General features: G+C 43.1%; 1 long non-coding RNA gene across 1 annotated transcript; it reads left to right on the top strand.

Moving 5' to 3' along the window:
- Positions 1–16,369: 16,369 nt before the first annotated feature.
- LOC142828535 (uncharacterized) lies at positions 16,370–50,290 on the top strand. The gene is made up of 2 exons (XR_012903107.2): positions 16,370–16,454; positions 50,099–50,290. It is a non-coding gene; the product is annotated as an uncharacterized LOC142828535 (long non-coding RNA).
- Positions 50,291–72,089: the final 21,799 nt, after the last annotated feature.

Here is a 72,089-nt window from a genome sequence, read left to right as displayed (position 1 = left end):
CATTCTTTTGATTTAATTTCGAAAGAATACAATTGCAGCGTGGACTCAGGTGAAGTATTTTTGAAAAAAGGGCAGTTGTTTCGAAAAAAACAATGTAGTCTAAACATACCCAAAGATAATCAGTCAGAACAAAAAACTGGTCCTCTAAAATAAGAGCAACAAGCAGATCTCACAAACATGCAAATATGTAATAACAAATACCACGCCTGTTCATTCACCACAGTTAATTCATGTGATTAACTCCAGAAACAATTGTAATAAAAATAATTGTGAAAAAGCAAGTTTCAATTCCACTGTGAAACAATAGAATACCCGTTGAAAGGTATTAAATATTTTGGATGGTTTTCTACAGTTTCAAATTTTAATTACGACAGAATACAAACTTATAATTATGTTACATTATGTTATTATTTTTATTACAAATATTTGCACTGTAAAATGATCAACAAAAAATAGTCTTTTTCAATTTGCTTCTTATGAGTGCTGTCATGCAATCTCTTTGCCATGAAAGTGCAACTCTCACATGTACATTTTTAATACGTATCTGCATTCAAAAACAAAACAACGTAAAACTTTGCAATCTATACGTCTACTCAGTCGCACTTCTTGTTCAGCCAGTCTCTAAGACAAACAAGTTTGTTTACATGTACAGGAGATAATACTGCCTGCTTCTTATTTACAATGTCACCTGAAAGGGAGAATAGGCATTTGCATGGCGCTTTTCTAGCCAGCATTGCAAGGTATTTACATGCCAGTTATGCTATGGATGGGGAAGCTATGCCTGGTGGCTTAATCCAGCCCTTGAGACTCAGGGCTACCCCTCCCCTCCACAGCAATGCCACATGGCTGGAACACCAGTGCCTGCTCCGCACTATTGAGTGGCAGGTAGAGCCCCAAGCCTCACAGGCCTGATTGAGGCAAGCCACAAAATGTATCCGAACCCTGGGCTCTCCCTGGAAGGAGGGCAGAAGCTGCTCTATGCTAGGAATGACAGTGCACAGAAGGTGTCCCCTGTGCTGGCTTGCAGGCTCCACCCTTGTTGCTCCCATTAGCCAGGAATCATGATAAATTTGGAATTCTTTTTTAATTGCTTGACAGCCCTAATCTATACCTGAGTATAGCACCTCTGATGACAGATCTCAAAGGACTTCAAAATGAACAATGACTATGTGCACAATTAATCCAATAATTTAGTATGTTCATCAGAACTGAGACGCGTTTTGCTTAATGCTGTTTGGTGCTGAATGGATAGTCCCAGTTCCAATTAATTTTCATTTTCATTCACAAACATCAGTGAATTAAGCCTATGAAATAGGTGTCCTCTCCATTTTCTAAGTGGGGAAACTGAGATACAGATCAGTTTGGTGAGCTGTTCAGTATCAGGTAGGAAGTCTGTGGCACAGCTGAAATAGAAGCCAGGTGAGTTGTCCCCCCCCCCCCTTTCCCCCTTCCCCCACCCTTTAATACTAAGAACAAACAAATGTCAGCATCATGACACATGATGATAATTCCACTGGCTCAGCCAGCCCTGGAGTACAACTCCCCATGGGGAGCTAAATGTTAGCCAGATTTTACTATTAACCATGATGTCTGATGAAAGGAGAGTGGTTACTTAGCATGTCTCACATTTCATGCCTTTTTTTAATACAGCACACTGGGATACAGAGCAAATTTTCCACAATGCAAATTCCTTGGCATGTCATGTGAATCCAGCACCTGAGAAACACCAGATGCCTGTGAAGGATGTTAGAAGAGAAATTCCGCCCCTCACTCCCTCCCCCTATGCTGCATAATTTATAGTTTTTGAAGGGAGGAGTAAGAGAGTGTTTGAGCAAGCAAGGAACACTGCCTTTCACTTGTGTGCTATTACCCTGTTTCTGTTGACATGTCAATGCAGCAGAGTAATTGCTTCTGGTTTATTAAATAAGTCCATGCACTGATTTAGCTACGACCATGCAATTCTTTCTATGGGTAAGGAATGTTTTCCCTTTGCCAATATTTGATTGCTACATTCATCTACACTTTGGCTTAACTTTGCAGCAGGGTGCTATACATGTATGTGTCTATTTTCCTTTTTATGAGCAAGGATCATAATACAGCTATTGCATCTCATGCTACAAAAAAGATTTGTAATCTATTTAGCACGTGCACACTTTTAAAGAAACAGGCAAATCGCTTGTAGCTGTTCATACATCTTGGAGTCGGCCCTACCAAACTATATATAACTTTCAAAATTGCTGGCCACATATTCCTCTCTTCCAGCTGTGTGCAGACAGTGGTGATGTTAAATCATTGTAATCAAAAAGCACTCTCATTTCTGGCCAAGGTAATCATTAAAAAAAAACCCAACCCTGGAAGGGCAGCTTGCCATGAAACATGCAGTGTGTAGGACAAACGGTGAAGTATGCTGAGCTAAAAGAAAACTTTGGAAAACATTCTATTTAGAAACCAGTCTGCTTATAACAATAACAATGGTATTTGCATAATCCCTCTCATGCAAATATTTGACAAAGGGCTGTTAATTAGAGCCTCAAGACAGTCCTGTAAAGGTATTGTACAAATGGGGAGGATGAGGCACAGAAAGGTAAATTGATTTCAGGCAGGTGTAAAAATCTGGGGCCAAGTTTTGATCACCGTCAGTGGAGTTGATCTTGATTTTAGCAGCGCTAATCTCCGGGATTCCCAATTCCCAGTTCTGTGCTCTAAACAATCAGTGACAATCCTGTTTGTTTCGCTGCATCCTATATTGACTGGGGTAAAATCTGCTATCTTTCACATTTGTGCATATCCAGGATACCCAATTTAAATCAATGGGTGTTATGCTGGATTTAGACCACATGACTAAGACTGACTTGAGCTCCTGATTAGGTGTTCCATTGTTCACACTTTCAGAAGAAAACAAACAATTCAGATGCTGATACTGTGTCAGCCAATGGTAAGCTTGGAATCTCACCCAATAATGTAGCTTTTTGAGAGTTCACTCACTTTGGTTATAAACCTGTACCTTTGTCATCACAGTGATAATGAAATCACAGTGCCTATATGTGAACAATACACACTGTATATTTGCCAGTGAGCTAATACATTGGGACCTGGGGTATTTTGGGCACTATTGTGGCCCAACACATGTGGCATTTCCAATGGCAATTAATATTTCCACCAATGTTCTGGCCGAAAGGGGTTTCCATAGCTAGTTTTTGTTTGTAATTAGCTCTGGCCACTTGGGAAGTTGTGCATTGAAGTCAGTGCCATGATATGGCCCCACGTAACTACAACAGATTGGGACTGAAAGATGGGCAGGGAGAATGTGCCATAAGTGACCTACCCCTTTTAATCTACCTACACCAGACTGCAGAATGCAGCTGACAAATTAGGAGACTCATCTAGCCCTGTGTATGGAGAGATTGTTCCGGCCTGAGATACAATCTCTCCAGCAGTTCTCTCGGGGTGATGCAGTTCTGCCTAGATCCTATGTAGAGGAATATCATCATACCCACAATCTAGCTCCAACATGCAGGTTGGTGAGGAACTTGATCGTTGTGGGTGTGTATGAAAGGAAGCAGGGTTCTGAAGAAACAACAGGTGGCCTCAGTTCTAAACACAGCTCCTTTTGGTTGCCTCATTTTGGCCATTTGCTGAGATGTGGAGGGTCTCCCTGATTTTCTCTGTGGGTTGTTTCTTTATTTTTGCTGTTAGCAATGCCCAGTTGATTTTTTAATGGGCATTTTTCTACAGTTGGAGGCTGTAGTGGCTTGATTTTTATATTTTCTTATCCCCCTCACTCAGATTTCCCAATTCCATGTTAATGGTGTGTCCTGTCCATAGTGTGGTCAAGTGGTTAGAAACTGGAAATCAAGGTGACATCTAGACCCCAGTTCTGGGAACCATTGTAGCCCCTTAATGCCTCACTGATAGCAAAGCTAGAACTCTAAAGTCTTTCTGCTCCAAAGAGTCTCCAACATAAAGGGTGTGTCTAAACTACATGGCTCCGTTGATGGAGCCATGTAGATTAGGCTGATCGGCAGAGGGAAATGAAGCTGCGATTTAAATAATTGCGGCTTCATTTAAATTTAAATGGCTGCTGCGCTGAGCCGACAAACAGCTGATCGGCAGAGCGGGGCAGCCATTTAAATTTAAATGAAGCCGTGATTATTTAAATCGCGGCTTCATTTCCCTTTGCCAAACAAACAAATCTACATGGCTCCGTCGACGGAGCCATGTAGTCTAGACATACCCTTTTGTCCCCAGGCCCGCCAACATGTGAGGGGCCAATGGGAGCAGTTGCCCTGTGGCCCCACAATTCAGTGGGACCTGGAGCTGCTGGCTGATGCTGTGGTTACCATGGCAGCTGTGGCAGTCAGAACTCTGGGTCTTTTAAATCACTGCCAAAGTGCTTTGTACTCCATGCGGCTGTGAAGGCTGTAGGAGCTGCGTTGTTGTCTGGGGAGTGCTGAGACCTGGATGCCCTGACCCTGCTCCTTCCACCCAAGGCCCCATCCTAGCCGGAGGTGGTGATCCAGCCCCCCTTTCCATTGACCAGGGGCCACACAAGCTTCTGGTTTCCCTGAATGCTTCTCAGTGGGTATAAATGCTGGTAAATCAGCTCACCTTGGTCCCTGATTAAAATGTGGTGTAGGTGTCACCTGGGGCAGAAGAATGTGCAGTCAGGGTACCATTTTGAGCCAGGGGTGGGGTTCATAGCTGAGAGGAGCGTTTTAGCTCTGTAGAAATTGTGCGAGGGGTGGGCCCAGCATTTGGAGCAACCTCTTCACTACCATGAGCAGTACTCCTCAGGAGACCCTACTGAGTCTTAGATGATTTTCTAAATATTATATTTTGACAAATTATTATTAATCCGTGTCTGCTATTGACTGCCTGCCTCGCCTGGGCAAATATATAACAGGTACAACACAGTTCACATAATGCACAAGCAAATAATGCTCACATACGATGATCATGGGCATAGTATCAGAACATGAACATCTTTACTTCCTTTTACCCATCTGTAAAATGATTTTAATAACACTTGAATGACAGACCTCTTGTGAGGCTCGTTCAAGGTTTTCAAAATGCATGGGGATTCACAAATACTAGAGAAATACAAATTGCACGGAGTATTCATTCTGTTTTTTCTTGGTTTTCTGCAGGTGCTTTGTAAATTTAGCTTTCTTCTTCATTATTCTGACTTCCGGTTGCATTAACGTTCATTTTTCACTGAGCTCTCTGATTCCTGCTGCATGTATGTCTACGCAGTCCAAACAGATGATAAGATGGGAAACATTATGCATATCATAAATACAATTCTGATATGTCACTGTGGCATTCCCTTGCACAAGATACTTAATTCAGATAGGACTTGATGTACTATTCAGTCACTGGTTTGCATACTGAAACAGATGGACAAAACAGATGAGGTTATTTTTGGTCCCCATGGAAACCAAAGTTCACATGACAAGTTACCTTTGCACTTGATCTTGCAACATTATTCCTTCAGTTTAAAGGGCCAGATGCTTTAGAAGGCAGCTAATTCCATCTCCTCACTACTTTGAGATGCTCTAGTGCAGACTCATAGGGGCTCAACTCCTGGAAAGTCTCTGGAGTCTCTGGAAAGGAGTTTACATGCTGCATTGACTTTCTTTGCTTTTCCTGCATATTCAGAATCTCTCTGGGCTTTCATGGATGGAAGGACACAATGTAGGTCAGGGTGGTCAATAAGCGGACCACTAACCGGATGCAGTTCACCAGTGTTAGCCTCTGGTGGGCCACCTGCACTTTATTTATCTGAATGTCTGCAGGAACGGACACTTTCAACTCCCGTGGCCATGGTTTGCTGTTTCCATAGGCCAGGAATGGCAATCCATGGCCAACAGAAGTTGCAAACAAGCCATATATGCATATGCACAGGCAAATAAAGTGCCGGTGGACTCACCTAAGGCTAGGGTTGCCAGATGTCTGGTTTTTGCCCAGACAGTTTGGTATTTGGGTCTCCCGTCCGGTAAAAAAAACAACAGAAAATACCAGACATGTGAAATGTCCAGTATTTCCTCTTTCTCTTGGACAGAAGCTCAGTGGGGACAATTTTCCCTGTCGCGTTTGGCAGGGGCAGGAGAGTGAGGAGCATGGGCCATTTAAAGGCACAGCGACTTTTTTTTTCTCAACAACTGGTTCCCCCCCCCATTTTTTTTCCTCAACCAAGTTTGCTATGTTCAGGATTTTTGTTGAAAGCATCTGATAAGCCTAACTCAAGCCTTCAGGCTGCTTATTGCACACCCTGATATAGGTCATTGTGTAAAGTAATTCTGAGATGGAAAGTTGAGTTATACATCTGTAGTCCCCTTATTAAAGGTGCCTCTAACTTTTTTCTGGGAGGATCCTGTGTGCTGCAATCTAGCTCTAGAGACTACAATTCCCATGAGCCCTTGAGGAAACCAGGAAGTGAAGTTTTGTCTGAGGCTCTCCATGTGGAGAGAGGGTCTCAGTAGTCTGGGGGGCTCTCCCTTTTGGGACAAAAGAGCCAGGCTTCTGTGGAGGAGCCTTATCCATTCCAGGAGCTGTTATGTTGCAGCTACAGACTGGGACTGAGAGCCTTTGGGACTTGGATCTAGCAGGCTGCTTCTGGGGCAGCTGATTGCCCTAGATAGGAGAGACTCTGGCTGTGCCTGCGGCTCAGAAGGACTACACTAAAACCAGCACACAGAAGCAGGCTGTAAATAAATGGGCTCTTTGGGAAAGTGCTGCCTGGGACAGACTCTCAATTCCAAAGAGAGGCAAAATGACCAGCCCAGTGACCCAGAGCTGCTGGCATTTGGTGGAACCTGCTCCAGCAGCAGAGGGTGTTTGCAGCTGGCTGCATAGCTTGGACTCACATACACTCACACACACACACAAAACCTACAGAGATCCTCCACAACAGCTGCAGATCTTCAAGTGCACCCATGCAAGCCAGTGTCTGGGAGTCCAGAGGAGTGCACACTCTGGGGTGGGATAAATGGTGGCAGTGCAAATGCCAGGTAGATAAGTTCCTATTACTTCTGTGTACTTTGTTAATTGATGTTATTCACTGTTAATCTATTAAACCCTGTTTCTTTAAGCTGTTAAGTAAAGGTGTGTTCATTTTAACGTAATCAATTAGATGTATATTATTTATAATTGTTGTCCTGGAGTTAGATCCAGATTATTGCTGGAATAATTTTATTCCTGGAAGCTCCCAAGGCACACCATTAAGTGTGTAAAGGGCCAGCCAGGTGGAGGCACTGCCATTGTATATTCTTTATGAGCAACGGACTGCAGCAAGGGGGTGGATAGGGTTTCCCCAACTAAACAACATCACCACTAGGGCACTCAGGATCTCCTTTTATGTTAAAACCATCAGGTGCACAGGCACACCTGTGAGTGTGACCTGCTCCCGAGTAACCTGGGGAGGAAAAAGGGGGTTACACATCCACGAAGTCTCATTTTGTGTCATCTTCAAAGCACCATGTGCATGTCTGCCAGGATAGTTCTTTTTTTTTTCTTCAGATGTTGTATCTTACATAACTGGACTGGCCTTGTTTCCAGCGGTGATATGCAAATTTGGCTATAAGCTGGTTGGTTGCAACAGTTTAACTACACTGATTTACCCTGTATGCTAACCTACCTGAGATCACAATCTCAGCTCTTGTAATATCTCTGGATGTGTTAATTTCTATAAAAATGTTGGCTTTATTGGTGCTGCACAGAAATGTGTAAGTTTCTAAATATTACATTTTTGACAAATTATTATTAATGGTACAGTGATGTCAAGAGGACTCCACCAAGATTATGGACACAGTGTGTTAGGTGCTGTACATAGTAAGATACAGTCTCCATCCTGAGCAGCGTATATTCTAAACAGGAAGGCAAATGAAGGGTAAGAGGAGAGCTACAGTGAGGGGAAGAACACTGGGAACTAAGCCACAGAAATATTAAATGACTTGCTACAGAATCCTGTCATAGAGCAAAAAATAACCAAAGATTTCCTCCTAACTAGCATGCAACTCTGGTATTTTGTCCTCCATTCCTCATTATGAAATATTTGATTGCATATAGAGTGAAAGTTTCTGCTCACACATTATAAGGAAAAGAAATCAGGATATTGTTGCAGGGTCGAATGATGGACAAAGCCGGGTGGAGTGGTAAGAGGCGATTTATTTGATTACGGCATCTAGACCACTTGTTCCCCTCCGTCTCGCAACCAAACAAGAGAGCCCTGAGTTATGGTTACAGCATCTTTTATCCCTACCCTTCCATCGAAACTCTCCCTATCCCGTTCTTCCAAATCATCCTTTTGTTTCCTAATAAGGTGAAGATTGCCCCTTCCCGGACCCGACCTCTTTGCTTCCTAATATGGAGAGGCTTTTCCCAGACCATGCCTATTGATTCCTTATATGGTGCATTTTGAAGCCTTATATTACTGGCAGCAGATTGGGTATCTGAATGGCCTAATTTACGGTAAGGCCCCAAATTAGGGAACTTGGTGGCTTAATTTATGAGAAAGCGCTACTTCTGAGGCAATTCTTGTATTGCCCTTGTGGAAGATAACGAGCCTTCACTCTGTGTTGTGTTTAAGCAACAAGTTGCCAGAGGCAGTTTATTCGAGCAATATTTCAAGGGAAGACAGCGTAAGCGAATCTTCAAATACAAAACAATTAAAAGCCAATATACATACCTTTCTGTTACATATAACATTAAGCAATTACTTCCCTGCCCACTCAGTTCCCATTGGACACTGTCTTATCTCAAGGTTCTCACTGAGGGTGTGTCTAGACTACATGCCTCCTTCGACGGAGGCATGTAGATTAGCCAGATCGGAAGAGGGAAATGAAGCCGCGATTAAAATAATCGCGGCTTCATTTAAATTTAAATGGCTGCCCCGATCTGCCGATCAGCTGTTTGTCGGCAGATCGGGGGAGTCTGGACGCGATGCCCTGACAAAGAAGCCTTTCTTCATCGACACAGGTAAGCCTGGTTTCACGAGGCTTACCTGTGTCGATGAAGAAAGGCTTCTTTGTCGGGGCATCGCGTCCAGACTCCCCCGATCTGCCGACAAACAGCTGATCGGCAGATCGGGGCAGCCATTTAAATTTAAATGAAGCCGCGATTATTTTAATCGCGGCTTCATTTCCCTCTTCCGATCTGGCTAATCTACATGCCTCCGTCGAAGGAGGCATGTAGTCTAGACACACCCTGAGGTAAGCATTCCACTCTTATCTATGTGAGAGAGACAGAGAGGCGAACACAGCGTCTCTTCTAGCTCTCACGTTAGCAGGAGTCAGAGTGAACCAGACTCTTGCTCTGCTACTGACAAACCCTAATCCCCTTTCCCTTAGTCCTGCTTCCACACCCTCTTTCCTGTTACACATGGGGCCCCCATGCAGCTGAGGGTCATCTTGCTTCCAAGCTGGGGTTTCTGCGGAGAATTATGAAGGCAGGCCCTTATGCCTGGATCCTGCCTTCAGCTCCCTGTAGGCCAGATCCAGCGCAGAGACCCCCTTTATTCCCACACCCACAGATATCATTGGAAGGTAACAATAAAACCATATAATTTGGGGAGACTCTGAATAATTATATATTTTTAAGATATTTAATTATTTTATCACATCATATCACAGCATTTCTCCAGCATATATATGTGTTTGTACATTTAGTGAAAAGGAATACAGTTTTCCAGAGAGATACCATATTGCCAATCTAAAATGTTCAAAGATCATGAATCAGTTCCCCCTCAAAAACCCATGAAATTGCCTTAAAAATCATGAGATTTTTAAAATCGTAAATTTGAGTAATTTTTGTTTGTGCGCTGGTTTTAAGTCTAACAATTTCACGATTTTCCTCTTAACCACAGAACCGAGAAAATTATTGATAAAAGATTGAAAATTGAGATTCTCATGTAATCACCTGGTTCCAAAAGCAGGGTCTTTAAGAAAAACACCAAATATCACGAGTAAGGCGCTACCAAATTTGCAGCAATGAAAAATGTGTCACAGAGCATGAAATCTGGTCTTTTGTGTGTTTTTACTCTATATTATGCAGATTTCACAGGGGAGATCAACATTTCTCAAATTATGGGTTATGACCCAAGAGGAAATTGCAGAGGCTATTTTAAGGGGGTCGCAGTATTACCACCCTTACTTCTGCAGAGCCTTCAGAGATGGGTGACCAGAGAGCAGCAGCTGTTGGGTTGGTGCTGAGCTCTGAAAGCAGAGCCCTATCAGTTGCAGCACAGAAGTAAGGGTGACAGTACATTTTCATGCTACCCTTAGTTCTGCACTACGGACTTCAGAGCTGGGGGGCTGGAGGATGGTACCTACTGACTGAGGACCCAGCTCTGCAGGCAGCAGCCCAGAAGTGAGGGTGGTAATGACATACCATACCATCTTTACTTCTCTGCTGCTACTGGTGGCAGCTCTATCTTCAGAGCTGGGCTCCCTGCCAGCAGGCACCATTCTCCAGATGCCCAGCTCTGAAGGCAGTGCTGCTCGCAGCAGCAACGCAAATGTAAGGGTAACAGCATTGGACCTCCCCCCACCCCCAGTTACAATAATCTTCTGACCTTCCCACAAAACTCCATTTTGGGACAGGACTCCTACAATGACAACAGCATGGAATTTCAAATTTCAGTAGCCAAAATCACAACATTTGCTATTTTAAAAATCCCATTACCATGAAATTGTCCAAAATGGACTAAGAGTTTGGTGGGGCCCTAGTCACAAGAGCTAGAAACACCGAGGGTAATAATTGGACATAGATGAATATGGCTGTGACGGGGCACCCTCGCCCCGCATGGCGACTCCCGCTGATCAGGCGCTGCTCGGCACCAGGAGGGAGGCAGCCTGGCGATGCACAGCATGTTCCTGTGCCGCGCCGTGGCTTGCCAAACCGGCCAACCAGCAGGCGGTAGGCTGGGAGCGCGGGGGCAGGAGCAGGGGCGACGCGGGGGTGTTCCCCCACCCCGTGAGTCTAGCGTGGTGCGTATGCCGGCGTGGAGGCATGATAGCCTCTCCCCCCCCTTGTTGATGACATCAGGGAGGGCGGAAGCGGTGCGGTGTTTAAAAATGCTGCCGTCATATCCTGAGGGGGGGAGGGAGAGTGGAGCTGGGTGGAGGCTTGGAGACACCCCTGGGAGAGACCCCGGGGAACAGCTGGGAGGCTAGATAGGGCGTTAAGGGGCCAGCTATTCCGGTTTGCTGACCCCGTTTTTTGCATCGGCAGTCTGTCGGTCAAAGGAAAGGTGAGGCTTCTGGCTCTGCGAAGCCTGTGGCGGGGAAAGGAAGCAGCCCAGGGCAGAGCCTAGTTGGGCTGGTGGGCTGACGTGTTATGGCAGAATGTCCCATCAGCCGGACTGGATCTAGACTGATCTGTGTCCTTAGGGCCCTGGGCAGGGGCCCGTGAGTGAGGGGGGGCCCGGGCCCCCCTTTCCCTCGCCCTGTGGCCGTGGGGGAGACACTGGTATTTATGCATCAAGGAGGGTGTCGTAGCTGAGGCAGGGGAATTGTCCTAAAGGCCCCCAGCAAAGGCGCACAAATGACACTAGACTCCCCCCCCCCAAACAGGGGGGGCCATAGGGTACTGTCGGACAAGACTGGTACAATGGCATATGTCCTATTTGCCAGGATTGCTTTCATTCCAGTGAAAACCATGCATTTGCTTGTACAGTGCATATAATTCTGCAAAATTTCCCATCAGAAAGAACATTAGGAACAATCACACAGCTATGTAATAACAGGAGCATTCACATCAGAAGGGTTTGGTAACGGAGCAGTAGAAGCAATGCTGTGTGATTTAGCTGGCTAATTACACAGCACAAGTACTGAATTACTAATACTCAACATTCTGAATAATAATCCTATCAAACAACTGATGGGCAACTGATCAGCTAATTACGTTGGTATACATCACTGACACCACATCTGGTTAAAAATGCTCAGATTTGAAATGGTTTTTCTAAAAGCAGAAAACGATTCATAACTTTTTTGTGATTTCCACATCCCTTCCCCCCCTGCACCGCACATTTTTTCATTGACACGAATTTTGAATAAGCAACTTGTAAAAAGATAAATCTCATAATAAGAGATAACTCATGTGTTGGAAAGGAAGCTAAAGTCACAGGATACATGTTTTTGCTTGAATAATTCTTCCTATTTTCATACTCATATAGTGTAAATGTTTTTAAAATAGTTTGTCAAAAATATGACACAGCTGATGGAGAAAAGTTAGGAAATAAATTATTTTCATTCCATTTATTTAACTTTCAGGCTGGCAATAGTAGCTGACCTGATCCTATAGCAAAATGGATGCTATTATAAAAGAAGAGGCATCCAGCACACCGTCTGTGACAGAGAACATTTGAGAAGACTTTAGAAGTTTCTAGGGGGAGGCAAAGCCCCCTACCCACCTACAGCCCTGCCTGCTCTGCTAAGTCCCCGCCCTCACCATGGGCAGGGGAGGAGGAGGAGCAATGCACTGAGCATGGCCTCTTCCACCACTTTGGGAAGGGGAAAAGCCCGTGCACACCCCAGGGTCCCCGGAGCAGTGAGGAGGCGTCATGGCCCGAACCTCCGTGCCCCCGGGAGCAGTGGGGAGGGAGGAGGCATGTGTAAATCTACCATCAAAACAATCTAAATAATTAGGAATGGAATTGCCTCTCTTTATTAAATTTCAACGCTTCAAAGTTTGTTTTTATTCCAAAATGAAATGAAAATGGAAATCTCAAGATTTTCCATTTAATGAATTTTAAAATTTAAATTGTTTCAGGCTCATCAAAGTGTTTCTTTTCAATTTCAGCTATTAAAACTGTATGATTTATCATATAAAAGAAATGTGGGTGTGAAAATGATAATACTGACTTGCTTTGTTCCAATAAAGTCCTAATGATATTGATCTTAACCACACACTTCATTTTGACTTTCTCCCAAACTGACACATTCCTAGAGAAAGTTTCAAAGTCAGTGAAATGGTATTTTCTCAGTGGGAAACTCTCCTGTCAGAATTTTTTGACCAATTGTACTATGTAGCAGCATCAAATTGTTGTAGTCTTTAGCAGTATATTGCTAAGGTGTAGCTGGTGTAAAACTTACTTTAAATGATTTATCATCTTCCTGTTAACACACAATATGTCACTGATTTTCCTTCTGTTTCCAATACATGCATACAATTTTTATATTTGTATTTCAAAACACATTCATTTCAGTCAAGAGGGATTTAATTTCTTGCCCTGCAGAATACACTGAAATGAATATATTTGTCATTTTATACATAGCATTGCTCATTGTTCTTTGTGAAATAAGCAAGTGGTCAGACATTCACTTTTGTCCAGTTATCCCACCCAATGCTTAAAGCTTCAAAATTAGGGCAAAAGGAGGTGCACTGGAAGAGGTTTCTATCACTCATGATTGGAAAGAAAAGCTTGAAACTACGACCCAAGTGCACCCCTAATGTCTCAGAAATCAGAAGAAAAATAAAAAAGAATGCACGATTTATTGAAATTACATTTTAAGCCGCTTATTTGGGAGAAATGATTCATGATATTGGAATGTTTTGGGTTGGCAATACCAATAATGCATTGTTATTTGAGAAACTGTATATGATCCCGTGAATCTGAGATGCAATCAAGGCTCCATTGAATACAGTGGGAGTTTTGGCATTAGATTTAAAGAACAGCAGGATTTCACTTTTAGTATGATTTACTATAGGCCTTTGGTTTGAGGTAGTTTACACATGCAGCCTTAATTTCTGCTTTTTGATGGAATTATTGCATAGTAGGATACAGTGTCAAAGTAAAAAATGTACAGCGTTATATAGAATTACATGTTACTCTGTAGAGTGAACTAGTTTCTTACTTGCTAGCGCATTTCTTCTAGGTGACAATTGGAAAGACTGGCAGATTCAAATTAGGGGTTAAACAAAGGGTAGCTAAGAAGAGCAAGAAACAAATACCCTTGTTTAAAAATAGAATTAGATTGGAGCTAGCAACCTGAGGGAATTGACATGAAGCAGATTATAAGAAAATTGGGAAGGTTCTGTTATTACAGTTTAAAACAGAGGGAAAAAATGAAAAAGTACCTGCTTTACAAGATTCCAGCTCTGCCTTCAGCCAAGCAGAAAAGCTAGTGGTATCAAAACCATATAGATTAAAATGAATCTCGAAGGCAAACAGAAATGGTCCATTCCATGATCTCCTTTACTGTGTGCATCTTATAACAATGCAAATGCACAAGGCTTTCTAGGATGTATTCATTCCCCATAAGACTATCAATTAAAAGGTTAATACGCATTAGGATTTTAGAATTAAAGCAGAAACTAAACTTCTTTTTTTCCCTGTTACAATTAACTTTAAGGGTTTGATTATTCAAGTTAACGTTCCACATTGTTTCAGCTCCTTAAATTTTCAAACCACTTGTGGTTGAATGCTGACTTCTGAGAACAGAATGCATTTCAAGGCATTGCATGGGGGAAAAAACAGCGCATTGTTGAATATGAGAGGACATTCTCACAAAACCCTCAAAGAAACAGGCACTGTAGTTGTGTTTAATAAGCACAGGGTAAACTGGAACAATTCCGGCATACAATGCGATTTCACAACCTAGGTACTATCTGATCTATCAGTCCAGATCAGACCATTGTTATAGGTTGATATCCTGATCCGTCAACAGTTGTGCTAAGTGATGGTTCCATAAAATATACATTTCCCTTATAATGCACCTAGCCAATTGTGCAAAGCTGATGAGTGTGGAATGGGGTGATTTTAGAGTTTCTCCTCCTGATCACCTGTGTAGATTAGGATGATCAGGTATTTTAGAAAAAGCTAGAGACAGCTTTGGATTGGCGCATGATGAAATATTGGGTTTCTTATTGGTGAAGGCTGTTAATTCTTTAAGTGAGGACTGAGTATTGGTTTAGCTCAGATGGGCATTTCTTAGACCATTGCTCAGTAAATGATCTCTTGAGATTAGGAGTTTTTAGAGTTGGTCAGAAAACTGAATTCTTGGGGAAAACTTTGACTTTTTGATTAACATGAATTTTTTCAGATCTCTGACAAAGATCCCCTTCAAAATTGGAGGAAAGCAGACACGTTCTATTAAAAAAAATGAAAATCCATTATTCAAACACACAAATATTATGGGAAATATTTGACCAGCCTTAGCAATTTCACTGTTGCTCTTTGTCTCACTTTCCCTTTCTGAGAGAGTGGTTATTGAGAAAATGGATAAAAAGTCACTTTGGCAGAAACCATAGTGTATCATCCTTCATCCATCTCAGTCTGGTTTGGAGTCCTGCCATGGCTTAGCTATGAAACAGGTCTTAGTGACTATTGATCTCCTAGCAACCATCTGACTGTTGATTTTTTAAAAATCACATTGTTAGCACCCTTTGTGATGGCTGACTGTGCAGAAATGATTACTTGACTGCACAGACTGGCAGGGTTAGACAGAATGTTTCTGAAGTGGTTCCTTGGCCCTCTGGTATGGTCTTGTAAGGATTACTTCCTATCACCTGTCCAGGTCAGATACAAAGGCAATTTGGGCTGAATATATATATCAGTGTGCTAGTGGCACACAACCCTCCATGGCATTTTCATCAACACAATATTGTAGTCCTGCTTTCCCATTGCAGGACTGAGGTTGAGACTCAAAGGGGAGGCAGCTGTCTGAAGATTGTTTCTTGTAAAGTGATTATTTGGGGAAAGCATGGAGGAGATGGTGGACTACAGCAGAATTAGTGTCTGCTCCCATGACCTAGTGCTTTACCCATAATCAGTTTGGAGGGGTACTTTGAGGTCTCCATTTGATCTTGGTGTTTTAGATGGCTTTGGGGTCCAAAAGTGCCTTTTCCCACCTGTCAACTCCTGTTTAGTCAGCTGATGTGAAACTGTCAGCCAACTTTCAGAATAAATAACCCAAATGCACAACACCTGGGGCTACCCTTGAAGACTGCTTAGAAGCTGCCAAATGCTGTGTCCTTGTGGTTAAGCAAAACTGGCATATTGCACTAGTCATCCATCTATGACATTGGTTTCCTACCTGCTCCTCATTTCAGTTTCCTAAGAAACAAAATACTTGGCATATAAGGAGAAACTCGTATCCAATTATACATTAATAGAACTTAAATAGCAGCAAAGCTATAGATCCAGGTAAATATAAATCTGAAAAAATTGGTGGAATAATGCAGAAGTTCATCTAACCGTCCATGTAATTGCTTTTCTCGCCCACGGCTATTAACACTAAATCAAACAACAGAGATCAAAGCACATACGGTTTGGTCCCTCTAACTGCCTTTGTATCTTGGCTTAATTGCTGCCCATCTTCCTATGACACAAATACTTATTTATTCATTAATCGTGGTACTTTTTTTTTCTAGACAGGTAAAAGGAATAGCAAGCTCCAAACCTGACAGCCACAAATGATATTGATTGAAGCCCATAGGACATCTAAAATCAGGTACTAGAACATCCTTCTAGCACTATATGAGGAAGACCAATATGGAGTGACCTAATCTAAAGTTTTGCACTTGTTAGTACAATATTGTGTATGCCACAGACAGCATTTGTCTCAGATTCTGTTTGAACTAGAAAGGTAAACTTTTGTATTGAGTAGGGATGCAAATGGTTAACCGGTTTACCCGTGAGCCTCACCCTTACCAGGTCAGGTTTAAAAGTTCCAGTTAACTGGCAGGGGTTGGAACAGCTCACCACCCACCCATGCAAAGGGCTGCTTTAGCCCTGTGGAGCTCACTGCAGACAGTGGCTGCTCTGGATGCCTGGAGCAGCTCCTGTCTGTGGCGGGCTCACCCGTCACCTCCACTCCCCCTTCCACAGGTTACATGCTGGCTCCCCGCTCCCAGAGAGCTGGCTGCAGAGCCCACAGCAAAACATCCTCAGGAGTGGAGTTGGCCCTGCTCCTGATAATGTGGCTTCTTTGCGGCTCTGCAATATAACTTTGTCCCAACTCTTTAATAACATTCATACTGCAGAGCCCACAGTGTGTGCAACTGTTAGGAATTTTAGAGGTTATACAGTTAGGGTATGTCTACACTAGCCCCCTAGTTCGAACTAGGGTGGCTAATGGAGGCATTCGAACTTGCAAATGAAGCCCAGGATTTAAATATCCTTATCCTTAATATCCAGTTTTTGTTTGGGTAATGATATATTTTCTTTAAACATTTAACAGGTTCAATGGGTTGTTTTTTTCCTAAAGCAGTGTAAAAAACCAGAATACAAAATGAATTATACTTCAGCATTCAATACTAGGGATGCAAGAAGTTGTTTAAAAATGCAATGAGGTGTAACAGTTAATCTGAACTAAGGGTTTAGTTCGGATTAACTTCTGACTGCCGCATGTAGCCGCGGGCAGTCAGTTCGAACTAAGGGGATTTAAAAATGGTGCCCGCCTGGGAACATGCAAATGAAGCCCGGGATATTTAAATTCCGGGTTTCATTTGCAAGTTCAAATGACTACATTAGCCACCCTAGTTCGAACTAGGGGCTAGTGTAGACATACCCTTATGTTTTTAAACAACTTCTTGCATCCCTAGTATTGAATGCTGAAGTATAATTCATTTTGTATTCTGGTTTTTTACACTGCTTTAGGAAAAAAAACCAACCCATTGAACCTGTTAAATGTTTAAAGAAAATATATCATTATCCAAACAAAAACTGGATATTAAGGATAAGAACTTCTCATCCTCTGTTCCTGGAGCTACTAAACATCATGGCTAGATACAAAAACTTTGTGTCAGCCATTTTCATGCTGCTAAAAGGAACTGCAATGAATTCTTGTTTAACTAAATCAGTCAAGGCGATTATACTATATCTGCAGTGTAGAAAGGCCAGCCAATAACGCTGGAAGGGTACATTTTTGCAATCATTTTTTACAGTATGTACGATTTCACATTGTATTAGCCAGAATTTTCAAATATTTTCCAAATAATTTATAGTAAAAAAACAAACATGCTGAAAAGGGATTACTTGCAAAACTTTATGCCACCGAATGAGCAATTAGTTTTTTTTTCCCTACCAAGTTATTAGTAAATCACTTTAGGGAGGCCATAATAATGTAAGCTTACTGTACTGCAGTACACGCTATTTGCATTGAGTCTTTATGCCAAAAAAATGCAAAGGTAACAATTACATGATGTTCTAAGAGGTATTTTTCTAAGTTTTTTTCCTTGTAGAATTAACTATGATAACTTAAACCAATATAAATTGCTTAGTAGAATTTGAACCCTATGGAAATCAAAAGTCCCCCCATGAATAATGACTTTTAGAATTGGGTCATAGAAGAAGATCTCTATTTAAGATAACTGGCTTGATCAAACATGTTATTTTTCCTAGGAGTTTCCCTTCCTGGGCTGTCCCAGCCAATTAGAATGAAACTAGAGTTTTGTCCCAATTTTGATATATATCCAACACACTCTAACCCAGTTACCACAATGCTCTTCCTCCCTCCCGCCCCTCGCTCCTTCCTGCCCCCATGTTAACCTGTTCCATATAACACTCCTCCAGATTCCAAAACGTTCACACTACTCTGTTCCTGGTAATATTCATAACATTGTCCCAATTTTCTGATTTTAAAAGTTGGTACCTGGCCTGTTGCCACTCTCAATGCCTTTCTTGTATGAAAGTTGTTTCCATTCTTCTCCCCAGACTTCAGTCTGGAACACCTGTTGCTACTACCATATGTATCTTCCCAGTCATCTGAGTCTTATATTTTTACAGTTCCAGTCAGCATGCTTCATAAATCATAACTTACTGCATGGAATATGTGACTTGGGGCATACAGGTTACAATACAGGTTACAATAATCAAGTTACACAGTAAATCAGGTTTGTTGTCCACACATTTTGGCTGCACTCTCTACCTACTCTAAGCAGCTTAACTACCTTCCATGCTTGTGTCATTCAATTGTTCAGTATCTAGTTCTCAGCCAATTTGCTAGCCACCTTATTAGTTATCCACCTTCCCAAGTCCTCCCTCCAATATCTGTTACCATCTTCCAGTACATCTCTCAGAATTTTAAGCTGCATTCATTTGTTCTGGCTCCTGCTCTTGTTGAATCTAAATGGCCCCCACTGTAGACCAACTAAAGGCTATTTCTTTTCTTTCTCCCTGTATTCTTTCCAATCTAAAGCTGAGTGAGGCAGGGCAGAAGTATCTGTTCTATTTCCCAGTATTTCCCATCTCAATTCCCAATTCCGATTCTCTTGCCTTTGTTTTACAACATACGGGTATGTCTACACTACAGCGCTAGTTCGAACTAACTTAGTTCGAATTAGTTAATTCGAACTAAGCTAGTTCGAACTAACGCATCTAGAACTAAAAACTAGTTCGAACTAGCGTTTTGCTAGTTCGAACTAGCAAGTCCACATTGAGTGGACTCTGAACAGGGCTTAAGGATGGCCGGAAGCAGTGCCGGCAGGGCATAAAAGGAGGACTTAGAGCATGGAGATGCTGTCTCAGGCTAGCCGAGGGCTGCGCTTAAAGGGTCCCGACCCCCACCCCGGACACACAGTTCTAAGGGGTGCCCCGCTTGCAAAGAAGTTCTGGCTTGGAGTGCCCTGAGTGCCCACACTGGGCACATCACACCACTCGGCCATCAGCCCGGCTGCACTTGCCGCAGGCTGCCATCTGGGGAGAGGGAGTAATTGGGGGGCTGCAGGAGAGCTTCCACCCCCAGAAGCCCGCAGAGCCAGCCCAGTCCTCCCCATCGGGGGCTCGTACCCCATTCCTCCCTCACCTCCTTCCACTTACCCTTCCTTAGCCCCCCTTCTTATTGATGTACAAAATAAAGATAACGTTTCTTCCAACATTGACTCTGTCTTTATTGAAAAAAACTGGGGGAGACTGGGAAAAGGAGGTGGGAGAGGGGAAGAGAAAGGCTGGGAGAGGGGAGGGCAACTAACATGATCAGGGGTTGGGAACAGGTCCCAGATGAAGAAAGGCTACAGAGACTGGGACTGTTCAGCTTAGAAAAGAGGAGACGGAGGGGGGACAGGATAGAGGTCTCTAAAAGCAGGGGTTGGGTGGAGAGGGTGCATTCAGAAAAGTTCTTCCTGAGTTCCCATAAAGAAGGACTAGAGGACACCAAAGGAAAGGAATGGGTAGCAGGCTTGAAACTAGTAAGAGAAAGTTGTTCTTCTTGACAAAGCAAATAGTTAACCTGTGGAACTCCTTGCTGCAGGAGGCTGTGAAGGCTACAACTAGAACAGAGTTTAAAGGGAAGTGAGATCAAGTGATGGAGGTTGGGTCCATGGAGTCCTATTAGCCAGAGGGTAGGAGTGGTGTCCCTGCCCAAAGTTTGTGGAAGGCTGGAGAGGGATGGCACGAGACAAATGGCTTGGTCATTGTCTTCGGTCCATCCCCTCCAGGGTCCCTAGGGTTGGCCGCTGTTGGCAGACAGGCTACTGGGCTAGATGGACCTTTGGTCTGACCCAGTACGGCCATTGTAAGCTCAGGGCTCAGGGTCGGGGGTCTCAGTGGACCCCCTTGATTTTCATGCACACCTGGTCCTGGGTGGCCAGGCTGGCAGCTCTCCTGCCCTAGCCGGCCACTTTCTTGTGCCTAGTGCGGAGATCGTGGACGAGGTCCACGATGTCCGCACTAGCCCAGGAAGGTGCCCGCCTCTTGCGGTCCAGGGCAAGCTCCCGGGAGCCGCCAGCCTGGTCCCGGGAAGAGGGGGTGGGCTGGGGGGCATCGGGTGGGTGGCTCTGTGCCGTGCCAGGTGCAGGGTCTGCTAGCTGGGTGCTGGCAGGCTTGCACCTGGCACGGGCACCGTAGCCAGCCCGTGCCCCTTTAAGGGGTCCGGGGCCGGGAGGGGGGCATAGAGTTTCCCTGGTGTTGGCCAGAGTGGCCACCAGGGAAACCTGGGGAGGGCTAGCCTCCCACTAGTTCGAACTAAAGGGCTACACAGCCCTTAGTTCGAACTAGCTAGTTCGAACTAGGCGTTAGTCCTCGTAAAATGAGGTTTACCTAGTTCGAACTAAGCGCTCCGCTAGTTCGATTCAAATTCGAACTAGCGGAGCGCTAGTGTAGCACCTATTAAAGTTAGTTCGAACTAACGTCCGTTAGTTCGAACTAACTTTGTAGTGTAGACATACCCTGCTTCCCTTTGGCTGCTCTCTGAACCTGGATATGTGTGTTTGGAGAAGGAATTCAAAGCAGCTATTTGCATACCTTTTTCAGATTCTTTTTTCAGAAGAGGCTTTTCTGAAATTTGGCCTGTCTACACTTGGCCGAATTTTGGAAAAACCTCCTTTTTCAGAAGATCCCTTCTTCCTTATGAAATGAGGTTTACAGGGCTTCCGAAAGAGCAGGACTGCTCTCCCCCCCAAAAAAATCAGAAGAGCAGACATGTTTACTGGATGCAGTGGAGTTTTTCCAGAATTCCTCTGGTATCCCAGAAAAACTCTGCAAAGTAGATGTAGCCTGGAGGGGAAAGTATTTCTAATAAAAGCTCCTCTGCCAGAGGGTGAATCCTGCTAATTAGGATAAAGACTTTGTACACACTGTTCTGCCTCCAACTTGATTTAGCAAAGCACAGGTTTAAATGGAAGCTCTCTGGAATTGGCAGAGGAAGGGGAGCCTTGTGGCTAGACGAGAGCTCAGAACATCTGGGTTTAAGTCTTGGCTTTGCCATAGGCTTCCTGTGCAACCTTACACAAATTTCTTAATCTCTTGAGCATCAATTCCTCATCTACAAAGATGGTCCTAATAATACTTTCCTAGTCTAGATAGATTGCAACCCTCTCTGAGGCAGATATTGCTCCTGGCTGTGTGTACTTCCTCACATAGCAGGGTTATGGTTTTGGGACTGTTGGGTGCTACTGTAATGCGCATAATAATAGCAAAGAGGCATAAACGGCTTTGCCTGAAGCTGGCCACAGCTATTGATCTCTTTGGCTGTGTCTAGACTGCAGGCTTCTTTCGAAAGAGCCTCTTTCGAAAGCATCTTTTGAAAGAGCCTCTTTCGAAAGATCGCGTCTAGACAGCAGGCGGATCTTTCGATAGAGGAAATCCGCTTTTTCGAAAGAGAGCACCCAGCGAGTCTGGATGCTCTCTTTCGAAGACGGCCTCTTTACATTGTAGAATGCCTTCTTTCGAAAGAGGAACTTTCGAAAGAAGGCGTTCTTCCTCGTGAAACGAGGTTTACCGCCATCGAAAGAAAAGCCGCGTTCTTTCGAAATAATTTCGAAAGAACGCGGCTTGAGTCTGGACGCAGGGGAAGTTCTTTCGAAAAAAGGGTACTTTTTTTGAAAGAACCCCTGAGTGTGGACACGGCCTTTGTGTGTGTTCCCCATTAGAAGTGGGTGAACATTGCCTTTATTCTTTATGTGAATAATCTGTGAACAGAATTTATTTTAATGAAAGTGTTTGTTTGATATGAGTCACTGCTAACAATGGTGCTAACAGCTTTTCATCCTTTGGGATATTTGTGCCAAAGGGTGAAATGTCATTAGAATAAAAAAACAGAAAGCTGTGGGGTTAAAATGGATTGTCAGGGTTACTTAGTCTAGACAGATGGCTATCCTGCCTCTTTTTAAAAACCTCCAGTGAAGGAAATTCCACAATTTCCCTGGCATCTGTTTCTTTGTCCTCCTGTTGTTACAGTTTGGGAGTTTTGCCTGAGAGTTAATCTCAATTTGCTATGCTGTAGTTTGGACCCATTGCCTCTTATCCTGCCCTGTGCGGTAAGAGAACATTTGTTCTCCCTTTTTTTATGGCAGCTTTTTCAATATTTGAAAACCACTATCATATCCCCACTTGCTTTCCCCTTTTCCAAACTAAACATTCCCAGCTTCTTCAGTTTTGGCTCATATGGCTAGTGTTCCATCCTTTAGATCATCTTTGCCACTTGCCTCTGGATCTTTTTCCAGTTTCTCTACATTCTTTCTATCTAGCAGTGACCAAAATGGGACACAGTGCTCCAGCTGAGGTCTAACTAGAGCCAAGAAGAGAAAACTTATCACCTCCCATCACTTGCATGTGATGCCTTTGGTAAAGTAACCCAAGATTGAATTTGATTTTTCGGCAATAGCATCCCATTGTTGACTCATATTAAGGTTTGTGATCCACCATAACCCCCAGATCCTTTCTCAGCAGTGCTGCTGCCAAGTCAGTCATCCCTCATTCTGTATTTGTGCATTTTGTTTTACTTCCCGGTGTGTAACACCTTACTTTTGTCTTTGTTAAATTTCATTTTGTTGCCTACAGCCCAGTTTTCCAGTTTATCAAGATCCCTTTCAATTTAGCTCTACCCTCCAAAGTGTTGGCAATCCCCCTGCCTCCGACTCCCACTTTGTGTCAGCTACCAATTTGATCAGTGTACTCTCCATTCCTACATCCACGTTGTTAATAAAGGTATAGAATCCTGGACTCAAGCCAGATCCCTGTGGAAACACACTTGAGAATTGTTTCCAAAATGATAGCATTCCAGCACTCACAGACATTTACCTCCCCCCTCATCCCCCTTCTGTTCTGAAATTTGATTTGTCTGTTTCATATGTGTTCATTTTTTTGATTGTATCCCTTTGGTATATACGGTCATGCCAATTTTCTTCCACTATTTGATCTGAGGAAGTGGGTCTGGCCCACTAAAACTCATCTTGTTAGTGGGTCTGACCCACTTAATAAACCATCTTGTTAGTCTTTAAAGTGCTACACAGTCCTGTTTTTTGTTTCAGCTAGACCAGACTAACATGGCTACATTTCTATTACTATTCCAGTCATAATTACTCTTTGATTTCTGTTGTTCAATGCATTAAGAAGCCTGCATTACTCCAGCTTACTTACGAGAATATCATGAGTATGTTTTGTCCACTGCATTCCTCCTATTCGCCAAACCAGATACCTTTTCAAAGAAGGAAATCAAGCAGGTTATGAATGATTAGTTCTTAGTAAATCCATTTTGGCTGGTCGTGATCTCCCCTTTGTCCTCCAGGTATTTGCAGATTGAATGTTTTATACATTGCCCCAGTAACTTTCCAGGTATCGAGGGCAGACAGTCTCATCTATAGCTCTCCAGCTCCTTCTTTCCCCCATACTGTTTAGCCATGTTTTGCAGACATAGACGAGGGCCCCATTTTGTTAGGTGCAATATAAACAGAACAGAGAGACAATACCTACCCCAAGGAAGCTATGATCTAATCCACACTATCCAAATTTTCTCACTGAGTTCAACCCATCAATACCTCCATCATGAATAGCTATGGAATGAGGCCTAAACTAAACAGTGATTCTGATATCTTGCAGACAGAAGTAGTGTTGCCAACCCCAGGCATTAACAAAAAAAAAATGGTATGTCGGGTCCCCAAGAAATAATACAATTTGTTCAAAAACCCTAAGATTTAAAAAATAATAATTTGTTGAGAGTCCCCCTTCTCCCCCCCCCCCCACACACACTTTGAGTTCTGGTGTCTGTGCTTTTGAGACTTGTGTTATCAAGCTTTGCACCACAACACTGAGGCTAGGAACTTATTTTAGTTAAAAAATCTGAGCTTCTCCCATAATTGAATGTTTTCTGGAGCTGTGGCTTTTAGGACAAATGCTCAATATGGTAGGACCTTGATAAAATCTTGGTGACACTTTAGTATTGATCATGTCTTCTCCCTGGGACTACTCATGTGCTTCATGTTAGAGAGATGCTTACTTCTCTTGCAGATATATATCAGGTATCAGGACCATTTCCACCAATTTATAATGAATTCTAAATCTTAAAATCTATTTTCTAGGAAAAGGACTTATATTTTATCCATTCCGTTAATCACCAATTATTCAACTTAGCTTAACAAGGCAAACAAAGTACAAAGTGTGTGTATCCTATTAGCTTTCTATACACTGGAAAAAAATAGGCAATGTACAAAAAGTGTCTAAAATTTAGCAGCTTGTGGTTATGTTGCTATGGTTACTGGAAGTTCAGAGGCTTTTGCCAGCAAAGGAAATGAACAGTTTCAAACAGTTTTGTATTGTGTGCATCTAGTTATTACTGACATTTTCAGCCAGTAGGTTTCGGCCTCCTTTGAGTGGAAGAAATTCAGGGGGCAAATGGATTATGAATTACAATTCTTTACACTTTTTGTCTGAGAATCTCAAAGTATTTTTCAACTAAAGTTGAATAAATACAGTTATTATAAATATATTATAAGACTATTAACAGAGTTGTTAGAAATATGTTTCCCCTTTCCCTCATTGAAAATGTTGATTTTTCATCAAGCAACCCCAACTGTGAATATTTTTGACTGAAACCTGAGAGCAGACAACACTTTTCAAAACAAAAGAAAAGAAATTATGTTTCCCATAAGAATCAGTTTTGAGGGAAAGTTTTCAGCTAATAAGTGTCCCTTCTTTAGAAGCTGGATACACTGAGGTGCTGGAAGTATAAGTGACATAGAAACAAAAGTTCACACAGAATAGTTAGTATTGGAGCCAAAAGCAAATGTCAGAAGTCTTGATTTCCAGCTCCACCTGGGACCATCAAAGGTTAAAAGAGATCAGGAGTGATACCAGTTTACACAAGCTGGGAATCTGGCCCTAGACCTTAACGTCCCTGTGCATAAACATCCTAATGGCTATTTTTGCACCACTTTCCCCGAATGAAAAAAAAAAAAGCCTTTGTACCAAAATACTAAAATTTAAAAACAATAAAACATGACAGATATTAGCCCTAGTACTTTCAGCTCTACTTCAGTGAATGCTTATGATTTGTATGCTGGAAAAATGAACCAAAAAAATCCCTATTTCTACTCCTGGGAGCAGATTAATGGCTTTCCACAATCTTCACACCCCAGGATCATTTTGGGAGGTGAATGTTCATCAAAATGCTACAACCCTTCTCAGATATTCCTAGTACTTATGGGGGTTATGGGCTGAACCATTCTTTGAGATAATGATGCATTCTGCCCGATGTAACTCCTCTGTACCTGGTACAGAGAAAAACTGCTTCCCATTCTTCCTTTCCCCCTTTGGGAATGATGTGGAGGGAGACACTGTCTTGAACACAGGGACTAAAATTGTGACTAGCCCCAGCATCGGGTACAAAGACTGATGCTAGTCTCCAATATGGGAAGTATAGTAGTCTCCCCTAGAGAGCTTAACCTCTCAGACCCTCCTTAGATGAATTTAGACATGTAGGACCCATTGAAGTCAACGAATTAGGAGCATGAATCCCTTTGAGGAGCTCAGACTCAGGCTATGTCTAGACTGCATTGTTAAATAGGAAAAAGATACACAATTTGTCTTGCACAAATTGTGTATCTTGTTTCGATTTACTTTTGAAAGAAGCTCTTTTGAAATTTGGCGAGTCTACATGACACCAAATTTTGGAAAAAAGTGCTCTTTCGAGCCATCCCTTATTCCTTGTAGAATGAGGTTTACAGGGATGGAGAAAAAGCGCGTCCTTTCTTTCGAAATTTTTTCAACAAACGGATGCATTCCTTGGACGTGGCAGTGCTTTTTTGGAATACTTCTGGTATCTCAAAAAAGCAATACAGTCTAGACGTAGTCTCAGAGACCAAGCCAAGGCCAGTGGTTGCCAGGCCATCTGAAGTCTGAAACTCAGCGTACGTCTAGACTACCGGGTTTTGTCGACAAAACTTCTGTCGACAAAGAGCGTCCAGACACATTGAGTTCTGTCGACAAAACAAGCTGCTTTGTCGACAGAACCCTGTAGTCTAGACGCAACCCTACAGGCAATAACACCTTCTGTCGACAGAATTCTGTCGACAGAAGGTGTTATGCCTCGTAAAATGAGGTATACCAGCGTCGACAAAACTGCTGAGTTCGGTCAATGTTATGTCGACAGAACTCAGCGGTAGTGTAGATGCTGGTATAGTTTTGTCGACAAAAGTCCACTTTTGTCGACAAAACTCAGTAGTCTAGACACACCCTCACAGTGGAGCCCCCTGAATTTTGGGATACTTTTCCCAGCATTCCTAAGTGTCACTGGCAATAGTTTGCCCTGGCTGCCTCTGTTTTCTTTGGTCTATCCGGGTATGTCTACAATACAAAGTTAATTTGAACTAACGGACATTAGTTCGAATTAACTTTGATAGGCGCTATACTAGCGCTCTGCTAGTTCGAACTTAATTCGAACTAGTGGAGTGCTTAGTTCGAACTAGGTAAACCTCATTCTACGAGGACTAAGCCTAGTTCGAACTTACTAGTTCGAATTAAGGGCTGTGTAGCCCATTAATTCGAACTAGTGGGAGGCTAGCCCTCCCCAGGTTTCCCTGATGGCCACTCTGGCCAACACCAGGGAAACTCTGTTGCCCCCCTCCCGGCCCTGGACCTCTTAAAGGGGCACGGGCTGGCTACGATGCCCGTGCCAGGTGCAAGCCTGCCAGAACCCAGCCAGCAGACCTTGCACCTGGCACGGCTTGAGCCAGCCACCCGATGCCCCCCAGCCCTCCCCCTCTTCCCGGGACCAGGCTGGCGGCTACCGAGAGCTTGCCCGGGACCGCAAGAGGCGGGCACCCACCTGGTCTAGTGCGGACATTGTGGACCTCGTCCACGACCTCTGCACTAGGCACAGGAAAGTGGCCGTCTAGGGCAGGAGAGCTGCCAGCCTGGCCACCCAGGAGAAAGGTGTGCATGAAAATCAAGGTGGTCCACTGAGACCCCCAACCCTGAGCCCTGAGCTTACAATGGCCATACTGGGTCAGACCAAAGGTCCATGTAGCCCAGTAGCCTGTCTGCCAACAGCGGCCAACCCTAGGGACCCTGGAGGGGATGGACCGAAGACAGTGACCAAGCCATTTGTCTTGTGCCATCCCTCTCCAGCCTTCCACAAACTTTGGGCAGGGACATCACTCCTACCCCCAGGCTAATACCACTCCATGGACCCAACCTCCATGACTTGATCTCACTTCTCTTTAAACTCTGTTCTAGTTGTAGCCTTCACAGCCTCCTGCAGCAAGGAGTTCCACAGGTTGACTATTTGCTTTGTGAAGAACAACTTTCTGTTACTAGTTTGAAGCCTGCTACCCATTCCTTTCCTTTGGTGTCCTCTAGTCCTTCTATTATGGGAACTAATGAAGAACTTTTCTGTATGCACCCTCTCCACCCCAGTCATGCTTTTATAGACCTCTATCCTATCCCCCCTCAGTTTCCTCTTTTCTAAGCTGAAAAGTCCCAGTCTCTTTAGCCTCTCTTCATATGGGACCTGTTCCCAACCCCTGATCATTGTAGTTGCCCTCCCCTCTCCCACCCTCTCTCTTCCCCTCTCCCACCTCCTTTTCCCAGTCTCCCCCAGTTTTGTTCAATAAAGACAGATTCCATTTTTGAACACAATTGTCCTTTATTTTGTACATCAGGAAGGGGGGCTAGGGAAGGGTAAATGGAAGGAGGTGAGGGAGGAATGGGGTACGGGAGGACTGAGCTGGCTCTGTGGGCTTCTGGGGGTGGAAGCTCTCCTACAGCCCCCCAATTGCCCCCTCTCTCCAGATGGCAGCCTGCGGCAAGTGCAGCCGGTCTGATGGCCGAGTGCTGTGATGTGCCCAGTGTGGGCACTCAGGGCACTTCAAGACAGGACTGCTTTGCAAGCGGGGCACCCCTGAGAACTGTCTGTCTGGGATGGGGGTCGGGTCCCTTTAAGCACAGCCCTCGGCTAGCCTGAGGCAGCAGCTCCACGCTGTAAGTCCTCCTCTGATGCCCTGCCGGCACTGCTTCCGGCCATCCTTAACCCCGGTTCAGGGTCCACTTAATGTGGACATGCTAGTTCGAATTAGCAAAATGCTAATTCGAACTAGTTTTTTAGTCTGGATCCGTTAGTTCGAATTAGCTTAGTTTGAATTAACTAATTCGAACTAAGTTAGTTCGAATTAGCACTGTAGTGTAGACATACCCTCCCTAATGTATGGCTATTCCATCAAGAACCAAGTTCCTTTCATTGATGCATTACAGATTTAAAATGGTGGAGCGGCTTTGCTATTAGAAGAACAAGGAAGACATTAACAGGACTGCATAGTAGGTACATAACGACTGCTGGGATGGAGCAAATCAGTAGTACAACAAATACAGCAATCTATCACCAACAGTGACTAGCCAGTACTAGCTGCATCCGAGGAGGTGAAATACACACAGCAGTACAGTAAGGGATTACTAACCCTCCCCATAGCTTGAGATTGGCATGTGCTGTGAAACAAGTGAGTTTATAACCCTTCCAAAATCCACGTGCTAATCTCTTAATATATGAGGACTTGATGATAGCCTTTCAGGAGGGAGTTGGATGTTGTCACAAAAATGTTTTCCCATCTAATTTAATCTCTAACACCCCCCCCCCCCAAAAAAAAAATAGAGGAAAAATGATATAAGACCAGCTCTTACTGCTGTTGAAAATCAGTGGGAATTTTGCCATTTATATTATTGTGGGTTTTTGTTGTTAAAACTAACTTTTCACTTTTATATATGGTGAAATTAATAAAGATATAAATAAATAAAAGCACCACAATAATAATTTTGAAATAAAAAATGTGCATGTGTCACCCGTAGAAGTGTTCTGGCGGGCTATAATTTCTTAGTGCCGGTTCTCTTGTTCTATAAACCTGTTATTTAGAAGGGAATTAAACAACATCATCCAATGACTTAACTGACTCTGAAATTGCAGCGTGGAAAAAAAAATGTGGAAGTGACGTGCCCGCCTACCAATTTATGTACGGCTCCAACAATGGCCAAGGCAATCAACGTACAAAAAAAGTCCACATTTCTACTCCAAGCTATCAATTAGGGAAAAACCACTCATTCATTAACATGAACAGATTGGGACAGAAATCTCAATTTGAGCTCACTGTTGTTGTTTTTTTCTTTTTAAAGAGCTGGGGAAAGTTACTAGATTGATGGGACTAGAAACTGAAATTTTCTATTAATTCTGGCTAATATTCATCCCCTCTTCTGAGAGCTTGCATATGGCCTGTGCACCTCTTAAGCACTCAAACCCAGACTTAACTGGGACTTAAGCAGTACATAGATATTTCTGGTGCTTTGAATATGGTGACGTTTCACCGCAAAAGCAGATGCAAACTTTCATGACACTGTGTCACCAATGTACATTACTGTTATTCAAGGAAACCACAATTCCGGTCTGAGGGTGTGTTTAGACTACAGAGTTTTTTTGAAAAAAGTGGCCTTTTTTCGAAAAAACGTTACCTGCGTCTAGACTTCCACCACGTTCTGTCGACAGTAAATTGGAAGAATGCGGCCATTTTGTCAATGGTGGTAAACTTCATTCTATGAGGAATAATGCCTTTTTTCAAAAATCATCTTTCGAAAAAGTAGCTATTGCATGAAAACACGGCTTTTTCGAAAGAGAGGATCCAAACTCTCTTTCGAAAAAGCGAGCTGCTTTTTTCAAAAAATCTTCTTGTCTAGATGCTCTTTTTTGAAAGAGGCTTTTTTGAAAGATACTTTCAAAGAAGCCTCTTTCGAAAGAGGCTTGCAGTCTAGACGTAGTGTAAAACTCAACAAACAAAATGGCTGCAAAGAATTTATGCTAGTGCAATAGAGAAGAGATCAGAATTTAAGGTACTTACAGGACACCTCTGCCATAATATTTGACCACTTCACAATCTTTAATTTATTTATGTCCATCAAACTCCTGTGAGGTAAGTGTAAGCAGGGTCTGAATAAGCCATCCCCTGACAGCAAGTTGCCGAGGGGGCAAGACTTCAGGAGCAAACTGTATTTACATGAACACACTTATTCTGGCTAGGGTATCTGATAGATAGGAGATGTGTAGCTCCAAGAGGCTAGTATTGGGTTGTAAATCACTTTTAGTACTTTATGCAGGAGTAGTGAAATGCTATTATTGATGTTGTTGTCTTTATTTTTTGAGAAAAGGGGAGAAGAACTGTGCTTAACTTTTCTCAAATGAAGGGGTCATCCTCTGCTGAAAGGACCTTGTTAAGCCAGGAACTCAAATGGCAGACTCTGGTGAAAGCGGAGAGGAATAGAGACAAGTGTTCCTGCCAGAAGGTGGGGACTCTATCTAAGGTTTAACTTGTTCCTCCCCGCTGTTCAAAGACAGAGCTACATTGGCTTCACAAGAACATAAGAACGGCCATTCTGGGTCAGACCAAAGGTCCATCTAGCCCAGTATCCTGCCATCTGACAGTGGGCCATGCCGAATGCCCCAGACAGAGTGACCAGAACAGGGTATCATCAAGTGGTCCCTCTCCTGACACCTATTTCCAGCCTCTGACAAACAGAGGCTAGGGACACCATTCCTACCCAACCTGGCTAGTAAGAAACCTTTCATTATTTTGAGCCCTGAAATCATGTGTGGTGGCATAGCCTCCCGAGAGCTACAAATCCGTAAGAGCTGACCAACTAAGATTGCAGCAGTGAGGCCAGTGACAGCACAGGGTGACTGTCAGGAGTGGCTAGTGAAAGTAGTGAGCAGTCAGCCAGAGGGAGTGGCTAGCAGTCAGTTGGCAGGAGCAGCCAAGAGTGAGGCCCAGCCACTGGTGGGGCGGGCAGCCAGCCAGAACAAGTACTCAGATGGTGGAGCAAGCCAGGTGCCCTCTTCTTTGGGTGGGCGATGGACACAGAAGCCAGGTGCCCTCTTCTTTGGGTGGGCGATGGACTCACACGCCAGGTGCCCTCTTCGCTGGGTGGGAGATGAACTCTGAACCCTGGCTCCTCACTGACCAAGGACAACCACTGGGAGTGGGGTATGTTGAGGGAGCAGAGAGGGGCACAGAAAAGGAACTTTTGAATGAAGAACATGAGGAAGACGACTGCCCAATGCACTCTGGTGTGAACATGCTGCTCACAGTTTCATGTCTGAGTCCTGCTTGCAGCATTTTCCCTAATTAATGTTGGGCGATTTCTCTCCTTTCATTAAAAGTATTGCCTATCAGAGGTGCTTGGGGGCGGTGTGTAATTTTCCCAGGTTGCTGAGTAGATACTTGAATTGGTTCTGTGTTGTATTGTTGAAAAAGTACCCCTAGAGATTGGACCCGGAATTGTTTGCTGCCAGCTCCTCCAGGCAGAAGGGTTGCATAGGGAAGGAAGCACTATTTTATACCTGGGGACCTGAGACACAGAGAGGCTTAAGGGCCAGATTTTTCATGGGATTTAGGGTTGTTCAAGTGGAACCACACCCAACCCAACTGGATTTTTCAGCTGCATGGTAGGTAGCTCTGTACCAACCAGACTCCTCCCTGTAGAGTGTGCAGAGACTTTAAGTGCCTATGAAATGGGATTGTCAGAAGCTGGCTAGATGAATAGGAAGCCCCCTAAGCTAGTCACAAATGAACTGTCGAGGAAAGAACAAGGGAGAAGAGGAGGTGTAGGCAGCCACTTAGGTGCACCTGACTAATGGGCGAGATTTGGGCTTCTTCCTCTGCTCATGATCCTCAGTCACAAGATGTCTGAATTTAAGCTTCTAAGCCATGTCAGCTGCTTAGGTAGAGGAGACTCTCGCAGCTGAAATCATCCCTTTCTCTCTGTCTTCTGCTCTGATCCTGTGGCCCCAGGTATCTTTTTTGTGTTTGCTATGCTACCCCACTCTGCGCCCCAACAGTGGCTTCCTGCTGTAAGTCTGAAAAGTAGCAGTCCCTAGGCAGCAGGCCTCTGAAATCAGGCCTAGTTTTCCCCCTGCTACTTTTAGAAATTCCACTTCGGAGCCAGTGGGACTTTGGACTAAGCTCTGCCTTTATATAACTCATGAGATGTGATGGGCAGCACCACTTCCTTCTCTGCAAGTGCTGCTGAGTGGAAACTTAGCTATGGTTTTGAAAACATCAGTGCCATTTACATGGGGGACTTAGGTGCCCATCTGATTAAGTGCATAAATCCCTTTAAAAACCTGTCCCAAACCAACTGGCCCATGATCCCACAAGAAGCTTGTTGGAGAGAAGGGAGTGGAACATGTTGTCTAATGTCTAGGCTAGCACACTAGCCACCAGACCATCTTTGCTCCCTAAATCCTTGCTCTTTGGTCTTTCCGGTGATATGGCAAGATTTCAGGATGGGATTTCCAGTATTGTGTTGGCTTAACCATTGACACCAGCAGGAATTTTATTCACTGAGTTCAAAGGAGCAGAGTTAGGTCAAGAGACGTGTTTTCACAACTCCCACCCTAAAATGATGAAGGGCCCCAAACTGCTTTCCTTCCGCACCTCAAACTCCACCACACAAAGAATGCCGAACTAGGACAAACATAAGTGAGTTTGTTTCGTACTTTGTAACCAATAGAGGTCAAATATACATTGAACTCATTATTCTTGTTATCAAAACCTGTTTGTGAAAATGGTGAAGCTTTTGGTCACACGAGCGGCTGTTCCCGGGTATGACAGGCTGCTGGCTAAGAAGCCTGAATCACAGCCCTGTCATTCCAGCACCAGCAGGAAAAGTTAATTGGAGCTGGCTGAGCAAGCACACATTTGAGGGGTAAATGGGGAACAGCTGCTGGACTCATTAGCCTCAGGGCTACATAAGGCTGGCAGGAAGGCAGTGAAGGAAGAGAGGAAGGGAGGGAACTAGTTGCAGTCCCAACTAGCTGCAGAAGCTAGTGGTCCCTGAAGCTCTGTGTATAGAAGGTGGTGGGAACAGACATAGACACTAAGAACAGCCATACTGGGTCAGACAAAGGTCCATCTAGCCCAGTATCCTGTATTCTGACAGTGGCCAATGCCAGATACTCCAGGGGGAATGAACAGAACAGGGAATCTTCAAGCAATCCCTATCCCTTCACCCATTTTCATCCTCTGACAGAGGGAAGGGACACCATTTCTACCCATCCTGGCTAATAGCCATTGATGGACATAACCTCCATGAATCTATCTAGTTCTTTTTTGAACCCTGTTAAAGTCCTGGTCTTCTCAATATCCTCTAGCCAGGAGTTCGACAGCTTGACTGTGTGCTGAGTGAAGAAAAACTTCCTTTTGTTTGTTTTAAACCTGCTGCCTATTAATTTCATTTGGTGACCCCTAGTTCTTTTGTTATGGGAACAAGTAAATAACTTTTCCTTATTTACTTTCTCCATACCTGTCATGATTTTATAGACCTCTATCATATCCCCCTTAGTCTCCTCTTTTCTAAGCTGAAAAGTCCCAGTCTTTTTAATCTCTCTTCATATAGCACCTATTCCAAACCCCTAATCATTTTTGTTGCCCTTTTCTGAAACTTTTCCAATGCCAATATATCTTTTTTGAGATGAGGTGACCACATCTGTATGCAATATTCAAGATGTGGATGCACCGTGGATTTATAAAGAGGCAATAAGATATTCTCTTTCTTATTCTCTAACCCTTTTTAAGTGATTCCTATCATTCTGTTAGATTTATTGACAGCTGCTGCACATAGAGTGGACGTTTTTGGAGAATGACTCCAAGTTCTCTCTCTTGAGTGGTAATAGATAAATTAGTTCCCCTCATTTTGTCTGTATAGTTGGGATTATTTTTCCAATGTGCATTACTTTGCATTTATCACCATTACAATTCATTTGCCATTTTGTTGCCCAATCACTTAGTTTGGTGAGATCATTTTGAAGCTCTTCACAGTTTGCTTTGGTCTTAACTATCTTGAGTAGTTTAGTATCACCTGCAAATTTTGCCACTTCACTGTTTGCCTCTTCCTCCAGATCATTTATAAGTAGGTTGAATAGGATTGGTCTCAGCACAGACCTTTGTGGAACCCCACAAGTTATCTTTTTCCACTCTGAAACCTTAAGGGTGATTGTACTAAAAGAAAGGTCTCTGGCTGGTTTGTGGGCCCAAAATTGGCCAAAGGTCGAGGGTCCCATTTTTGAACCCCGATACACAAAGGAAATGATTGAAAATCACCAACTCATCTCATGTGAGTTACAAAATACTTTTCAGATACCAGTGAAGGGCCATCACTACACACTTTCAATGGCCAGGTTATAATATTGTTCAGGGGGCTAGATTCACCAGTATGTCCTTCGGGCTTCTGTGGTGAGGTAAAACACCCAAGCCTCCTTCCTAACTAGCCAGTTAAACTGGTATCATCCCTGCTCCCTCTGACTCTCTGGAAGGTTGAATTTACCCAACATTTTTCATGACACAGTAGTTGGAGCAATCCATGTGCATGTAACAGGGTGTACAACCAGCCCTTTTCCCCAGCACCTGTTGCTCTCCCAAATCAGGCTCAGAGAGACCTCAGGGTGGTGCAACACGTAACCTTGTCCCACCACCTATGTTAAACTATATAGAGTCTTTCTAGGGCTTTCTCTTGTCAAGATAGAGTCAGTCTTCACTTTAGAAGGCTTCTAGCTTCCTCCCTGAGCTGCCTGCCCATCCTTCTGGCTCCTTTGCAGCTTTTATAGCCATTGGCTTGTCAGGGCAGCAAGTGCTGCCAGTCCTCAGGCTGGCATCGGGCCTTTTCATCATCTCCAGTCTGTTCCATTTGATTGGAGCTAACCGGGTAGGTCCTAAATAGGGGCTCTTCCCCCAGCATCTTGCCACAGTACACCATGACTCAGGGCAAACCCAGCTGCAGGTTCTAATACCTGACTGGTGTAGTTCAACAGACAACTCAAAAAACAAAAAAAGATGATTTACTAGGTGATAAAATGCACATAAGGAAGAAAAAAAGGTCACATCTGCCTTGTGTTTTAAGGAGTTGTATTGCCAAATAAATAAATAAAGGCCCCAAATAAACCAACGGAAAAAAAATCAAAGTCCAACCAAAATGGAAATTTGTGAACAGCCAAAGAAACACCCTGGAAAGTTGGGCATATGAGAGAAAAACAGCAGATGGCATCCTCAGGTGGTGGAAAGATGGAAATGCTAATTTAGAATTTCCAAGAGTTTGTGGCTGTTGAAAAGCGTGACTGTTGAAATTCAGTAACAGACAGTCTAAATGTCTGTTCGCAAGTTTAGGGAGCACAGCTGCTTGGTGGCTCTCATCCTAGTTGTCTCTGTTGAAATCTAAAAATCCTAAAACCTTTTAGATAATCTTAAAAAAGGGCACTCACTTGCAGCTGAGAATAACTCAGACATGCCACTCTGTAGAAATAATCCCACAACATTCTGCAAATAGGAGCTATGAACAAATACGTCAGGGTGAACAAATACTTTTAATTAGATGAAATTAAAGTCACAAACCAAGAGCAACGTCTAAAGAAAGTGTGTGTTTCCTTTGTGGCAGTCTGTACTGAAATGCACCCACAACTGCTGCTTGGATCTACTGACAGCAGCTGCTGGAGAGCTGAAGGTTGAGTAGAAAGTAAAGGCATAACCGTGACACAGCTAGCAGTGAATTCTAGTTCTGGTTCTGAAACGGACTCTTTGTGACAAGTCCAGTGTTGCAAATATCCAGTGTTCAAAAACTTGAATCAGGCCCCCTCAAAAGTATGTGATTTGATTTAAAGACATAAGGTATGAAAAACAATACAGCTGGAACTTTAGGACTTGCATTTTCAGGCTTACCACTGAACTGTGAGAGCTAAAAACTTTTGTTCTCTCTTTAATTAAAGCTGAAATTCTGATGCAGTCACACGAGTTCAGGGTCTAGGGCTGAGACCGATTAAAAAGTACAGGTGGGACCTCCCAGGTCCAGCACCCTCGGGACCTGACCAGTCCTGAACAAGTGAATTTGCTAGACCAGGGGAGTCCCCTGCTACTGGCCCCCAAGCTCATTGCTGCTGCTGCTGGCAGGCTGATCCAGCAGGTACCCTGTGTCACCTTCCTCCCCGCCGCAACCTGGCTGGGCTACTTGCCCTGCTGCTGCCAACTCTCTGGGCAGCCCAGGTTCTGGATCCTGCATGATCTGCTGGCCCCGTGCTCCATGGGGCTCCAGCTCCATCCTGGCCCTGCACTCCATGGGGCTGCCACAGGGCTCCAGCACTGGCCTTGCGATCCATGTGGCTGCCACAGTGCTCTGGCCCGATGTTCCCGTGGGTGGCCAGACTCCAGCCCCAGTCCCATGCTGCCTCCAGGTTGCTGATCCTCTTGCCCCTGGCCCCTCTGGTCCTCCAGCTCCTTAGGCTCCCGGACTCTCTGGTCCAGGAGTATCTGTGGTCCTGCTGGAGTCCTAAAGTTCCAGCTGCATTGTTTTTCATATTTTATGACTTTAAATCAAATCACATGCTTTAGAGAGGGCATGATTCAAGTTTTTGAATGCTAGGTATTTGCAATACTGGACTTGTCACAGAGAGTCTGTTTCAGAACCAGAACTAAAATTCAGTGCTAGCAATGTCACGGTTGCTGGACTAGAGACTGCTGGTTTTTTGAGGTGCAATCTGTACAAGAATTAGCAACACTGTAAAGGTATGTCTACACTAGTCCTCTAGTTCTAACTAGGGAGGCTAATGTAGGCATTCGAAATTGCAAATGAAGCCTGGGATTCAAATATCCCAGGCTTTATTTGCATATTCCCATCCGGTCGCCATTTTGAAATTCCACTAGCCCAAAGTAACTGCCCGCAGCTACATGCGGCAGTGAAACGGTAATTCGAACTAAGTCCTTAGTTCAAATTAACTGTTACTCCTCCTGGAATGAGGTGTAACAGTTATATACGGTATATATACTGTATATTCTTATATACCAGAATTTAGGAATGCAAAGAACTAAAAAGAAATGTATCTCCCAATATTGAAGAAACGCTTTCAAGTGTTTCTCAGGGAAAAACACATATGCAAAGTAAAACCACAAAAGATTTAGTTGCCTATTCTTGTCAATTTTTAACCAGTGATAATACTTATGGGAGTGCTGTGAGGACTTATTAATTAATTAATATTGGTACTAATGCTTTGAAGATGTACATTTTATACATGATGGTCATGTTTAAAATGTTTCAGTTTTGCCTTTGATAACTAGATCACTCTCCTTCACCAGAGATGAAATTCACCATATGTTCAGAGAGCCAGCCAAAACCTACATACTCTAAGGCTTCTTAGACTTCCTGGAGTGTAGATAGTGCCAAAAGCCAAGTTAAGCTACCTCGACTTCAGCTACACAATTAATGTAGCTGAAGTTGTGTATCTTAATTCAACTTTGTTCTGTAGAGCAGATATACCCTAAGTTATCCATCTAAGATATTTTAGAGCACCAATTGCTGTAGTATTTTACTTAAATAGTAAATTCTTTGCGGGGCAGAGACCATCTTTTAAATCTGTTTTTGTACAATGCCTAGGGCAATGAGGTCCCAGTCCATAGCTCAGGCTCCTAGACATTACCACAAAACAAATGATAAAAGCCATAACTTAAAAGTCTCATGACAGGCATATCAGTTAGCACTCATCACGATGAGTAGACCGTAGAATCACAGAATCATAGGGTTGGAAGAGACCTCAGGAGGTCATCTAGTCCAACCCCCTGCTAAAAGCAGGACCAACCCCAACTAAATAATCCCAGCTAGGTTAGTTAAGCCTTAAAAACCTCTAAGGATTGAGATTCCACCACCTCCCTAGGTTACCCATTCCAGTGCTTCACCCTTCTAGTGAAATATCCTAATATTCAACCAAGACCTCCTGCACAGCAACTTGAGACCACTGCTCCTTGTTCTGCCATCTGCCACTACTGAGAACAGCCTCTCTCCATCCTCTTTGGAACCCCCTTTCAAGTAGTTGAAGGCAGATATCAAATTCCCCCTCACTTTTCTCTTTTGCAGACTAAATAAGTTCAGCTCTCTCAGCCTCTTCTCATAAGTCATGTGCCCCAGCCTTCTAATTATTTTCATTGCCCTCCACTGGACTCTCTCTGCATAAAACAATTTTTATTAGAAAATAGCTGTTTCAACAAAATGGATTTTTTTTCAATAAATAGGTTTTTATTTTTAAAAATCATTTCGAAAAAAGTCCATTTTTAATTAACATTATTTAACAGGGTACATTTTTCTTCAGGAAAAAAATAATTTCCCATCTAGCGTCAGTCGCCTCTTCCACTGCTCTACTCTCCCATGTGCTACCATTTCTTGACGATGTTGTTGCGATTTTCGACTCATTATTTTTACAGGCTGCTGAGCAATCTGCTTCTTATCCAGCAAAGTGTTCATGTAGGGGCTTAACAGTTGGAGGGGGAATCCAGGGGAACTCCCATGTTGCAGGCGAGTATCCTAACCAACGGTCAAAGTTATTGTCCCCTGAGAGAGGTCTCCTGGAATCAGCTTCTTGCAAAAACAGCATTAGTGCCAAATGCCAAGAGAAGGTTTGAACCTGAGAAGGTCAAGAAGAGGGAGGCTATGCAGCCTGAACCTAGGTGCTAATCTGCCAGGGGGTGGGATGGTTTAGCTCACATCTCTCGCCTTGGCATCGCCTGTCAGCCATTTTAGGTGAGGCGCCATCTAGCATGTTTCCTTTTGTAAATCCCATTCCAAGGAACCTGTCTGTCCCTGTTTATTGCATAGGATGCCGAGACACTGGGGTAATGTTCAGCCTCACGGACCCCAAATTCCTCTGTGAATCTAGCCCTTTGATTTCTACTCCATTGGCTATCTTTACAAACCCATGGTTAGGTAGATCCAACTTCTGTCAGTTTCTTTGGCCTGACACCTCAAGACTCAACATTGCTATAATTTCTGTGAGGGATCCCTGAGGGATTAGAGGAGTTTAACAGTGTCAGTCACAAAGGCCACATGGCAAAGGTCGGGGCTGTGACCATAGCTTCTTTCTCCAAGTGACAGGCTGAAACGAGTGAAGCCAAACAGAAGTGTAGGAATTGCCTGTGAGCATACTACCCTTGTGCTACTGGAAGCATCCAATCAACTTGTTCCCCTGATAGCCAGAATGCCACTGAGCACTGGGACATTCACCCCAAACTCATAAGACCATACTTTAAGACTTTACTGTATGACAGGATAAACCCTGGCCACAGCTCCACCTTCAGCAGTTGATTGATTGACACAAAAATGTCCTTCCATTTCCTCAAAACTCATGCTGCTTACAATCCCTATTGATCTTTTGATTATTTTTTTCTAAACTTAAAGGATGAGGCTTGTCAAACTGCCAGTGAATGCCCTTGTTTCCAGTGTGTCAGAAAGCGCTCCAGGCTGCAAGGTAGCCTGACAGTTATCATTTCCCTTCCTTGCAGACATGACTGATAATGTTTCCCAACATTTACTAGTCCTAGAGTGATAAGAACAATCAGACTAGACTATTGATATCAACACAAAGCATGAGACTTTAAGGATGTTTCTATGCTTTGTGATAATGTAAGCATCGAACACAGCAGAGTGACAGATTTTCTTTTGAGAGTCAGCAATGTTCATAGATACAGCCTGTCACCCTAACTCCCTGAAAGAGTAAATGTGGGCAGAGTAGCTAATGAACAGAAGTTCTAGGAGCTATTGTAGCTGTTTTATCCAGCAAGCCTGTTCAAAACTAATAACATCTCTGTTACCCTTTATTGACTGATAATTTACAATTGTTGAGCACAGTTGATTACTAACTTTGCTCGGGTATTCACAGCTCAGAGAAGACCTCCTCTGTTGATAGAGTATGTCATTGTTAATCTTCATTTCTATTTCCTTCTAAGGACCAGTCATAATACCATTGAAGTCAATGGGAATTTAACCATTGGCTTCAGCAGAACTAGACTTGGGATCTTGCTTTGTAGTACAGATGACCAGAGTTTTGCAAATAAAGTTTTTTTGTTTCACTGAAAAGTATTTATTATTATTATTATTATTATTATTATTATTATTATTATTATTATTAACAAATACTTTCAGGCTGAACTGAAAATGAAATTCTTCAAAAGTTTTAACAAATCTAAACATCGAGAAAATTGTTTGTGTTAAACAAAACATTTTGATTTGACCTAATCTGAAACATTTTATTTTTCTTTGAGCATTTTTTGTTTTGGCTTCACCAAACATGAAGGACATTTTTAAACAAAACCTCATTCCCGTCCCAAAATAGACAAAAACCTAAATATTTCATTCTAAAAATGATAGAACATTTCGACTTTTTTACAGAGTTTTGTTTGTTTTTCAACATGAACAATTTAGTGAAACCAACATGAATTTGCCAAATATTTTATTACCTAATCTGTATTTTTCATTAAAAAAATTTGGCCAATAAATTTCACCTAGTACAATATGTGACATCAGAGTGCATATCATGGCTCCATTTTCAAGACCTGCTTTACATTCACACTAAGGTGCTGACAGCAGAAAGAGGCTTTATGGTCAGTGCAGCTTCTAATTTACTCTAAGGCTGCGTCTAAAAGTCAGAAAAAAATACTCAAATTGTGAACTGCTCTTCTAAACCATCCTTCTTCCTTGTAAAATGAGATCTTTTGGAAAAGCTTATTTTGAAAGAGAGCATACACATAGCAAAAGCGCAAAAAAAAGCGATGTGCTTTTTCGAAAGATAGTGTCCACATTTATTGGATGCAATATTGCATTTAAGTTGTGATTAATCTGGAAATAGTGGCCACCAGGGCACCTGTGTTATTTCCTAGAGACCTCTTCTTTAAAAAGAACTCCCTCTTCTGTGTCCACATGCGCCTTCTTCCAAAAAAGCTTTTTCAGAAAAAGGCTTCTTCCTTATGGAATGAGGTTTGCCGCCGTCAAAAAAAACCCTCCATTCTTTTGACTTTCTGTCGAAAGAACTCAATGGCAGTATTGTTTATAGCCATTTCTCCGGAAAAATGCTGCAGCATCCATGCACCCTGAATGGTCTTTATTGGTGAATAGGAGAAGTAGGAGCCTAATTCTCTTAGGGTATGTCTACACTGCCACCCTAGTTCGAACTAGGGTGGCTAACGTAGGCATTCAAAGTTGCAAATGAAGCCGGAGATTTAAATATCCCGGGCTTCATTTGCATCTTGCCGGGCGCCGCCATTTTTAAATCCCCATTAGTGCGGACTCCGTGCCCACGGCTACACGCGGCACGGAGTAGGTAGTTCGAATTAGGCTCTCTAATTCGAACTACCGGTACACCTCGGCGTCCTCACTAATGGGGATTTTAAAATGGCGGCGCCCAGCAAGATGCAAATGAAGCCCGGGATATTTAAATCCCGGGCTTCATTTGCAACTTCAAATGCCTACTCCTAGTTCGAACTAGGTTGGCAGTGTAGACATACCCTTAGACAATAGGAAATATCATCCTGTCTTCATTGCTCTCTCTCTCATATATCAGGAAAATGAAGCAAACTTCTCCGAAGTGCTAATACCTCATGGGTGTTGAATTTTGTCTGTTTTATCTGCTAACAGAGTAAAGGGTTAATATTGAAAATTTACTCCTAGAAAGCCAATCAATTGAGGGTGTAAATAAAGGATCACTTTTTGGCCTTCTATTTTCTAAAGAAAAAAATAGCTTGCTAGAACAAAACATTTCCAAGGAGATGGAATAGCAGGCCTTTTACTGAGGAAAAACAGGTTGTGAAGCACATAGATGACCTCCTACAATATCACCAGAGGGCAGTTTTTGCTAAAATCATTAAGTACGCCTTGTCTACACTTGTAGCTTTTGTCACCAAAAACTGCCTTTTGTTGATAAAACATTGAGAGAGTATATACTACAATGCAACTTTCGTTGAGGGAGGGCACCCAGTTTTGGTGGCAAAAAACTTCCATCCCAGCAAGAGACTTTTGTCTTTTCCCCTCCCTTTAATGTCGACGAAGAGTCAGTGTGGACTCCCTTGTTTGTTTTGTCAAGAGAACTGGCTTCCACCAATATCCCACAATGCCTGCTCTGATGGCCGTGCTCAGTGTGTTGTGATCTCTGCTGCCCTACAGGCATGTGCCCCTCCCCTTTGAAAGGTCTGGGAAGTATCTGACAGCTGAGTGAGCTGCTCTGTTTGGGGAACAAACAAAAAGAGCAAATCACTGGCATGCTCCCATTCTGTCCTGCTAGAAACATAGCAGCAGGCAGACTGCTGCTTCAGGGGGAAGTCTGGGTAGACTGATGAGCTGCTTTGATATTCCTCAGCATGAAGAGCTCACAGAGATATTCATGATGCTGCTCCCAGCAGCTGAGAATGCTGTGAGAGAACTCAGACAGAATCCCAAGAAACACTGGGATGAGCTCTGCCTTCCCACAACTCTTCACTGTGGGATGCTTACGCACACTGATTTGCTCTCTCTGTCAACAGGAGAGCTAGCAATGTGCCCATGAAATGTCAACAATAGGAGGCAGAAAAAGCAGTTTGACCAATTTTCACTTTTGCCTGTCAACAGCACTTTTGTCACCAAACCTTCCCAGTGCAGACATAGTCATAGTCGCAGTTTAACATTGTCTCTATCATCTTTGGGAGACTATATCTTTTCTTTGGAGATGGAATAAATTTGATGATTTAACTACTGTGATCCTACGATAACATTAGAAACACTTATTGTCCACAACATAACATAACTCAGAAGAGCATTTGTGGTTCGGCACAGTGGAAAAAAAATTTAAAAAAGAAAAACACTAGAAAAGAGTATCCAAAGGGCCTGGTCCATTTGCTCGCTAAGTGATGCAATAAAAACAATCTGGATACCAATTAAATCATCTTTGCTTAATATTGATTTTTGCTTATCATCTTTTAGTTGGAAAATGGGAGACATTTGATAGATTGAAAAGAGGCCCAAGTGCACAGTATGTTCTTTTAAGTAGCTCGTTAGCTTTTGCTGCAATCCTATTCCAGGTAAACGCCTCGCGACAGCAACACAACAGTGAGAACAGCAGCAATTGCCACAGAGTCAAGGGTGAGACTCACTTGCCATCATAAGCTTGATTTTAGTCCCCTCTCCCCTTCTCAAATCCCTGCTGCATTGTGTTAGACAAGTCGATTAAACTCTCCTGTGCCTCTGTTTCTCCTCCCACCAGTTTTCTATTTCTATTTAGATTGTAAGGTCTTCATGACAGGGTCTGTCTTGCCACATATAAGTATAGAACTGGACATATTGGGATCTAGATCTAAGTTGGGAACCCCAGGTCCAGCCATAATACTTATAATATGCAAGTGTTTACAGCCACAAATTCGCCATGAGAGGCCACTGAGAAATTTTGTGACCAAACTTCAGTGTTCGGATTTGTCATTTTAACAAACAGGAATATAGAAAATAAAAGATAAAATAATTACAATCTTACTTTGAAAACTCTTTTTATCCTTGTTTGTTTGGTCATATTCTAGTTACAAAATAATGGTCCAAAAATGTTTCAAAAGAAGTTTATTCCATAATCCTGATCTAACAGCCTTTAATGTATTTTTCATCCCAACATCACAGTGAGGAGCTGGGATTATTGATAGGTTTAGTGCGACATCATCCACGTGGGATTGTAGGAGGTGGATATTTTTGTATCTCAGTCCTTGTTTGCTTTTTGGTAACAATTGGGCCTGAAAGGGAGATGTCTCTTCAAAAGATCTACAAAAAAGGGGAGGGGAGGTGTGAATGAATAGTGTCCAGGTCACTGTTGCTAGGTAGACATACAATTAATATGCCACATTCAGATATTTCTGGAATTGGGGTGGTAGTTTTGGATATGTCCGGTGGGGTTGGATATGTAGTTGGATTCAGACTCCATGAGGACAACTAGGGTTGCCAACTAATTCCACAAACACAAAGACCCTTGTCCCGTGCCCTGCCACACTGCTCCCCTGAGACCCCATCCTGTCCCGCCCCTTCTCTGAGGTCCTACCCTCTGTCACTCTGTCCCTCCTTCACTCTTCCCACCTTCATTCACTTTCAATAGGTTGGGCCAGAGGGTTGGTGTATAGGAGGTAGTGTAGTGTGAGTGCTCTAGGAGGGAGTTTGGGTACAGAACAATGCCAGGGGTCAGTGCTTTCCTTGGGCAGCTCCTGAAAGCAACCGATATATCCCTCTGGCAGCAACTTCTTGGAGGAGTGACCAGAGGGTCTCTGCTTGCTGCTGAATGCAGGCACCACTCCAGCAGTTCCCATTGGCTGTAGTTCCTGGCCAATAAGTCAGCCTGTAGGGCGGGGACAGAACACGGAGAATCCCGTCTCTACCAGGGGCCTCAAGGATGGTGCTAGTCACTTTGTGGAGTGGTACAGCACCAAGAAAGCCTGACATAGCTCTGCTGCCATGCCAGACTATTAGAGCTCCAAATCCCCAGTTTGGCTGAAGTAGCCTCTGGGAGATAGGACATGATTCCAGGAGACTCCCAGCAAAAGCAGGAGTGTTGACAGCCATGACGACAATTAATCAGGGCAGCTGCTTTTCAAAAGTCCTTGTGCTCTGGGTGAGGCAGGAGAAGATGAGCCCCAGGAGCAGAAAGCAAGTTGTTTTTACTTAACTGAAGCATTTTGCAGCAGATTTTTTTTAATCTCTATACTTAACAGAGTGGTTGGTTAATTAGTTAGCTGACTGGCTAATTGCGTGCTTTCAGTAGAGGAGGCAGGAGAGTCTGCATGGATTCCAGCTGGAGATTTCTATAAGCAAGTGGAGAGAAGATGCTGTTGCCGGGCTGTTGACTCAGCAAACTGAATACATCTGGTGATCAAAGACTGTAACGGAGAATCCAGCTTTTGGGAGCCCTGAGTTTCTACGGGGACTAGCCTGTTTAGATTTAATATAATTTGTTTTCTTTACTTATGATTTTGTACAATAGTGAAGGTAACGTATGTGGATGATTACACAGCAAGGTTCTGTTGTAGAAATTGTTATTATTATTTATGCTGCTGCTGCTTCTTGAGGTTTATAAAGTTGGTATTTAATAATCAATTCCTTTTGCTCTTTTTGGATGTGAAAGTGTGGAGGTTGACCCAGTGCAATGCTTGTTAAAAATCCTTAGTGACTAAATACTGTGTCTCCAAATATTTCCCTATAGGAGTTGGAGTCTTTATGGGCACTGGAGGACAGAGAAGGAAACTCTAGCCCGCCCACCCACTGTAGAACATAACAGCTTTATACAAGTCTTGTTTATACTAGCTCTGTGTTCTCCTTCTCACATAGGGTATGTCTACACTACCCCGCTAGTTCGAACTAGCGGGGTAATGTAGGCATACCGCACTTGCAAATGAAGCCCGGGATTTGAATTTCCCGGGCTTCATTTGCAAGTGCGGTATGCCTACATTACCCTCCTACTTCGAACTAGGAGGGTAGTGTAGACATACCCATACAGATTTTGCTGTTGAACACCCAACATATACATAAAGCCAACAGACGCTGGTTGTATTGAACCTAGGAACTTCAGGGCTAAAGCCATGGGCCTCTGGTGCAGTAGCTAAACTGCACCTTAGTTAAGTCTGTAGAGCACACTTCAGTCTTCCTTTTTCAGAGGTCTCATTGCCCCTGGGTTACACACATACAGCAACTTTTATCTTGTGCTGTGATGACCATTTATTTGCCTAGAAGGTCCAAATGAGATTACGGTTCTCTTGTGCTAGGCACTGTACATACAACGGCAAATGAGAAAAGAAGCTTCAAGAGCTTACAGTTTAAACCAACCAAACAGATGAAAAATGTATGCCTACTAGAGGTAGGAAGAGGTATAGAAGCCCTAAGTCAGAGGGGAAAGTACCTCCAACAGAGGTATGGCTATTCCGGTGAATGTTAGGGTATGTCTACACTTGCACCCTTTTTCGAGAGAGGGATGCAAATGAAGACATTTGAAATTGCAAATGAAGCCGGGATTTAAATATCCCACATTTCATTTGCATATTCATGTGATGGCTCTAGTTCGAAATAACAGATGCTGTTAAGACACGATTATTTTGAGAGAAAACCCTTCTCTCGAAATAACCCTTATTCCTCACACAATGAGGTTTACCAGTTATTTCAAAAAAAGGGTTTTCTCTTGAAATAACTGTGTCTTAACAGCGTCTATTATTTCAAAATAGCGCTATTTTGAAATAACGCCATAACGCAAATATGCAAATGAAGCATGGAATATTTAAATCCCGGCTTCATTTGCAATTTTGAATGTCTTCATTTGCATCCCTCTCTCAAAAGAGGGTGCAAGTGTAGACGTACCCTCAGAGGCACATTCTCACTGCTGGGTAAAAACATTTCCTTGTAATATTGATTTCAGACTGATGGGAACCAGAGGACGGTTTATGGTTCTTTGTCATGCAACAGGGCATTTGGTATGGGGGCCCTTTCCCTGTGAAAAACGTTCATGTCAAAGTCACAGTGAAGCGCTTGAATAATTGCTCTCACCAAACAGGAGATGAAAGCCCATCGATCATGTCTGAGATCCACCTGTATCACGTTTATCTTCAAGCTACCAACATTTGGAATGGTTATTAATGAGTTAAATCCTGCCCTTATTGAATAGTCAATTTCTGCCCATCAGACGGTACCACTGAACAGGTTTCCACATTAATAATGCACATAGACAATAGCTTTCAATCAGTGTTGAGGATTGCTGCAGTTTTTTTTATTGATCCAGGGCTGCAGATGAGACTTTATGTCATGTAAGAATTGTGATGGATGTTTCAGAACCATTGTCGCGCTGGATAGTACCAAAGGTTAACTGGCTGATCTGAAATCAAAATTTCAGGTGCCTCAATGCTAAGTCCATGCCATCAAAGAAGTTTTCCATAGGGTCCAATGTCACATCAATCACATCTACCTTAACGCTATTCAAGCAACATGTAACAAGCAAAAGTTCATCTGTACAGACTATATACATTCTGCAGCACAGACACTTTTGTCTGCTTGATCATGTCCCAGAATTATTATTGTCATCTTCATCTACTTTTCTTTTCTGATCCATCGCTTGCGTGTTTAGAGCTCTGACATACTGTGTCATATCGAATTTAGCTTGCAAGGGCTTTGGGGAGGAAAACAGCGATGCCCTCATAGTGATAGACTCAAGGTGCTCAAAGTATAAAACTTTACAATGAGAGAGTTAAGGGGTGACTTGAAAATAGTCTAAAAGTAATGTGAAGAGACCGTCGCAGGGATTTAGTGTAGAAGTTCTGGAACAAAAATTCATGGTCCTGTGGCCTATGCATGATTTAGGTGCTCAGGGAGAGCAGGGTGTCCAGAGTGCTGCAGCTGCTCTCAAGGCAGAGCTTAGGGGTGCTGCTGGTGCTAGTCGGTGGGAGGGCCCCTCTGGTGTTGGGGAAATGGCCTGGGTTGCTGATGCTACAGCTCAGAGGGGGTGACATGGGGCAACTCTACTGCAGTTTGGACTTGGGGGTTAGGTGGCCCAAGGCATTGCTACTGCAACTTGGAGGTGCGGTAGCTTGATGTGAGTGGGAGCACAGCTATAGCAGGGAGAGCACCTGAGACTGCTGCCACACTTGGGGAATGAGGCGGTTTGGGGGGGTCGCTATTGTAGCTGGGGGGGGGGTGGACTGCCTGCCAATGCAGCTGAAGGGGCATCCAGGGCTGCTCCAGCAGAAGACCGTACAGCTGGCCCCAGGGCACATGAGCTACTTGGGTGGCCATCGGGTCAGCTGCACTAGCCACTGAAGAAGTCACAGAGGACACGGAAAGTCATGGAATCTGTGACCTTCGGGGCAGACTAACAGCATTCTCTATAAGTATTTAATGACGAACATGTGTTTGACAATGGGCTCGTTTGTCCAGCAAATGAAGACTGGACACAATCCAAAAAGTGGAAGTTCACACTAGAAATAAGGCTCATGTTTTTAACAGAGAGGGTAATTAATCACTGAAATAATTTAAGAATTGGTGTGGTGAATTCTCCATCACCGTCAATCTTTAAATCAAGATTGCAAGGATTTTTTTTCTAAATGATGTGCTCTAGTTAAAACAGGGGCAACTTCTAAGGCCTGTGTGACACAGAGGATCAGAGTCAATGAACAGAGTGGTCCCTTCTGCCTTTGGAATCTATGAAAATGTGAAAGGTTTTCCACATGGTCGATGAGGCATCGTAACAGGGTGGCACTCGCTTTAGGCAAGGGCCCCTGTCTGGCTGAGTGCAGGTTCCTGTACTGCCTAAAACCTTTTCGGCAACTGAGCCCTCCAGCTGAGTCACTCTCTGTATATCAGAGACCCCTTCCAGGGTTCATGCTGGTGTTCTCTGCTAGTGTCCCTTCTTTTCCATAGAGTTGTCTATGACCTTTTTCTGAGGTGGGCAGGATCATAGGGTCTCCAGCCGGGGGCCTCAAGGCCTGATCCACCCCATCACAGGCACCTAGTAACTTTCTGTGCCCCAGGAAAAATAAAGATCACAAGTTTACACAGCCTGGCCCATTCATATTAAGATGGTTCAACTCATTCTTCACATATATGAAATGTACATAAGTATATCACCTTCCCATGGACTTCATTGAAAAAGCCAGGTTTCAGGAAAGTTTGTATGAGGTGATGGACATGACTTGCCAGAGGAGGCTGTGAAGGCTAGGACTATAATAGAGTTTAAAGAGAAGCTGGATAAATTCATGGAGGATAGGTCCATAAAAGGCTATTAGCCAGGGGATAAAATGGTGTCCTTGGCCTCTGTTTGTCAGAGGCTGGAGAGGGATGGCAGGAGACAAATCGCTTGATCATTGTCTTCAGTCCACCCTCTCTGGGGCACCTGGCGCTGGCCACTGTCGGTAGACAGGATACTGGGCTAGATGGACCTTTGGTCTGACCCAGTACGGCCGTTCTTATGTTCTTATGTTCTTACTTGACAAAGGATTAACATGGAAGAAAGCACAGAGATATATGCAGGGAAAGTGGCAACCAAAGCTGGCATCACTGGAGGAGTGGAAAGGGTGACAGGATATACATAAGCACTGCATAATGTAGATGCTTGAAGGAAAGGACCCTTGAAGGCAAGGACGGAATGTTTAAGTTTGATGTGCAGCACAATGGAGAGCCAGTACGATAATTCAGTCAGGGTGGAATGATTTTAATCGCTTTAAGCAAATCATTGATGTACATCAGTTTTCTAAAACAAATTTTTAAAAATTGAGTTATTTTACATTAAAATGTACAATTAATTAAATTATAAATCCTGTCTATTTAATGCCACCATTGTTGAGAGTCTCATAATTGAAATGTACAAAACTGCTAAAGGCAAAAAAATTAAGGTCTTGATCCTGCAATGTGCAGGTAAATATATAAACTTTACTGCATAAATAAATTAATTGACTTCAGTGAGATTGCTCCTGGGTTTAAAGCACTTATGTATCTGCAGCATAAGGAGTTAAAATAGTATACAGTATTTGTGGCATAAAATCTGTATGACTTCAAAAATTGCTTCACTGTTAACCATAGAAAGTTATTGACACTTACACTGTACTAACAAATATGTTGTGGTCTTTTTCATGTACACAGGCTAAAAGATTCAGAAATAGGTGTCATAGCCAAAGCGATGTAAGAACATATGCATTGTGGATTTTTCACTGGGAACAATGATGGAGAAGAACTGTCTGGTAGAAGCATTTCATTTTTTTCTTGATTTATGGATGTTCAACATATTAGAAGTTCATGTTGGTTACAAATATAGAATAAGCTGTTTGCTCATTAGTTCTGTGTTTGAGTTCGTGTTGTTCTCTGAAAAAGGATGTTAATGAAGCTCTACACTTGTCTTATGCAGCACAGATGAGCCCTTTAAGTGTGAAAACTCCTAGCAGAAAAAATGTCTCTGTACAGTCTGAAATTCTGTTGACAATTGGGAAACTAATTAAAGAACCAAGTACAAAGCTTCCACTTTAGAAATGTAAGGCTATAATGTGGGAAGAAAGTAAAGAACTCTGGGATGTAAATCAAGAATCCAATTTACATGTTATAAAACTGATTTAATTTTAACTAGCTTTTGGAAGTTTTTTTTTTAATCCGCCACCTTGATTTCAGATGATGGAACAATGAAGTTCAGACTCTGACAAAAGCGGAATATCAAATCTAGTCTGACAAAATGACTAATATTCATTATTTTCATTATAGTAGCATCTAGGAAACCCAGTCATGGACTAGGAACCCTCTGTGCCCGACCCTGTACAAACACATAATTAAATGGTGGTCCTGGTCCCAAGGAGCTTCCATTTAACGTATAAAATAAGAGACAAGTACATTTGGAGAGTCTGAACACAAGGAAACAAATAGATTACATTGGTGGGTAGCATAGGTAGTGGTCTCAACACATGAGCTGCTTATTGGTTGGCAAGTGTTTTATAAGCCCTACAGCCAAGGGCAATGTTGAGGAGGGATTTGAATGAGAACACTGAGATAGCTTTGCTGATGTTTATGGGATGCTCTTTACTTTCACATGGAGCAGAATGGGAGAATACATGTAGGTACGTGCTTGAGAATTAAATGAGTGGACAATGAAGGGTAACATCTCTGGCAGGTCTGAGGCAGTTACTGACATCTCAACAGCATATGAGAGATGATAGGTGGTATGGGGATAGCCTGGAAAGTTCAGACAAGTAGTCAATAAAAAAACAGAAGTCGTTGCTTTGACCTGTACCATGTGAAGCAGGATGTCATCTTCAGAGTGAGAGAGGCTCTCTGCGCCAAACCCCTTGTCATATTCACCAGCCTACAAAAAAACAGGCAAGAGGCTGAGAATATGAAACAAAGTATTTTTCTGCACCTGCAAACACAGTCCATAAAGGGAGCTGATGTTATGCAGAAGGTGGTGAATACAGCAAATGTGCCTGCCACCATTCATTTTAAGTGCTAATTGAAATGGCTTCAGCCACTTTGTCTGCCCTTGTATGTTTACTTTATGTGAACATTTGTGTAATGGAGATGTGAGTTGTTCTGGCAAACAACTCGTGAACATTCACCCATGGGAAGGAAGTAAATTCAGCCCACATATATGAATGCTTATGAGAAGTTCATTTGAATCTAGCTTTCCACAAACATTATTCCAGAGACCTTGATCATATTTAAAAGCCACATTCATCCAATCATCTCCCAGCATATAATATTCAAAGTAAAATGGACTGACAAAATAAGTAATGAAAGGTCACAGAAAGGGTGCAATTATCTACAAAACTATAAATAGTATGGGGAAAATGGACATATCTAGGCCATCCTTTAAGAATGCCTAATCATAGACTATGTTAAAAAAACCATATTTTTTGGTGACTTCCAGGCAGGGGACAGGGTGGCTGACCTAGAGGCTATCTAGCCACAATAATCGCTGAAGCAGCACTATTTATATCTGGCTATAAAATACCTGGAAAAATAATTCCAAGATAGGGAGAATTTACACTGTTTAGACATATGCCTTACGCGTCTGATGGCACAGAAAAGATAATGGTGATGATGATGAACATAGTCCAATCACAACTAAGGCCATGTCTCTGCTTGCCAGAAGATGGATGCTCTGGTGATCTAGCAAAGACCCCTCTAAACTGAATGCTGAGGGTGTCCACATTGGTGCCGGTATTCCTCGCTGTCGCAAGTAGCAAGGGAAGTTGGTGGGAACATTTCTCTCATCGACCTCCCACTCTGGGGCCACCCCAGAAAATAAGTGAAAGATATGTTGAATCCAGATGAACAATTCATGTAGCTGGAATTGCGTCTCTTGCATCGATTTTCTCTGCCAGTGTAGACCTGGATTAAGTATCACAACTCAAATTTTAGCAGATTTAATTTTTGAATAACTAGCCAGAGGATAAACAACAGTTACAAAAAGACAGTTGAAAAGGGAAGAAATTTAAAAACTGTTCCCAGACTTTCAACAAACAGAAAAAAAAGAGGTGAAATTCACTGAATACAATTACCTTGTGCATTATTAATTTAACTGCAATGAATCTACTGAAATATTGTGGGTAGTTAGTTGATCTGTCAGCACCTCAATACAAGATATATCAAGTACATCCCAGCTCCTTACTGGAGTACCCCACATAAAATTAATCATAAAACTGTCGTAATAGGACACACACAGATATTTTCAGTCCTTTCTTGAGCTATGTCTATACTACAAGCCTCTTGCAGAAGAGCAAATGCAAATGGAGCGCTCATTTGCATAGGTCGTGCTCTCATTTGCATTTCCTCTTCCTTTCCCTTTTGCATAAAACCCCCTTTTGCACAAGAGCCATTCCTCAAAAACCTCTTGCATTTTCTCTTCCACAAGAGGCTTGTAGAATAGACGTAACCTTAGACTGAAATCTTGTCATCCCATGAAGCTCTATAATGCCCAACAAGACTCTCACTTACATTATAATTTTGTTGAACCAAAATGGCATTTGCAGTAGAATGAGGATTCTGGTTATAATAACTTCATTGACCACCCAGTATCAGGCCCACCGATGGGGGGGAAAGAGAGGCAGTTGCCACAGGGCCTGGAGATTCAAAGGGGCCTGAGGCTCTGGTTTCTGCTGTGGCCATGCTCAGAGTCTCAAGGCCTTTAAATTGCTACCACAGATGATCTCAGGGCTTCCTGGGGAGATGAGGGCACCACACGGTTTGCTCCAGGGGTGGCGTCTGCAGGCCAGGTGGTGCTGAGGTCCAGCTGCCTTTGGCCCCAGCCCTTCTTCCTCAGGCTCCACCCCTTCCGAGAGCAGGGAGCCACACGTCTTCATCTTGCCCTGGGGCCCCAAGTGCCTGTCATCTCCCCTGTCCAGTATACTTGTTCTCTGCTCCCATTGGCTGTGACTTCTGTCATACTATTTCTGCTCAAATGGACTATTTTTTTTTACATGGATTTGGTCAGATAATGCCTGCTACCATTGCAGAGATGACTAATTTGGCAAACAATCTGGAAGACTGCCTGACTGCAAATTTGATGGTCACATCTTTTGCTTACAGGTGCCTGTGATGGGGATATATAAATCCCACACGGGGCCTGAAGGGGTGAAAAGAGAGTACTGGGCACAGGTAGCCCTTGAGGAATGGGTTGAAAGTATCGCAGAAGCCCTGGCAAGTGTTGTTGAATAGGCCGCAGGAGAGAAGATTCCTTCTCTGCAAGGCTGGACAGGAGGCAACGTGTTGAGGGGCGGGGACCACAAAGTACCTTCTCTAACCACCACACTTCTGACAACCAACAGGTACTGCTCATTTTGTGAAATTCGTGACTATTTGGGCTCTAAGGAGTGTGCCACAAACTGAAGGAACATCTAGGTAGGAAGGAGTCCAGGCAGCTGCCAGGCACTGCTTTGCCTGCTGAGACTACGTCTAGACTACAGACATCTTGGCTGTGTCTAGACTGGCCAGTTTTTCCGGAAAATCAGCCGCTTTTCCGGAAAAGCTTGCCAGCTGTCTACACTGGCCACTTGAATTTCTGTAAAAGCACTGACTTCCTACTGTAAGAAATCAGTGCTTTTTGCGGAAATACTATGCTGCTCCCGTTTAGCCAAAAGTCCCTTTTGCGGAAAAATTTTGCGCAAAAGGGCCAGTGTAGACAGCTGAGATTTGTTTTGCGCAAAAAAGCCCCAATCGCGAAAATGGCGATCCGGGCTTTTTTGCGCAAAAGCGCGTCTAGATTGGCACGGATGCTTTTCCGCAAAAAGTGCTTTTGCGGAAAAGCATCTGTGCCAATCTAGATGCTCTTTTCTGAAAATGCTTTTAACGGAAAACTTTTCCGTTAAAAGCATTTCCGGAAAATCATGCAAATCTAGACATAGCCCCTGTGCAAGAAGGTTTTTTTGGAAGAGATCTTCCAATAAAGCTTCTTGCGAAGGAGAGCATCCACACTGCAAAAGTGCATTGAAAAAGCGATGCGCTTTTTCGAAAGATAGCATCCAGAGTGAATGGACACTCTTGCATGTAAGCAGTGATCGCTATGGACAGCATGGCCACCAGGGCACCTGTGCTTTTTCCTCTTCTCTCTTCCTCTGAGAGAGAGACAGATGGCAGAGGTCACGTGTGCTAAGTAGTTCACCTGGCTTTCTGTCACAGGTAGCAAAAGCCTACACAGGCCACTTTGTGATTTTGAACTGATGTTATGCCTCACTTTCCTATTGATGGTGTCATTTCAGGAAATAAACAATCTGGATAAATACTGGTACATAATCACACACACTTTTCCTCCAATACTCCTCTCGCCCTAGTCCCAATAAAATATTTGTGTTAGTCTCTCCCGCAGATAAAATACATTAATCTGTGGTAATGTCTCCATACACAGTGATAACTGGATTGTAAATACATCATGAGTAGTTAGCTGTCAGCTCTAAATGCAGACTTTAAAATCGTAGGCAACACTCCTGAAAAATTAAAGTCTCTTTATTGCAAAAAGATCAGCTACATTAATTTGGATTTAGTTAGATGGGAAAGGTATAACATCTACTCTGTTTTCCTCCATGGTTTAGGGGGTAGTCAGCAGTGACTGAACAGGATGAAAAAATCTTTTGAAACAGAATTACAGGCCATTAGAGTTCTGAAAATAGCTTTTACACATTGGGGCAATTCTTTGCTTACTGACTGTCTGCGGTTATAGCCACAGATGACCCCTTCTGCACTGTTTAAACTGCATGGAGCCTTAGGAAAGGATTTCTTTTTCCTTTGAATCCTGCATTTCATTTTAATAGCTGAATTTCTGGCTAAACATATCCTTCAAAATGTTGTAATTAATGGGATTCTTCCCAGAAGGATTCAGTGTATAATATTTGCTACGATGTCTTACCAATAAATATTTAAAGTCCCATACAATTTATCCTAGAGCTAATCAAAATGTATTGGGCCTATTCCAAAGTCAATTGGAGACAATGGAAAAACTCCCAGTTAGATTTTGGGTCAGCCTTCTATTTCTTCTCAAGGGTCTAGATCAATAGAAACCCTGCTTAAGGTAAATTACCTCCATGTATTTTTCCTTCCTTTCTGATTCAGAATTAAGCAATTTTCATAAACAGACTGTTTCCACCAGTTGTCCAGAACCTCCTCCCCCAATCCTGAAACAGGCCAATGTACTCTTAAATATGTCAAGTGTTCAGAATCACCTCTGTAGAACAAGCTGTTTTATGTGACTGGTTTTGTGGGCACACAAATACCCTTACACTGTTCTTTGGTTGTAAAAGTTTCTCCAACAATAACCACATTATTCTGTGTTTCAGATTATGAGCTAGAGCCGAGGAAATAATTTGTGATAACTAATTTATTTGACAAATGTAGCCTTTTTTCTGCTCACAGAATATCCACAAGGGGGTCACAATTTCATTGAATTTATCATTTATTTAAATTTCTTTAATGACGATCTTGTCAAATGTATTACTCTGTGGACTGACTGAGAATATTAAAAAGTGAATCTGGGGTGTTTAGTCATCATTGGTCAGCTAAGATGGATAGTATCATTTCCACTTGATATGAATTTTGGCATCTTTCTTTTGTGTGTAGTAAATTGACTTAAATTACTGAAGAGGGGCTGTTTGCTAGCTTTGTGGAAATTCAGTTTGAAAGTTATATAAAATCATGAGTGGTGTGGAGAGGGCCGATAAAGAAAAGTTATTTATTAGTTCCCTAAATAGAAGAACTAGAGGACACCAAATGAAATTAATGGGTAGCAGGTTTAAAACTAATAAAAGAAAGTTCTTCTTCACACAGCGTGTAGTCAACCTGTGGAACTCCTTGCCAGAGGAGGCTGTGAAGGCTAGGACTATAATAGAGTTTAATAGGGAAGGAAGATAATTTCATGGAGGTTAGGTCCATAAAAGGCTATTAGCCATGGGAAAAAATGGTGTCCTTGGCCTCTGTTTGTCAGAGGCTGAAGAGGGATGGCAGAAGACAAATCACTTGATCATTGTCTTCGGTCCACCCTCTCTGGGGCACCTGGTGCTGGCCACTGTCGGCAGACAGGCTACTGGGCTAGCTGGACCTTTGGTCTGACCCAGTACGGCCGTTCTTATGTAAAGAAATTATTAGTGCAACTCAGTTTGGTCCATATCACTATTTTCTGACTGCTAAATTTGAATATTCCAACCCTGGAGGAGGAGAGAGCATGGTCAAAAATCTGCAGCTTCCATTAGTAGCAGGACAGGGCCTACTGAAACCCTAAGTTGTCCTGCAGCGTCTTCAGTATTGTTGGTGATGCTGAAGAAGTAAATAACCAAGGATGACTCAGTGGTTCACAGATGTTCAAAGCAAGAAAGGACCACTAAGATGATCTTGTTGGACCTAAAGGCCATAAAATCTCACCCAATGGATCCTGTTGAAAGCCATAACTTCTGTTGGAGATATAGTGTGTCTTTAGAGATAATTTGATTTAAAGTGTTCAGGTGATTGAAGACCCAGCACAAGATGCATTCACAAAGAAAATAACTTTTAGGCACCTAAACAATTACTGGGTTTCACAAAAATTATGTCCGATGCTTGGGCTCCCTGTACAATGGAAGGAAAGACTCGGGTGCCTGAAAATGGGTTCACCAAACCTGGAGCATTGTTGGGGGAGCTGCCTAAGCCAGTCAACATGAGATGCCAAGGTGAGGAGGGTGTCCTAAGTCAAGGGGGGGCTGACAGCATTGCTGGCCCCTTGGGCAAGTTGAGAGGGGTAGTTCTGTGCTCCCAGAAGGGGCAGGGATTTGGGCAGAAGGGGCAGGGCTGGGGCAGAGAGCCCTCAGTGCTTCCCAGAGCACACCATGCCCTCTTCCTCCCAGTCAGACCTTAGCACCGCCTGGAGCGTGCTGCATGGTGCTCCAGCAGCAATTTAAAGGGCCCAGGGCTCTGGCCAGCACTGCTAATGCAGTAGCAACAGCTGGGAGTCTTGGGCCCTTTTGATTTGTCCGACCCTGAAGTAGCTTCCCCTTTACCCCTCATGCCCCGTCAGTGGGCCTGCCTAAACCCGACTCCTTTCAGGGTATTCAGGACCTAAATCTGAGCAGACTTTTGTTTTACAGCAAACACATGTACTCTAATTCTGATACTGAAGACCCTTGTTTCCCAGTGTCCTTTCCAAGCCCCGATGCCACAGAGCAGTGCCCATGTGTTCTCCATTCCCAGTTCCTACTCCTCCTTCTTAGCAGGCTCAAATGTACCTTCCCTGCCCCTAGCCCAGAGGGGGCAAACTGCAGCTCTTGGGCCACATCCAGCCTCTGGGAGTTCTGTTCTGTCCCCATCCTGACCCATCCCCATCTGTCCCTCCTCCCCCCAATGCCTCAACTTACCAGCACCATAGAGGGTGGAGTGTAGGGACAGCTGGATAGGGGATGAATGTTCAAAGAGCAATAAAGAAGCTGACCTCCATAATAACTTTTAGCCTAGTGTAAAGGGAACCCCTTGGCACATGGGAGACTCCTAAATGAAGTTCCCACTCCAGGTGAGGGGAAAAAGGATTTCAAGAGGAAATCCACTCAGGTATATCCTCTAGCCACTGGACAATGGGATATTCTGACCTGGGGCTTCCTCCATCTCTCGGCTGTGTCTATACTGGCAAGTTTTTCCAGAAAATCAGCCTCTTTTCCAGAAAAACTTGCCAGCTGTCTACACTGGCCGCTTGAATTTCCAGAAAAGCACTGACGATCTCATGTAAGATCGTCAGTGCTTTTCCAGAAATACTATGCTGCTCCCGTTCGGGCAAAAATCTTTTTCCGAAAGACTATTGCGCAAAAGGGCCAGTGTAGACAGCACAGTACTGTTTTCCACAAAAAGCCCCGGTCGCGAAAATGGCGATCGGGGCTTTTTTGCGGAAAAGCGCGTCTAAATTGGCCATGGACACTTTTCCACAAAAAGTGCTTTTGCGGAAAAGCATCTTGCCAATCTAGATGCGCTTTTCCAAAAATGCTTTTAACGGAAAAGTTTTCCGTTAAAAGCATTTTCGGAAAATTATGCCAGTGTAGATGTAGCTCTCCTGTTTAAGACCTTCTATTGTGACTAAACAATAGACTAGAGAAAGCATAAGACAGAGAGGGACCATAAACATGAGACTGAGACTGTAACCTGGTAAGTAGAGCACCCACCTAGAACGTGGGAGATCAAAGAATAGAGCTGCATTTTATATCTTAGTCTGTGTCTCAGCAACCTGGCTATTAATACACCACCATATCCTACCCTCCTTACTGCATCTGTAACCTGGCAAAAGTCCCACAGAGCATGGAAAGGTAATACTGCTATTACATTCTGTGAAAGACCAGGGTCTCCAAGGCTATCAATCCAGCATTGTTCACAATACCAAATAAAGTTTACAAATGGGAGTCATAACAGATGCTGACAGACTGCAAAGAACAGCAGAGCTAACAAGTAGAATATCTCAAATAATGCAGCTTCTAGTCCTGGGAAATTATTCCAAATTTGCTGGATCTTGCTGTTTGTTAGGGAGGTTTTTTTATTTTTGTCCTTAATTTTCCCTCTGTCAGTATCACTTGATTCCTCATCACTGTAAACTTGCTACTACACTAATCAACTCCTCTCCTGTCCAAATGACAAACTCCGTTCAGGCAGTTATCATTCTTTCTTATAGGAAGTATTTAGCTGGGCTGTGTTCACCTGTTTTTTACTTTCCTACCTATGTCAGATTCTTTTTACAGTCCTCTGAACTTTCCTTCAGCTTAGATCTTTCTAGATATCTTTCTAGAAAAAAAGCAGCAGAACAGTTCTTGGGCAAGAGGGTTTTTTGCACAAAAAGGAGCCGTGTAGATGGCTCCTTTTTGCTCAAATGCCCCTTGCACAAAATGGTGGCTCATTAAGTATGCAAATGAGGTGCAGCGATATTCACTGCTTTGCCTCATTTGCATATTTTCTTGCACAAGAGAGTGCAGTATAGATGAAGCCCAGGTGTCTTGCGGAAAAGGAAATGCAAATAGAGCACTCATTTGCATATTGCCTGCTCTCATTTGCATATCTTCTTCCAATCCTTTCTGCGGAAGAGGTTTTTGTGATAATATTTTGTGATTGTGGATATTCATAAGCATTCTGGATATTTTTTAATTTTAAAAAAAAGTTCGGAAACAAAAAGACATTTCAAAACAAAAACCGAGAAGTGCTGTTTCTAAAGGTCAACAGAAACTATTTTGGCATTTTTTTTCTGAACTGAAACAATTTGGCAAAAACGACACAAATTTCCTTCCACCATATTTTCTTTTGTTTGAATTTGACAGTGAAAAAGGTTGATTGAAAAATATTACCTATTGTGATATATCTACTTTGTCTATGCTGCCCCAAAATCACATCCAGCTATTTGCTACTCTGCACATTTTCCTCAAACTTAATGGACACTATCCTCTATTTTATACTCAGTTATTTTGATTATTTCCTGCCATATACTAGCTTCTTTTTCTGTAATCTGACTGTCATACTTTCCCAATAAATATCTCTAAGTTCCTTAGGGCTTTTTTGCATTGTTTTACCCATTCCTTGATAATTAATTATAGTAAAATAAGATCTGTCACACATCCCTAGTGAACCTCGTTAGAAACCCCCTCCAAATTTGTAATATTGCTGCATATCATCAGTAAAGCAGTACTTTTGCCACAGCTGTCATGGGAACCATAAATTAGATCATTTACATATGGTATTATATATCTTCATGCTTAAAAATTCCAAAAACATACAGGTTAATGTGGCGGGGTGTGTGTGGAGGTGTGATGATAAACATTAGAATAATTCAGGGCATAGCCGAGTTAGTCTATACAGGATAAACTTCATCTGAAGAAGTGGGCTGTGCCCACGAAAGCTCATGATACCATCTACATGTTTTGTTAGTCTATAAAGTACTACTAGACCAGTTGTTGTATTAGAATAATTGTCAGTCAGAACCTTGAGACCTGTCCTTCCACCCCCCAAAAAAGAAACATTCTAATGAATAGTATCAGAGGGGTAGCCGTGTTAGTCTGGATCTGCAAAAGCGACGAGGAGTCCTGTGGCACCTTATAGACTAACTGAAGTGTAGGAGCATAAGCTTTCGTGGGCAAAGACCCACTTCGTCAGATGCATGAATCCCAAGACTAATAAGGCCTGACCCAAACACACTGAAATCAGTATGTTTCCTCTCCAATAGGTTAGAAACAATCATATGATAATATACAGGACCAGACTAGTGAACGCTTGGTGAGAATGCCAATTGTAAGGTCTCTGAGGCAAGAATGTATCCATTTTTATGATTACACATCATTAGCCTCCTCTTCTCTTTGTACCACAGTTGGACTAACTGATCCTTGACAAATCTTGCATTGGCCTTTTGACAGTATAGAAAGCCAACCCAAACTGAGTTTTTGTCTGCTTTGCATGGTTGCAACCATGATCCCTGAGGGAAGGTCAAAGACACATCCCAGCATAGGACTTCAGTGAATTTGCCCTACTGTAAAACACATGGGAGATTCTTTTATGGATGCAGTAGTCAGGATTTATTGGTGTGACATCCTGACAGGTCTCCTGCTTCTTCAGTGTCAATAACCATTCAGCTGTGTGCGTTCTTGCATTTGCTCCCCATTTATTGTGTAGACCATGCACAATTAGTCAACACAGCAGAGTCCAAAAGAGCCCACAAAGACCACAGAATCAGATAATGATATAAGGCACCAGGCCAGGTTTACAGTAGATGAAGCATGGGCCTAAATTCCCCGGACCAAAGGGTCTAGAGTTAGGCTAACACGTGTATGCCTGTTACAATGGACCAACTTGGTCTGTGCCATGGAATTGGACACTGTCCCCTAGGCCATACAAAGAGACTCTTTGGGGGTATACTTTTATACACAAGTACAAACACGTTACAAATCACTCCTGATGTAGCAGGTTGCCACCTCCTGTTGCTTAGTTACCACCTCTTACCTCCTACAAGAGGGTTTCAATTAAAATCTGTCGTGCTGGTTATTTAGACATGGGCCTGAACCTAGGTCAGTATAACCTGTTATTTATGAAGAGGAGGTTGGTACCAAGATGTTTCTTTACAAGGCGCTTAGTTACAGCCCCTCTGGAATGTTTTTTTCCTGTATCTAGCATCAGTTAGTGTTTTATACCCTTTACCCTGTTTATACTAAATCTTATTAGCACTGCTTGCTTCCTGCTCACAGATTAACTTTGCTTTATCTGAGCAAAGTCTTACTCAGGGAACGAGCCGTTCATTCCTCACTCATGTTGGACAAATCCATACCTGCACTGAAGTGCATGGTTATGGTGTGGAAAGAATCCTTTTGACCTCATCCTGAGCATTGAATTCCATGGACGCTTTTCCATTCACTTCAATGGATGACAGATCAAGGCCTTATGCATAACTCCGATTGGCTTCAGTGAGCACAAAGCAGGAAAATATCTTCTATGACATGCATTTGGAACAACATCCAAAGTCCACTGAAGTCAGAGAGTTTTCCAATTAACTTCAATGGTCTTTGGATCACACCCTGAGCTAGAATTATTACATGCATTTAAAACCGATTTGTGATTAAAACTATGTAGCTAGATGTCCCGTTGGACAAAAATTAGAAGGCAAAACAAAGTGCTATATATTGTAATAGTCTTTAGTTTGATTAATGCCACATGGGCAGTTTCTTTGTACAGTATTTGAATGGCTGGTACTCATTGTCCATAATATTTTTAATAACATTCTGAACCATATTTTACTTTGATGTTTCTATGTTGTATAAAAACAGTTTAAATGATTCACTGGCACATTTTTATGTTAAATATTTTAACAAGTGTGATTGGCTTGGACATCAGGGGGTCAGCCAGACATAATGGAGTTCTGCTAGCAAGCATCATAAAAAAAAGACCACCACGGAAAGCTAAAATTCACAATAATTCAATTATTAAAATACTAAAAACAAACTGACATGTTACATTTGACTAAAATGGTGCTAAATTTCCAGTTAAGGATGAAATGCTATCCTTAACGCCCATAACTGTACAGCACTTAGGAACTAGAAAACATGTCATGGAAATGTATTATGGTGCCTTGAGGGTGACTCTGTTTGTATTACATGCTGTCTCACGAGGAATTATGGCTCCAAGCTATGGCTTACAAAGCAACACTGAACAGCTTTCCCCTGGACAGCCTGACCTTTTCATTACTGGTATAATTGATTGTGTTATTAGTATCATTTGTACAAATAATGGTGATTTACTGGTGCATTTTGGAACTTAAATCCTTACTAAGTCCAGAGTAGTCCCTTAGGCCCTGCAGTTGAGGAACTACGGGAGTGTGGGAAGAGAAATGCTTCCATCCAACTCATGCAGATTTTTTTAACACATGAAGTAGGAGGATGCTGAAAAGAGTTTGTGTTTGGTTTGGCTGTGCTTGCACCTCAACTCTGCAGAGTTCACCATCTGTCGGCTGAAAGTTTGTTTTGTTCTAATGGGAGGTAGTTTATTTGGCACTTTTAAAATATGTACAGCAGGGACCACTCCTGCACTGGTCTGGAAGGGAAATGGACTGGATGACTTAATAGTATTAGTAATACTATAATTTACCAGGTGCCTCACCAAAGGCTCTTAAGTAAAGTAAGTTGTCATGGGCTAAGAGGAAGGTCTTCTCATGGATTGCTAACTGATTAAAAGACAGGAAATAAAGGGTAGAAATAAATGGCCAGTTTTCAGAATGGAGAGAGGTAACTAGAGGGGTCCCCCAAGGGTCCGTACTGGGACCAATCCAATTTAACCTATTTATAAATGATCTGGAGAAAGGGGTAAACATTGAGGCTGTGTCTACATTGGCAGCCTTTTCCGGAAAAGGGATGCTAATGAGACCAGTCAGAATTGCAAATGCCGCGGGGGATTTAAATATCCCCCGCAGCATTTGCATGAACATGGCTGCCGCTTTTTTCCAGCTCGGGGTTTTGCCGGAGAAAAGTGCCAGTCTAGACGGGATCTTGCGGAAAATAAGCCCTTTTCTGGAAGATCCCTTATTCCTACTAGAAGATCCCTTATTCCCTACTGGAATAAGGGATCTTCTGGAAAAGGGTTTATTTTCTGCAAGATCCCGTCTAGACTGGCGCTTTTCTCCAGCAAAACCCCGAGCCGGAAAAAAGCGGCAGCCATGTTCATGCAAATACTGCGGGGATATTTAAATCCCCCGCAGCATTTGCAATTCCAACTGGTCTCATTAGCATCCCTTTTCCAGAAAAGGGTGGCAATGTAGACACAGCCTGAGGCAGCAAAATTTGCAGATGATACTTAACTGCTCAAGATACTTAAGAACAAAGTAGACTGCAAAGAGCTACGAAAGGATCTCACCAAATTAAGTGATTGGTCAACAACATGGCAAATGAAATTTATTCAAGTTGATAAATGTAAAGTAATGCACGTTGGAAAAATAATCCCAACTATACATACAACATGAGGGGAACAAATTTAGCTATTACCACTCAAGTGAGAAATCTTCAAGTCATTGTGAATAGTTCTTTGAAAACATCCACTCAATGTGCAGCAACAGTGAAAAATGTTAGGAATCATTAAAAAAGGGATAGAGAATAAAACAGAGGATATCTTATTGCCTATTTATAAAGCCATGGTATGCCACATCTTGAATACTGTATACAGATGTGGTCACCTCATCTCAAAAAAGATATATTGGCATTGGAAAAGTTTCAGAAAAGGGCAACAAAAATGATTAGGGGTTTGGGATGGGTGCCATATCAAGAGATATTAAAAAGACAGGGACTTTGCAGCTTAGAAAAGAGGAGACTAATGGGGCATATGATAGAGGTCTATAAAACCATGACAGGTATGGAGAAAGCGAATGAGGAAAAGTTATTTACTTGTTCCCATAACAAAAGAGTAGGGGGTCACCAAATGAAATTAGTAGGTAGCAGGTTTAAAACAAACAAAACAAGGTGCACAATCAACCTGTGGATCCTTGCAAGAGGATGTTGTGAACATCAGGACTTGAACAGGGTTCAAAAAAGAACTGGATAAATTTGTGGAGGTTAGGTCCATCAATATTTTTTAGCCAGAAAGGATGGGAATGGTATCCCCAGCCTCTGTTTTTCAGGGGCTGGAAATAGATGACTAAGGGTGATCATTTGATGATTTCTTGTTTCTGATCACTCTGGGTATGTCTAGACTGCATCCCTCTCTTGCAAGAGGGATGTAAATTAGACATACCGACATTGCAAATGAAGCAGGGATTTAAATATCCCGTGCTTAATTTGAATAAAAATGGCCACTTTGTTTTGACGACTCAGTACTTTGTCGGCAGAAAGCGGCTGTCAAGACGGAGATTGGGCAACAAAGAAAGCCTTTGTCGACCGATCCTGTAAACCTCCTTGCAGGAGGCATAAGGGATCTGTCGAATACAAGCTTACTTTCTAGACAGACCCCCCTCTAGACTGCCGCTTTTTGCCGACAAAGTGCTGAGTTGGCGAAACGTGACGGACATTTGTATGCAAATTAGGCACAGGATATTTAAATCCCTGCCTCATTTGCAAGGTTGACCTGCCTAATCTACATCCCTATCTGCAGTCTAGATATACCCTCTCTGAGGGTATGTCTACACTACCCAGCTAGTTCGAACTAGCGGGGTAATGTAGGCATACCGCAATTGCAAATGAAGCCCGGGATTTGAATTTCCCGGGCTTCATTTGCATAAGCCGGGCGCCGCCATTTTTAAATCCCGGCTGGTTCGAACCCCGTGCCGCGCGGCTACACGGGGCACGAACTAGGTAGTTCGAACTAGGCTTCCTAGTTCGAACTACCGTTACTCCTTCCATGAGGAGTAACGGTAGTTCGAACTTGGAAGCCTAGTTCGAACTACCTAGTTCGTGCCCCGTGTAGCCGCGCGGCACGGGGTTCGAACCAGCCGGGATTTAAAAATGGCGGCGCTCGGCTTATGCAAATGAAGCCCGGGAAATACAAATCCCGGGCTTCATTTGCAATTGCGGTATGCCTACATTACCCTCCTATTTCGAAATAGGAGGGTAGTGTAGACATACCCTGACTGAGCTTTTCCAGAGCTGAGGTGATTTCAGTGTCTGCTGTAGGCTGTGGCCTCAACTCTGAGCCAATGCTTGAGGACACCAGAGGATCTGTCTCAGCAGGACAAGATGTAAGGAATCCTAAAAGGCAGGTAGGCGGGGTCAGTAGTACTTCAGCCCATCAAGTGATAGTCTCAAGGGAGTATCTGTGACTGAAAGTGCCACAGCAGCATTAACATGAGTTTTCAGGCAAAAGTATAATGAGGGTGCCTTCAGACCATCACTGTGCACTATTCTGACATCTTTCCTGTTCTGACACTGAATTCAGGGACATTAGCTTCTACATGATGGATCAGACAGATCCAGGAAAAGAAGAGAGAGGCCTCAGGGTGCAGAGACGAGGAGTCACATGGCCCAAAGACTGGGAGGCTCACAGACAATACCATCAAAAGGAAGACACATAGAATACCGTGGGAGACAGAATGATCCATCCGCTGACTTGACTTGACATCCCAGGAGAGTCAGATTCACCTGCAAGGTCACTGGAGGATTACAAAATCCAAAAGAACTCCAAGGCTGTGTCTAGACTGGCCAGTTTTTCCAGAAAATCAGCCGCTTTTCTGGAAAAACTTGCCAGCTGTCTACACTGGCCGCTTGAATTTCCGCAAAAGCACTGACGATCTCATGTAAGATTGTCAGTGTTCTTGTGGAAATACTATGCCGCTCCCGTTCGGGCAAAATTCCTTTCGCGCAAAACTTTTGCGCAAAAGGGCCAGTGTAGACAGCCCAGATTGTTTTTCCGCAAAAAAGCCCCAATCGCGAAAATGGTGATCAGGGCTTTTTTGCAGAAAAGCGAATCTAGATTAAAAAGTGCTTTTGCGGACAAGAGTCTGTGCCAATCTAGACGCTCTGTTCCAAAAATGCTTTTAACGGAAAAGTTTTCCCTTAAAAACATTTCCGGAAAATCATGCCAGTCTAGACGTAGCCCAAGAGTTCTATTATGTTAGATCATCAGAGCATCTGGCACGGGCCACTGTCAGGATATATCTAGACAGTGGGGCTATTTTGGGATACCAGAGGTATCCCGAAATATCTAGCCAGCGTCTTTTAAAGGCATCTGTTATTTCAAAATATTTTTTTGAAATAACGGGCACGCTATTTTGGCATCCCTGTAACCCTCATTCCATGACCGTTAAGGGACGTGTCTTAATAGCACATCATTTCAAAATTTGGGGCTGCATAGACACGCCAGATTTTGAAATAAGCTATTTTGAAATAAGATATTCAATTTGTGTAGCACAAATTGCATATCTTATTTTGAGTTTAGGATGCTGTGTAGACGCACCCTCAGAAGACAGGATACTGGCCTAGATGGACAAGGTACTGACCCAGTATGGCCACTCTTATGTTCTTACATTCCTATTTGCATTGTAGTAGAAACCAGAGGTCCTGATCAGGGTCAAGGCCCCACTGTGCTGCATGATGTATACACATATCCTTGCCTAAAGACCTTGTCATAAGTAATAGGTCATTTCCATCTCCGCTTTCTATGAAATAATGGGACTAACAAAATAAACATGATAGCAGTTCTCAGGTACCAAAGAGGGTGTTATAAAGAGGAGGGAGAAAAATTGTTCTCTTTGACTTCTGATGATAGGACAAGAAGCAATGGGCTTAAATTGCGGCATGGGAGGATATTAGGAAAAACTTCCTAACTGACAGGATGGTTAAACAGTAGAATAAATTGACTACAGAGGTTGTGGAATCTCCATCACTGGAGATATTTAAGAGCAGTTTAGACGGACATTTATCATGGATAATATAGCCCATTCTTGGTACTGCCATGGGGGCCAGAGACTGGACTTGATGACCTCTCCAGGTCCCTTCCAGTTCTAGTGTTCTATGATTCTGTAATAAAGGAGGAACACAGAGAATGAGAAAGCATGAATCTATTGGATCCTTCTGTTCAGGGTCACTAACATTTGTGATAACACCACATGCTCTATGTCCCTCTGGAATCCCCAAGAACTAGTCTCTGAATTGCAAGGACACTTACATGCCTCCGATGACAGCCACTGAGCCAAATTCTATGCATACACATAGGTTACGTCTAGACTGCAAGCCTCTTTTGAAAGAGGCTTTTTTGAAAGATACTATCAAAAAATCCTCTTTCAAAAAAGAGCATCTAGACTACAACTGGTACTTTCGAAAAAGCAAGCTGCTTTTTCGAAAGAGAGCACCTAGGCAGTCTGGATGCTATTTTTTGAAAAAGTACAGTTTGCATTACATAGTGCCTTTTTTTGAAAGAGCACTTTCGAAAAAAGTCATTATTCCTTGTAAAACGAGATTTTCCGCAGTCAAAAAAACTCATGCGTTCTTTCGATTTACTTTCAAAAGAATGCGGCAGCAGTCTAGATGGAGGGGAAGTTTTTTTGAAAAAAGGCCACTTTTTTCAAAAAAAACCAGGGCTACGTCTACACTGGCCCCTTTTCCGGAAGGGACATGTTAATTTCAGCTATCGTAATAGGGAAATCCGCGGGGGATTTAAATATCCCCCGCGGCATTTAAATAAAAATGTCCGCCGCTTTTTTCCGGCTTTTAGAAAAGCCGGAAAAGAGCGTCTACACTGGCCCCGATCCCCCGCGGATTTCCCTATTACGAAAGCTGAAATTAACATGCCCCTTCCGGAAAAGGGGTCAGTGTAGACGTAGCCCAGTAGTCTAGACACACCTATAATGGGCAAGAGAGTTAAGACTCCAAACAGCATGGGAGGAGAAAGAGGCCAAGAGATTTGCGTAACATCTCTCCTCTATTACAGATGAGATTAGAACTCAGATCTTTGGATGCCACTATAGGGCTCTAGCTTTTACACAACATTGTGTGTGGCTCTTCACCACTGCAACTCCAGCTCTCACTGCCAGCTCCTGGAGAAAAACCAGTCCTGCCACGTTGAATGAACAACTTCATTTCTCCCCAGAGAATTAGCCCATCATCGCTTTGATGCTTTCGTGCTTGAATCTCCCACACAGCCGCACCAGCTTAGTGTTTAATTTTGTTTCATTAGAAGATAATTATTTTTTAATTATATTTCATTATTTCTCTTAATATTTTCAATCCTGGCACTGATAGAAGCTTAGCAAAATTCAATCCCTTTTTCATTAGATAGCGTGGGTTGGCATTCACTTCACATCTGCATTAGAGATCATCACTGCTTCATGTGCAGTGATAATGCCTTGGAAAGGTTCTCTCATCACTACCCAGCACGTGTTTAGAGTCAGCTCATGCTGAAATCAGCTGAACCACAAGTCGCCTACCAAGACAATGGATGTTTATTCTCATTTAAGCACAATATTCCTTCCTTTGGCACATCTTCCAGAATTGCCTTGATAAGGATTGATAAAAGAGGGCACGATTTGGTCCACTAAAACCATGTCTACACTTACTAGGGATCAATGCTAGTGTGATCGAGGCAGTAGGAGTTAATGTTGGGGTCCTAGACCTGCTATATCAACTGCAGAGAGTTTTCCGGTCTACTCTGGTATTCCACTGGAACCAGGGAGAAAGATAAACCAATGGAGGAGTGTCTCCCATTGTTGCAGCATGGTGTAGGTCGGGGGTGGGCAATAAAAAAGTGGCAGCCCACCATGGTTAGTTCCTGGTGGGCCGTTGCTGATATGTTTAACTGCGCTTTTGCTGGTATCGGACGATCACAGCTCTCATTGGCCACAAATCTCCATTCGTGACCAAGGAGAGTGGCAGGAAGCATCACGGACTGGGACACTGCCTCCTGTCACTCACATTGGCTGCGAAGGGCAATTCATGGCCAACCAAGCTGCAATCCTCTGATACCTGCAAAAGCACAGGTAAAAATAGTGGTAGGGGCCGCGGGGATCCGGTCCGCGGGCTTGAATTTGCTCACCCCTTGTGTGGACATTCCAGTAATCTAGGATTATATAGGTAATTAGGGTGATTTGCCACAGTAATGTAGACAAGGCCTGAGCATAGCTACAATTTGGACAGTGTAAAGTACTAGAATTAATTTGAGATTGTTCTGCTCCATATTCTACAGGCAAAATAAGGAACTTCCTTGTACCATTGTACAGACTGTTTAAGGACTTTGCAGAATTCTAATCCCTGTGTTTAGATCCCAAAGGGCCTACAGTAAAGTTGCCAACTTTCTAATCATATGAAACCAAACACATTTGCCCTACTACCCGTCCTGCCTGTTCCCTGAAGTCCTGCTCAACACTGCATCCCCTGCTCATTGTATCCCTGCTCCCCCCTCACTCACTCCTTCATTTTCGCCATGCAGGGTGTGCAGGGGGCGGAGAGCTCTGGGATGGGGTGTAGGCTCTGGGCCGGGGCCAGAAACAAAGGATTTGGGGTGCATGTTGTAGCTCCAGGTGGGAGCAGGGGATTCAAGTGTGGGAAGAGGTGAGGGCTCCATCTGGCCATGAGGGGTTTGGGTTACAGGAGGGGACTTTGATTTAGGGGGTGTGGCAAAAGGGTTCAGAATATAGAGGGGAGCTCTAGGTTGGGGCATGGTTGAAGCATTGGGGATACAGGCTCTGGGGGTGTGGGCTCTGCAGTTTGGCCAGAAATGGGGGTTTCAGGGTGTGGGAGGGGGGGCTTGAAGATGGGGAATGGAGTTGGAATGACAAAGGGAGGTGAGGGTTGAGGCTGGGGTTCTGACTCTGGGATGGGGCAGGGGATGAGGGGCTTGGATTGAAGGAGGGGGTTCTGAGATGAGGCAGACGGTTGAGGTGTAGGAAGAGGTGTAGAAGGGTGCTCAAGGCTGGGGTAGGGAGGGAAGGGATGGAGCCAGATCCCCACTTCCCCACAGCCTTAAAGTACCTAAAAGGATGTTACAAGGAGGATGGAGAAAAATTATTCTCCTTGACCTCTGATGATAGGACAAGAATCAATGGACCTAAATTGCAACAAGAGAGGATTAGGTTGGACATTAGGAAAAAAAATTCCTAACTGTCAGGGTGGTTAAACAGCAGCATAAATTGCCTAGGCAGGTTATAGAATCTCCATCATTGGAGATATTTAAGAGCAGGTTAGACAGACATCTATCAGGGATGGTCTAGATGGTGCCGTGAGGGCAGGGGACTGGATTTGATGACCTCGTGAGGTCCCTTCCAGTTCTAGTGTTCTATAACTTTATAACTCCCTTCCACGAGGAGTAACAGTAGTTCAAATTAGAGATCCTAATTCGAACTTCCTACTCCGTGCCACGTGTAGCCGCGGGCACGGTGTTTGGACTAAGGGACATTTAAAAATGGTGGCGCCCGGGAAGAAGCAAATGAAGCCCGAGATATTTAAATCCAGGGCTTCATTTGCAACTTTGAACGCCTACATTAGCCTCCCTAGTTTGAACTAAGGGGCTAGTGTAGACATACCCTCTGAGTGTGATGCATGCCTGAGACATGGCTGAGTAAAATATGGAGTAGCTCTGGAGTATCTCATTTACCCTTGGTGTCTTGCATTCCTATATCTAATGCACCATTACATGCTGTACAGCCTCTTCCCAACTTACAAACTGGTTACAATTCCGCGTTCGTAACTCAGGGTCCACCATTTACGACAGCTGTGAACAGTCGTAAGTCGACTGTTCACAACTCGGGGACAGCGTTGGATTATGAGACACAAATTCATCTTGGTTGGTGTTTAATGTTAAAAGGTACATTGGGGTATTGGTCCCAGGCAATCAGGACTTTGGTTTGATAAGGGAGTGTAGTTGGTCATTGGAAGAGTATGGTCACACCACACTATGAGACATTCGTCAGTGTAATAGGTTTGAACGAAGCTGGCTTTCTTCCCTTCCCTTGCAACAGAAGGCAAGCGGGAATGATATGCACACTGGGAACTGGAGCTTATTTTTAAAAGCTGTTGATTTCTATGTTGAGAACACCGGCTTGTGAACTCATCTGTGCTTATTAGCATAGGGACAGCCAAAGAGTTGAATCATTCTTGGAGCAAAGGAAAACAAAGAACAGCAAATACGCCTCCCTCCCACTGCCAAAATTCCTCCCCCATTTTCCCTCCCCTGCGTGCGCGCGCACACACACACACTCTCTCGCTCTCCCATGGAAAAACATCCATCGGTGCCCAAAATAACATCTCCGCAACACTGCGGTATTACTTATTTATTTATTAATTTATTTCGATTGCATGTTTTTCCGCAGCACTGTTTCCTCATTAACAGTGAAGCCGGGAGACAACTTACGTACAATCAGGAATATTAAATTCACAGTGTGCTATTGCCTGGAAGAAATTCTACATGGCGTCGACTCATTTGACAATGGTTAAACAATGAGTACTGTCCAATTTTGTTTGTAAGAATTACACACTAGAACAGTCACATCAAGAGAAGGCCTATAATTTGTATTGTGACCTTAGCGTTCAACTAAAAACTCATTTGGATCTCTTGGAGGGCACTGGTCCAAATTCAGGGTTTATTGCACCTGGAGCCTTAGAATTGAATCAAGCCTCCCAGAGTCAAGAGAAGTGTTTTCATATCTTCAGGTTATTCTGTAACTGCTATGGGAAGCTTGTAATCTTGCGCAACATTGATTGAGTTCAGAGGGAATCACAAAGATACC

Source organism: Pelodiscus sinensis, chromosome 1, assembly GCF_052426305.1.
Source record: "Pelodiscus sinensis isolate ZL-2025 chromosome 1, ASM5242630v1, whole genome shotgun sequence".
Taxonomy (NCBI): Eukaryota; Metazoa; Chordata; order Testudines; family Trionychidae; genus Pelodiscus; species Pelodiscus sinensis.
The sequence above is the reverse complement of the archived record's forward strand: the minus strand, read 5'-3'. Positions and strand labels throughout refer to the sequence as shown.